Genomic DNA, 71,160 nt, shown 5'->3' with positions numbered 1-71,160 from the left:
AACCAGCGATGTGACTTCCATCACCTTTTAAGGGACAGAGCTCCTTCACAGCCAAGGATCTGATCAGTCCCAGGTAGGGCTTTCTTCAGTGATTTAAAAGTAACTCTTATAGATCGCTACACCCAAACACAGCAGGATATACATTTTTCTCAAGCGCACATGGATCATTCTCCAAGATAGATCATATGCTAGGCCACAAAGAAAGGCTGAACGAATTCAGAAAGATTGAAATCATACAAAACATTATCTCTGACCACAGTGGAGTCAAGCTGGAGATTTGCAAGGGACAGAAGCCCAGATTTCACACCACGATTTGGAAATTAAACAGCACACTCTTAGAAAAACAGTGGGTCAAAGAGGAAATCGCAAAAGAAATCAATGACTACCTTGAAACAAATGACAATGATAACACAACATACCAAAATTTATGGGATGCAGCAAAAGCAGTACTGAGAGGGAAGTTTATAGCCATAAATTCATATATCAAAAAAGAAGAAAGAGCAAAAATTGAAGAACTAACTGCACATTTGAAGGAATTAGAAAAACAACAACAAAGTAACCCAACAGGAAGAAGAAGGAAGGAAATAACAAAGATAAGAGCAGAACTAAATGAAATAGAAAATAAGAAAGCACTTGAACAGATAAACAAGACCAAGAGCTGGTTTTTTGAGAAGATTAACAAAATTGACAAACCTTTAGCAACACTAACAAAGAAAAAAAGAGAGAAGATGCAAATACACAAAATAAGAAATGAGAAAGGCGATATCACCACTGACCCCACAGAAATAAAGACTATCATAAGAGGATATTTTGAAAAACTATATTCCAACAAAAATGACAATCTAGAGGAAATGGACAAATTCCTAGAAACACATAAGCAGCCCATATTAACAAAAGAAGAAATTGATGATCTGAACAAACCAATCACAAGCAGAGAGATAGAATCAGTTATTAAAAATCTCCCAACTAAGAAGAGCCCAGGGCCAGATGGCTTCACAGGTGAATTCTACAAAACATTCCGGAAAGAACTGACACCAATCCTGCTGAAACTATTCCAAAATATCGAAACAGAAAGAACATTGCCGAACTCCTTCTATGATGCCAACATTACCCTAGTACCAAAGCCAAACAAAGACATCACAAGAAAGGAAAATTACAGACCAATTTCTCTAATGAACCTAGACGCAAAAATACTTAACAAAATACTTGCTAATCGTATTCAACAACACATTAAACGTATTATACACCACGACCAAGTGGGATTCATCCCAGGTATGCAAGGATGGTTCAACATAAGAAAATCAATCAACGTAATACACCATATAAACAGATTGAAGGAAAAAATCACATGATTATATCTATTGATGCAGAAAAAGCATTTGACAAAATACAGCACCCTTTCTTGATAAAAACACTCCAAATGATTGGAATACAAGGAAATTTTTTGAACATGATAAAGAGTATATATGAAAAACCTAAAGCCAATATTGTTTACAATGGAGAAATCCTAGACTCCTTCCCTCTAAACTCAGGAACAAGACAAGGATGCCCACTGTCTCCGCTCCTATTTAACATTGTCTTAGAAGTACTTGCTCGAGCACTGAGGCAAGAACCAGAAATAAAAGGCATTCAAATTGGAAAGGAAGAAGTCAAAATTTCATTATTTGCAGATGACATGATCCTATACATAGAAAACCCTGAGAGATCTACAACGAAGATTCTAGAACTCATAAATGAGTTTAGTAAAGTCGCAGGTTATAAGATCAATGCGCAAAAATCAGTAGCATTTCTGTACACCAATAATGAGCAAGATCAGGAGGAAATCAAGAAACAAATACCATTCACAATAGTAAATAAAAAAATCAAATACTTAGGAATAAATTTAACTAAAGAGGTAAAGAACTTATACACCGAGAACTATACAAGATTGTTCAAGGAAATCAAAGAAGACCTAAATAAATGGAAGACTATTCCTTGTTCATGGATAGGAAGACTGAACATTATTAAGATGTCTAACCTACCAAAACTGATCTACACATTCAATGCAATCCCAATAAAAATCAACGCAGCCTTCTTTAAGGAACTAGAAAAACTAACTATGAAATTTATTTGGAAAGGAAAGAGACCCCGAATAGCCAAAGACATACTGAAAAAGAAAAACGAAATTGGAGGAATCACACTACCTGACTTCAAAACATACTATAAAGCTACGGTGGTGAAAACAGCATGGTATTGGCATAAGGAGAGACACATAGACCAATGGAATCGAATTGAAAGCTCTGATATAGAACCTCACATATACAACCACATAATATTCGATAAAGCCACCAAACCCTCTCAACTGGGAGAGAGTGGCCTATTCAACAAATGGTGTCTGGAGAACTGGATAGCCATATGTAGAAGAATGAAAGAGGATTACCATCTCACACCTTATACAAAGATCAACTCAAGATGGATCAAAGACCTAAATATAAGAGCCAAGACCATAAAAACCTTAGAAAGCAGTGTAGGGAAACATCTACAGGACCTTGTAATAGGAAATGGATTTATGAATATCTCACCAAAAGCACGAGCAGCAAAAGAACTAATAGATAAATGGGACTTCCTCAAAATTAAAGCCTTCTGCACCTCAAAGGAGTTTGTCAAGAAAGTAAAAAGGGAGCCCACACAGTGGGAGAAAATATTTGGCAATCATATATCTGATAAGAAACTTATAACTTGCATATATAAAGAACTCCTATATCTTGAAAATAAAAAGATAAACAACCCATTTAAAAAATGGGAAAAAGACTTAAATAGACACTTCTCTGAAGAAGAAATACAAATGGCAAGAAAGCACATGAAAAAATGTTCCAAATCTCTAGCTATCAGGGAAATGCAAATCAAAACTACAATGAGATACCATCTTACACCCATAAGATTGGCAGCTATGAAAAAAACAGAAGAATACAAGTGCTGGAGAGGATGTGAAGGAAGGGGAACACTCATCCACTGCCGGTGGGAATGCAGAAGGATCCAACCATTCTGGAGGACAGTATGGCGGTTTCTCAAAAAACTAGCCATAGATTTGCCATATGACCCAGCAATACCACTGCTGGGTATATACCCAGCAGAACTGAAAACAAGGACACAAACCGATATATGTACACCAATGTTCATAGCAGCATTGTTCACTATTGCCAAAAGTTGGAATCAACCCAAATGCCCATCAACAGATGAGTGGATCAATAAAATGTGGTATATACACACAATGGAATACTACTCGGCTGTAAGAACAAACACACTACAAACACATGTGATAACATGGATGAATCTTGAGAACCTTATGTTGAGTGAAGCAACCCAGACATTGAAGGACAAATACTACATGACCTCAATGATATGAAATAAACAAGCTGCCCTAGATAGCAAGAGACTGAGCGATAGGCTTACAGGAAATCGGAGGGTGGAGGAAGGATATGAGCCGATGTCTGCAGGGGTGGAATTTAAGACGAGATGGTGGTAAGTATGAACACAAAGAAGAGATAAAAGGGGGGCAAGGGGTTGCCTTTGGTTGGGGCTTTGCGGTTTGAGGGTGGCTGGGGAGTGACGGATGGGTAACGTTGCCCAAAAGTGGGGGGAGGGAGGGGGAGCATACGAACACAGGAGAGGGTCAGGTGTTGGTGGAGAGTAAAATGCCGAGAAAATCATATCAAAATATAATAAAGAGGGTTACCTGTTTAGAATGCTCGGAGGGGAGGGTCTGATGCAGGACGGGCTCCTGGGGAATGTCTAAATGCTCATTCTGCCAGAGTGGGTGACACCATGGGGTAGAAACCCAAGTAGTGAGAGTGGGGGTGGACCCACATCCTGGGGAGGACTAATGCCATCAAATAGAGGGAACTGTATCCCTCGAGAGAAAGGGTGGCTCCCAGGGCATTGGGGCAGTTGAGCAAGTTAGGCCCTGAACACTATTCCATCTATCTCTGGAAGTGGCTCCTCAGGAAATGGAGGTGGAACCAAGGTGGAAGGGAAAATGGACGTTAAATGTGTGGAACCAAAGTAAATGGGGGGGGGGGGGGGGGGGGGGGGGTAAGAGAGGAGTTTCTTGAGAGTACACAAGGATGGATATAAAACATGCAATATTACACCATAACATATAGGAGATGACAGACTGATAATGTAAACCATAATGTAAAACATAGGATAACTAAAAATGTAAAGAACTGTGTATCCTAAAGTATGCACCATAATGTAAGCACAGATGTCACCTTGTTAGAAAGCTAATGTCTCAGACTCTGTACATCACTTTAAGTAAATATGATATGAATAGGGCGTAAAAGTATCACTGTGGAAGGGAAAAGGTTTTCTGGTGGATGTGTGGGAGTGCTGTATATTATATATATACATTGCTGTGGTCTAGGACTCCTGTGAAGAAAAGCTGAATAATTAGGGGGGGGGGGGAAAAAAAAAAAGAAAAAGATAGGATGTGGAATTTTTTCAAGTCAACATTCTTTATCTAAGCTCTTTATCTAACTTTATCCAAGTTCTTTATCTATCCTTTAAACCCATCGCTATATGCCATTCCCTAGTAAGGGACCATGACATTATATTGGGCTTCAAATTTCGGGGAGTTCTGGATCACAGAGTGTTTCAACAATGGCAATGGAGGGATACTGGTATGGGATACCAATGACAGGTGATATATGGCTGACAGGGAGCTGTACAGAACATATGTCCAGGGTGCATGGTAATGTTTGGATATACTCATAGTGGCAACAATTAAAAACCACAGCAGGGGGGGTACTGGGTTCCTGGCCAGTGGTGCTCTGTCGTGGTCCCTAGGGGAGCAGCAACAGTCTCCCAGGTACAGTGGCGGGGACCGGGAGGGAGTGAGGGTTCAACAGTGAGCCCCTGATGCTAATGACTATGCTTGTGAGCTGATAAACCTAAAATAAGAACAAGGCCTAGAGCAACATTGTGCCTGGGAATTTCCTCCTGTCAGCCTTCATGTTACTCAAATGTGGCCAGTCTCGAAGCCAAACTCAGCATGTAAATGCAATGCCTTCCCCCCAGCGTGGGACATGACACCCGGGGATGAGCCTCCCTGGCAACAAGGGACCACTATCAACTACCAACTGATGATGCAACTGGAAAATGACCTTATATGGAAGGTTCAATGCGGATCAGCAGAATATCCATGTCTACATAAAATACCATGACTTTAAAATGCTGTTTGACCTAAGGTAAGGGGGAAATGGAAAGGAGAAATGAGTTTATATGGCTACGAGTTTCTAAAAAAGAGTCTGGAGGCTGGCAGAAGGATTGCCCTCATGCACAACTGAGCAGAGTCAGAGAGACAGATTAAGCAGATACAACCCCCAGATATTGGTTCCTTTGAGGGCTAAAGAGACCCATGGGAGTTATGGTCATGGCCGATGGGGTTAACTACCAGGGCAGATGGCCCCTCTTTGGAAATGGTGTTTATGTGTGATGAATCTGGACTCAAATGGGATCTCCCTTCATAAGACTTTCATGCTAATGTGCTGGAGGTGCAGTTAATGTTGGGGTTTAAGATATATTTAGGGGATTTGAATCTCTGGACTGACAATGTGATAACCAGGTCCTGAGCCTCAACAGACTCCAGCACCTACAATCTGATCTATTGGACTTACCACACTCAGCTAAGATGGAGTTGAAGAAGGACAACCACCACACCATGGAGCCTAGAGTGATTACAACTGAAAATGGGAGGATTGCATCCAGCATCCATGTGGAATCTGAGCCTCCTCTTGACATAGAGGTGCAATGGACACAACCAATCCAATGTCCACATAGAAGAGGTGGCATTGGATTGGGAAAAGTGGACATGGTGGACGATGGGTATGGGGAAAGGCAGGAAGAGAAGAGAGGTGGAGGCGTCTTTGGGACATGGAGCTGCCCTGGATGGTGCTTCAGAGGTAATCACCGGACATTGTAAATCCTCACAGGGCCCACTGGATGGAATGGAGGAGAGTATGGGCCATGATGTGAACCATTGTCTATGAGGTGCAGAGGTGCCCAAAGATGTACTTACCAAATCCAATGGATGTGTCATGATGATGGGAACGAGTGTTGTTGGGGGGGGGAGAGGGGGGGGTGGGGGGGTGGGGTTGAATGGGACCTCACATATATATTTTTAATGTAATATTATTACAAAGTCAATAAAAAAAAAAGGAAGAAAAAAAAATAAAAGTAACTCTTAGTATTTTTTAATGTAACATTTTGTGTGATCCATGTATCTTTAAAAAAAAAAGATGATAATAAAATTTTTAAAAAGAGAGAGAGAGAGAAAAAAAGTAACTGAGAGGGAAAGTGCTTGAGAAGGAAATCCCAAAACTGTTTGTCATTTTCTTGGTTGGGAAACAGTTTTAACCCCAGGGAAATTTAGAATAAGTAGAGTGATGATGAAGTAAATGAAACTATAGCATTTATATTTTTATGTTACTTTCAGAAATAAACTTTGTATATTCGGCTTTTTAAGAACTAATAAAGTTTAAGAGAATTTTTAGCATCAGGTTTGTGGTTCCAGTTTAAAATGTGCCCTTGAGTGGTTGAGTTTAACCTGTGATTTTAACTCTGAAATCTTACAAAGTTGGTAAACAGTTCCTGAATATTTAAAAATCACCATAATTGTACGTTTAATGTATTTGATTTACAAGAATCACTTAAGGACTTGGGAAGATTGGCTAGTCAGATAATTGAAAAACTTAGGAAACGGAATATAATAAACTTTGATTGCAGCCTAAAATGTTTAAAGGGGTTTAATTAACTAAGTAGGTAATGGCACCAACATTAATCAAAGTTCTCGTTAAAAATGATTGTTAAAATTTGCCAGATCTATTCATAGAATAGCATTTATAAGTTGCATTTAAAAGCTCAAGGGAGATTTAGTGCTTCCAAACCAACTTGAAAAAGCAAAGTATTTCTGAAAAGTCTTTTCTCTGCTCCAGAGCTGAGCTGAGGAACACCGCAACGGCCCTTCAGCGGGACCAGCCCCGGGGCCAGGGAGGGTGAAGCAGACGCACAGACCGATGGGGCGTGGCGCTGGTGCCCGCAAGGGGACAACGTGAGCCCTGACCAGGGTCCCCACCTTCCTCTCCCCTCCCCCAGCTCAGTGACACTAAACAAGCCCCCAAACCCATGGAAAACCTGGGCAGATGCCAGGTGGCTAGAGGCTCAGATCGTAAAGGAACTTAATTAGAGAAACAATCAAGCACACAGAGCAGGCTCTCTTTCTTTCACACTTGACGTTGTGGCCTGGAAATTGTACCCACAACCCTTCTTTCCTCCCAGGGGTAGAGGGAGAACTGAGAGGGTGGTCTTGAAATGGGGTGTCACTGGCAGAAGCTCTTCACGCTGGGTGAGCACCAAGCCTGGTTTCATTTCCTTTTGTTTCCTTTATTTTATTTTTATTACTTTTACATGTCTTTTGGGTTTGTTTTGTTTTTGTGTTCTCTTCTCTCTTTCCTCCTAGCCTCCCTCCCTCCTTTCCTTCCTTCCTCCCTTCCTTTCCCTCTTCCTCCTCCTCCTCCTCCTCTTTCTCCTCCCTCTTCCACCTCCTTTTCTTCTTCCTCCTCTGCTGCTTCTTCCTCCTCCTCCTCCCCTCTTCCTCCATCCCAGGATTTCCCAGTTGCCAGAGGCTGTGCAGACACCCCTACTGTGTGCTTGGAGAATGACAACGCTGTCAAGCCTGCCCCATCCCTCATTTTTGGAAATGATCCCTTCCCTCATTTCTGTTTATATCTTACTCTGTAGATTAAGCTTTAATCAATAGGTTAGACTTTATTCTGAACCATCTGTCCCTGGGTTCAGCTGATGCGGTGCGGCTGATGTTTCCAGGCCTCAGGCTGGGTCGTCCATCGAGCTCCTGCTTGAGCTGAGCAGTGTCTCTCCTGGGCACCTGTCCAGGCTCTGACAGGGCAGGGACTTACTTTGGACTCAGAGGCCATCAGGCCAGTCTGCAGTGACCTGAGGTCACTGAAGCATGCCTCGCAGGCTCCGGGAGAAACAGGCCTGGCATCTCCTGGCCTCTCTGCTCTTTGGAACCTTTTGTCTGCATGGTCGGTAGGATAGTGAACCCGCCAAAATCTCCAGGCCCACATCCCTAGAACCTGTGAATATGTTACCTTCCCAGGCAAAGGAGACCTTGCAGGCAGGAAGTTGAGGATCTTCAGATGGGGCGATGAGAAAGAATGACAGAAGAAGGCCATGTGACGGCTGAAGCAAGACGCTTACCTGCTGGTTTTGAAGATGGAGGAAGGGGCCGCAAGCCAAGGAATGCAGCTCGAAGCACTGGAAAAGGGATGGAAATGTGTCCTCCCAAGCTACTGGGGGCTTCTGGGCTCCAGAGCCATAGAGAAGAAATGTGCCTCGTTTTCAGCCCCCGAGCGTGTGGCCATTTGTGACAGCAGCAATGGGAAATGAATCCAGCTGGGAGGAGCCTCTCCTGGGCGGGGTTCTCCCTGAGCTCCTGCTCTCAGGCCCCACGGCCTCCGACGGCCCCTTGGACCACCAGGGACCTGGAGAGACCTCAGGCCCTCCACCTCCTTGCCGTCATCTTCCCTAGCCTGCTGCTGACGTCTTGCCGTTCGGGGGGGACCTTCTCACAGCCATCCCTTCTCGTCAGCGCTGGTCCCTGCCCCTGACGGTGACACTCTCACAGTACGGCCCTCCTGTGAGCCTTCAAGCACCCGGACTCCCAGCAAATGCCAAAGAAACACTGGCAGTTTCCAGACCCACAGTGGCAGCTTTTAGACCCAAATGAGCCAGCCCTCAACACGGGAGAGCTGGTCACGGAGACCCATGGGGACGGTGGGGTGCGTGGCTGAGGACGTCTCCGCCACCTTCGCGGTGAGGTGAGTGGCCCCCCCACACCTGTCGGGCTATAAAGCTCCCCAAACGGCGACGAGATGGGAAATGGTAGAAACGGCCCCTATTCTCAGGGGGACCTGGTCGGTGGTGGCCACAGACCCTGCTGCTGGGTGGGCAGCCGGCAGACGCCTCGCCAGCAGCCAGATGTCCCACAGGGCCCTGTGCCCCACGGCGAGCTGCTGGCCGGCTCTCTCTCCCCTGGTGCCGAGAGGTCCCCGCGGTGGCTCGGCTACTGCTCGCTGGCATCCTGGCGGCAGCGGCCGTGGCCACCCCATAACGCCCGGGGCCTCTCTGCAAGTCGCAGGTGGCACGCCCCGAGGCCTGGCGGCGGAGGAGCGGATTGCACACCAGGTGACCGTCATCACCTGTCACCGCAGGAGGGCCCTGGGTGACTGCGCCCCAGTCTGCATCTCCTGCTGCTCCCCGTCTCCGGGCAGCGTTGGAAGGTATGATCCGGGTTTGGGGGACGGCCCCGGGAAGTGGTGTAGGAATGGGGGAGGCAAGCCAGGAGACCGAGCCAATTCACACTGCCCTAGAGGCGAAGTTCATGGTCAGTCAGGTGTGCCCGTGCATATTTGATCCAGTGTGTGCGCCCCGAGGGAGGCGCCTGGCGATCCCTGCGGGTGTGACGGGAAATGTCAGAACTCCCACTGATGGAGTTTTTTGTTTGTTTGTTTCTTTTTTCTTTTTACAGTTGAATAAAAACATACATTTCTCAATTAGATATACTGGATACATAGAAATTTTTTTAAAAATCTTATAATATGTTACACAATATATTTGGTTCATAGTAATGCAGTCATAGAGTATTTGTCCTTTTGCGTCTGGCTTGCTTCGCTCAACATAATGTCCTCCAGGGTCATCCATGTTGTCATATGCTTTACGACTTCATTTCTTCTTAGAGCTGCATGATATTCCATTGTGTGAATACACCACAGGTTGTTGATCCATTCATGCGTTGACCGACACCTGGGCTGTTTCCAACTTTTGGCAAGCATGAATAATGCCACTTTGAACATCAGTGTGCAGATGTCTCTTCGTGTCACTGCTCTCAGTTCTTCTGGGTACACACCTAGTACTGGTATTGCAGGGTCATGTGGCAGGTCTATATTAAGCTTCATCAGGAATCGCCAAAGAGTCCTCCGCAGTGCTGTACCATTCTGCGTTTCCACCAACAGTGAATAAGTGTTCCTATCTCTCCACATCCTCTACAACACTTGTAGATTTATCTTTTTAATAGTGGCCATTCTGATAGGTGTGAAGTGATATCTCATTGTAGTTTTGGTTTGCATTTCCTTAATCATTAGTGATGGTGAGCATTTCTTTTTTTTCTTTTTTTTTTTTTTTAGATTTATTTTTTTATTTATTTAATTCCCCTCCCCTCCCCCCGTTGTCTGTTTTCTGTCTTTTTGCTGCGTCTTGTTTCTTTGTCCGCTTCTGTTGTCGTCAGCGGCAAGGGAAGTGTGGGCGGCGCCATTCCTCGGCAGGCTGCTCCCTCCTTCGCGCTGGGCGGCTCTCCTTATGGGTGCACTCCTTGCGCGTGGGGCTCCCCTACGCGGGGGACACCCCTGTGTGGCACGGCACTCCTTGCGCGCATCAGCACTGCGCATGGGCCAGCTCCACACGGGTCAAGGAGGCCCGGGGTTTGAACCGCGGGCCTCCCATGTGGTAGACGGATGCCCTAACCACTGGGCCAAAGTCCGTTTCCCGGGCATTTCTTCATATGCTTTTTTTTTTTTTTTTTTGCCATTTGTATTTCTTCTTTAGACAAATGTCTATTCAAGTACTTTGCCCATCTTTTAATTTGGGTCATTTGTCTTTTTATTGTTGCGTTGTAACATCTCTCTATATGTCCTGGATATTAAACCCTTATCAGACATGTGATTTCCAATATTTTTTCCCACTGAGTAGGCCACCTTTTCACCCTTTCGACAAAGCCCTATGAGGTGCAAAAGTGTTGAATTTTGAGGAGGTCTCACTTATCTACTTTTTCTTTTGTTGCACGTGCTTTGGGTGTAATGTTTAAGAGATCGCCACCTACCACAAGGACTTAAAAGATGTTTCCCTACGTTTTCTTCTAGTAGTTTTATGGTTCTGGTCTTTGTATTTAGATATTTGATCCATTTTGAGTTGATTCTTGTCTAGGGAGTGAGATAGGGGTCCTCTTTCATTCTTTTTTTTTTTCTCTCCCCTTCCCCCCGCCAAGTTGTCTGCTCTCTGTGTCCATTCACTGTGTGCTCTTCTGTGACCACTTCTATCCTTACCAGCAGCACCAGGAATCTATGTGTCATTTTTGTTGCGTCATCTTGCTGTGTCAGGTCTCCGTGTGGGCGGCGCCATTTTGGGCAGGCTGCACTTTCTTTCTCGCTGGGTGGCTCTCCTTACGGGGCGCACTCCTTGTGCATGGGGCTCCCCTACATGGGGGACACCCCTGCGTGGCACAGCACTTCTTGCGTGCTTCAGCACTGCGCATGGGCCAGCTCCACACGGGTCAATGGAGGCCCGGGGTTTGAACATGGACCTCCCATGTGGTAGGCGGACGCCCTATCCATTGGGCCAAGTCTGCTTCCTCTCTTTCATTCTTTTGCTTATAGATATCCAGTTCTCAGCACCATTTGTTGAAAAGATTGTTTTGTCCCATTAACAGTAACTTGGTAGGTTTGTCAAAAACTAGTTGACTGTATAAGTGAGGGTTTATTTGTGGGTTCTCATTTCTGTTTGATCGATGTGTCTGTTTTTATGCCAGTACCATGTTGTTTTTTTGTGTGTTTTTAAAAAATTTGTTTCTCTCCCCTTCCTTGCCCCCCCCCCAGTTGTCTGCTCTGTGTCAATTCACTGTGTGTTCTTCTGTGTCCACTTGTATTCTTGTCAGCGGCACCAGGAATTTGTCTCTTTTTGTTGCGTCATCTTGCTGCGTCAGGTCTCCATGTATGCGGCGCCATTCCTGGGCAGGCTGCACTTTTTTCACACCGGGCGGCTCTCCTTACAGGGCACACTCCTTGCGTGGGGGGCTCCCCTACGTGGGGACACCCCTGCGTGGCACGGCTCTCCTTGTGCGCATCAGCACTGCGCTGGGCCAATCACCACAGGGGTCAGGAGGCCCTAGTTTGAAACCTGGACCTCCCATGTGGTAGGCGGATGTTCTATCTATTAAGCCAAATCCACTTCCCAAGTGCCATGCTGTTTTGACCACTGTAGCTTTGTAATATGCTTCAAGATCAGGCAGTGAAATTCCTCCCACATTGCTCCTCTTTTTTAGAATGCTTTTGGCTATTCGGGTACACTTTCCCTTCCAAATGAATTTGGTAATTGCCTTTTCTAATTCTGCAAAGTAAGCTGTTGGGATTTTGATTGGTATTGTATTGAATCTATAAATCAGTTTGGGTAAGATTAATATCTTCATGATATTTATTCTTCCAATCCACGAACATGGAGTATCTTTCCATTTGATTAGGTCTTTTAAATTTTCTTTTAGCATTGTTTTGTAGTTTTCTGCATATAGATCCGGTACTTCTTTTGTTAAATTAATTCCTAGGTATTTGAGTCTTTTTGTTGTTATTGAGAATGGAATTTCCCTCCTGATTTCCTCCTCAGATTGTTCAGTACTAGTGTACAAAAACATTACTGATTTTTGTGTTCTGAGTTTGTATCCTGCAAGATAGCTCAAGTAGCTTTGTCATGGATACATCAGGATTTTCTAAGTATAGGATCATGTCATCCGCAAATAGTGAGAGTTTTACTTCCTCTTTTCCTATTTGGATGCCTTTAATTTTTTTCTTGTCTAATTGCCCTAGCTAGAACTTCTAGTACAATGTTGAATAACAATGGTGACAGTGGGCATCCTTGCCTCGTTCCTGATCTTAGAGGGAAAGCTTTCAACCTTTCCCCATTGAGTATGATGTTGGCTGTGGGTTTTTCATATATGCCTTTTATCAGAGTGAGGAATTTTCCTTATATTCCTATCTTTTGAAATGTTTTTATCAAAAAAAGAATGCTGGATTTTATTGAATGCCTTTTCTGCATCATTGAGATGATCAGGTGTCTTTTTTCCCTTCAATTTGTTAATGTGGTGTATTATGTTGACTGATTTTCTTATGCTGAAGCAGCCTTGCACACCAGGAATAAATCCTACTTGGTCGTGATGTATAAGTCTTTTGATAGGCTGATGGATTGAATTTGCAAGTATTTTGTTGAGAATTTTTGCATCTATGTTCATTAGAGAGATTGGTCTGTAATCCTCTTTCCTTGAGTATCTTTATCTGACTTTGGTATTAGGTATTAGGTATTAAGGTGATGTTGGCATCATAAAATGTGTTGGGTAGTTTTCCCTCCTCTTCAATTTTTTGGAAGAGTTCAAACAGGATTGATGTTAATTTTTTTCTAAATGCTTGGTAGAATTCACCTGTGAAGCCATCCCGTCCTGGACTTTTCTTTGCTGGGAGATTTTTGTTGACAGATTCGATCTTAAATGTGATTGGTTTGTTAAGTTCTTGTATTTCGTGTAGCATCAGTGTAGGTTGGTTGTGCATTTCTAGGAATTTGTCCATTTCATCTAGGTTCTAGTTTCTTGGCATACAGTTTCTCATAATATCCTCTTTTTTTGTTTTTAAAGATTTATTTATTTATTTCTCCCCCCTCTCCCCTCCCCCTCCCCCCTCCCCCTCCCCTTCACCCTGGTTGTCTCTTCTCTGTGTCTATTTGCTGCGTCTTGTTTCTTTGTCCGCTTCTGTTGTTGTCAGCTGCATGGGAATCTGTGTCTTTTTTTGCTGCATCATCTTGTGTCAGCTCTCCGTGTGGGCGGTGCCATTCTTAGGCAGGCTGCACTTTCTTTCGCGCTGGGCAGCTCTCCTTACGGGGCGCACTCCTTGTGCATGGGGCTCCCCTACCGGGGGACACCCCTGCGTAGCACAGCATTCCTTGTGTGTATCAGCACCGCACATGGGCCAGCTCCACACGGGTCAAGGAGGCCCAGGGTTTGAACCGCGGACCTCCCATGTGGTAGACGGACGCCCTAACCACTGTGCCAAGTCTGTTTCCCAATATCCTCCTATGATTCTTTTTATTTCTATTTATTTACTTCTTGCTTTTGTTTCTGATTGTATTTATTTGCATATTCTTTCTTTTTTTCTTTGTTAGTCTAGCTAGGGGTTTGTAAATTTTATTGACCTTCTCAAAGAACCAGCGTTTGGTTTTGTTGATTTTCTCTATTTTTTTTTGGTTGTTGTTGTTCTCAATTTCATTTATTTCTGCTCTAATCTTTATTATTTCTTTCTTTCTTCTTGCTTTGGAATTGGTTTGCTGTTCTTTTCCTAGTTTCTCTAGTTGTTCATTTAAATCTTTGAGTTTAGCTCTTTCTTCTTTTTTATTATAGGTATTTAGGGCTATAAATTTCCCTCTCAAGATTGCCATCACTGTATCCCATAAGTTTTGATAAGTTGTGTTCTTGTTTTCATTTGTCTCAATATTTACTAATTTCACTTGCAATTTCTTCTTTGACCTGCTGATTACTTAGGAGTGTGTTATTCAGCCTCCACACATTTGCGAATTTACTTTTTTCCTATTACTGATTTTCAGTTTTATTCTATTATGATCTGAGAAGGTGCTTTGCATAATTTCAATCTTTTTATATTTACTGAGAGCTGCATTGTGCCCTAACACGTGGTCTATCCTTGACAAAGATCCATGGGCACTTGAGAAGAATGTATAACCCTCTGAGTTTGTGTGCAATGTTCTCTATATGTCTGTTAGGTCTAACTCTATCATATTGTTCGAGTTCAGTTTCTGTGTTGATCTTCTGTATTTTGGGGCACTCTGGTTAGATGCATAGATATTTATGACTGTTATATCTTCCTGGCAGATCGTCTCATTTATTAAAATATAATGGCCTTCTGAATCTCATATAACTTTTATGTAAAGTTTGTTTGGTCTGATATTAGTATAGCTACCCTGCTCTTTTTTGGTTACTATTTGTGAGGAGTATGTTTTTCTAGCCTTTCACTTTCAGCCGTTTTATATTCCTGGGTCTAAGGTGAGTTTCTGGTAAGTAGCATGTGGATGGCTCATGTTTTTTTATCCATTCTGTCAGCCTCTATCTTTTGATTGAGGAGTTTAATCCAGTCACATTCAATGATATTACTGTAAATGCACTATTTACTTCCACCATTTTATTATTTGGTTTTCATATGTTATATCTTATTTTTGTCTGTCTTTTTACCTTTTTGGTTATTCTTGCTGTTATTCTTTCTTCTATACTCTCCTACAAACCTCTCTCCTGTGTTTTTCTTTCAGGTTCTAAGGCTTCCTATAATATTTCCTGCAAAGGTGGATTATTTTTTGCAAACTTTCTTACTTTCTGTTTGTGAATATTTTATACTCACCTTCATATTTGAAGGACAATTTTGCTGGATAAAGAATTCTCTGTGGCAGTTTTTCTCTTTCAGTATCCTAATTGTGTCACACCACTGTCTTCTTACCTACATGGTTTCTGAAGAGAAATCTGCACTAAGTTTTACTGGCCAACCCTTATATGTGATGATTTACTTCTCTTTTGCTGCTCTGAGAATTTTCTCTTTATCTTTGACATTTGACATTCTGAGTAGTATATATGTCTTGGAGTAGGTCTATTTGGGTTTATTCTGATTGGGATATGGTACACTTCTTGGACATGTAAATTCATTTATTTCGTAAGTATTGGGAAGTTTTCAGCTATTATTTTCTCAAATATTCTTTCTGTCCCTTTTCCCTTCTCTTCCCTTCTGGAACTCCCGTGACAGGTATGTTGTTGCATTTCGTGTTGTCATTTAACTCCTGAGCCCATGCTCAATTTTTCCCATTCTTTTCTCTCTCTGTTTTTTTTCTTTCTTCAATTTTAGGAGTTCTGACTTATTATCACTTATTCTTTCTTCTAACATTTCATGCAGTTGTATGCCTCTAATGTGTTTTTTATCTCACCTATTGTGTCTTTCATTCCCATGAGTTCTGTTACTTTTCTGCTCAGGATTTCAAATTCTCCTTTGGCTCACTCAATGTCTTCTTGATGTCATTTATCTCTTTACCCATATTGTCTTTCCATTCATTAATTTGATTTTGGAAACTTGTATACATCTTGCTGATTAATTCTCTCAAATTCTGTGTCTCTTCTGGGGCTTTGACATATTCCTTTTATTGTGCCATGTTTTCTATTTTCTTAGTATGGCTTGTATTTTTTGCTGATGTCTAGGCATCTGATTAGAATGTAGTTTACTCATATGCTCCATTTCTTTCTCTTTTGTAGGGATTTAGTGCAGGAGGCTGGGTGTTACCACCACTTTTTGGTTCTTGGCTCAACCTGGATTGTTAGGATTGTCCCTGCTGGTTGCTCAAAGCTGGGCCCTGGACCCAGTAATTGGTCGTAGACTCACCTCCTAAGGCCTTCGGGAGGGAGGCTACAGAGGCCAGAAAAAGCTTCTCCTACTTATTTTTTATTTATTTTTTGCCTGCACTTCCTGCTTTGCCAGCAGTGGTGCTCTTTGGCACCTCTCGGTTCAATGCCTGGTGGGAGTGTATTTGTTATAGCACAGACTGGATCAGTGTGATAGAGCTTCCTACCTGGAGGCTAGGAGCCTTGGAATTCAAACCTTCTCTGAGACAGTGCTCCAGCCTTCTCTGGCAGCCTCCTTCCTTTTCCCTGGGAGGAAATATTTCGCTCCCCTCTGAGTCCTCAACGATCAGTCCCAGTTAGTAGAGGACACTGGGAGCCCCTTGTGGGCCTCACCAGGCCTGGAAGGGCTCCTGGGACACGGACACTGCAGACCAAAGGTGCGAGTCAGAGCTGAGTCAGCCCTGCTGTGCCCTCTCTCTCCTTTCCCGCGGTGGTGGGTCCCTGGAGCCCCCTTTGTCTGTCGTTGCAGGCCCAGAGGCCCGAGGATTCTGACAGTGTGGGGGATGGTGCTGGTTTCAGCTCACAGTTCCGTGGTAGAGACGTCCCTCCTTTGTCCCTCTCCCCTCTGGGCGGTGTCCAGCCTTCGCCTGGCATCCTAAGCCCTAGATCTTTTTCCAGGCTCTTTCAGCCTGTCCTCTAGTTATTTTTCTGGAGAAGAGAGTCCCATGACCTTCTAGTCCACCACCTTCCCAGAAGTCTCTCCCACTTCTTCAGTTTAACTCATTCATTTGAATTTCCACTTCTTGAATATTTTTTATATTATATCTAATAAATTAGAAGAGGAGTATAAGCCTATATCTTGGTTTTCTAGAACTGCAGTACCCAAATACCACGAACTTCGGGGCTTAAAAAGAGGTTTCTTGTCTCCCAGTTCTGGAGGGTCCAAGTCCAAAATCGAGGTGTCGGCAAGGCTGTGCTGGCTCTGAAACCTGGAGGGGTGGGTCCCCGCTTGCCTCCCCTGGCGTCTGGCATTTGCTGGCCGTCCTTGGTGCAGCTGCACCACTCCACTCTGCCGCCCCATCTTCACTGGCCTTCTCCCCGTGCCTAGCTCTGGGCGTCCACATTTCCCCTCCTCCTTTTGATTAGGGCCCAATCCTGACTCAGTTTGGCCTTATCTTAAATAATCCCATCTTCAAAAACCCGATTTCCAAATCAGGTCCCATTCCCAGGGCCAGGGGTGAAATCAGGTCCCATTCCCAGGAACGGGTTAAATCGGGCCCCATTCCCAGCGGTTAGGGCTCAAATGTGCCTTTTGCCGGGAACACAGTTCAACCCATAACCATCTAGAAATCAATATATTTAGTATAAATAAATATAATCAATAATTCAATAACTAAACATAAAAATGATGAAAGTAAGGCTTTAAAATCTTTACTTACGGAGAAGATGAGTTAGGAGATTTTATACCATACTCTAATCTGCAAGTGTTGATTGATCTTCTGTGTGCAAAGAACCGGGCTAGGTGCTGCAGAGGGTGTAGCCTTCAGAAGAGAGGTTCAGTGTGCTGGCTGAGACTGACCAACAGGAGAGAACATTTGTAAATCATGTGACAGTGAGGCTGATTATCTCAGAACATAAAAGGCACCTACAAATCAACAGGAAAATGATGAACAGCTTTCATGGGAGGGGGGAGAGTCACAGAAATAAACTACACACGGCTGTCAAACAGGTAAAAAGATGCTCACACAGCATGAGAGATGTGGCACAAGAACTCTGGGGTCAAGTGTTGCCCTGTGGGTGGGCTGAGGTCCCCAGCGGGAGACCCACCACAGCGACAGCTATCAGGATTACAAAGACTCATGGCCTCGGAGTCTAAATAAATCATGATGCACCCAGACGGTGGGTACTCCCCGGGCTTAAAGAAGAATCTGGAAGCTCTATATGTACTCACAGGAAACGAGTTCCAAGAAATAGTGTTAGTGGAAATGACCAGGAGCTACAATTTTTTTTTCAAGGATGCACAGGCACAAAGACAAATCTGTGGAAGGCAGGGTGATGGGTGGGAGAGCCAGAGACAGAGCTGCCTTTGGGGGCCTGGCTCCCAGAGGCAGTCTGGTCAGGCCAAGGGGTATGCCAGAAAAGGCTTTGCGGTTTGTTGTAGAGCCCTGCTCCAGGTCTTCCCAGCTGCACGAAGGCCTGTGCTGGAGGAAAACCACCAGCCCCTTAAATCTCTGGCTGCTGGAGGTCAGGGGAACACAAACCCAACAGCGTTGGTTAGAACAGGGCCGGGGGTTGGGGGCTGCCACCTCAGGCTGGGCCCAGGGCGTCACCCACTTAACTCATGGAAACCACATCGGCCTGGGAGGGGCCGACTTTTTGCGTCTCTTTTCCCCTGTGCCATAAGCAGGGCTAAGAGGAGTTATGTCATTTGTCCCCAGGTCCCACAGTGACAAAACCGGATTGCACCCAGGCCGTCTCCGTTCACAGCCGGAGGCTTATTCTCCACCCGCCTTTTCGTGTGGACTGTAACACGGCAAACTAAAGCACAGGCTGGGAAGCGGATGTGGCTCAACGGATAGCGCGTCCTCCTACCACATGGGAGGTCCAGGGTTCAAGCCCAGGGCCTCCTGCCCCGTGTGGCGAGCTGGCCCACGCACAGTGTAATGTGCAAGGAGTGCCCCCATAGGGGGGCCCCACGCACAAGGAGAGCCACCCCACATGAAAAAAGCACAGCCTGCCCATGGAATGGCGCCCCATACACGGAGAGCTGACACAGCAAGATGGTACAACAAAGAGAGACACAGATTCCCGGTGCTGCTGAGAATGCAAGCAGACACAGAAGAACACACAGTGAACGGACACAGAGAGCAGACAACTGGGGAGGAGGGTGGGGGGCAGGGAAAGGGATAAATAAAAAATAAATCTTAAAAAAAAAAAGAAAAGCACAGGCTGGCATCACTGCCTGGGTCTCATACAGTCCCCTGCTCACAAGCCCCGCAGACAACCTTGGGGGGCCCCAAAGCATCCACTTCCTGGGGGGGGGCTGCTGCCTTGCACGCTTTCCCCATTCCCTGGAGGCACGTCCTGTCTCCTGGTGCTGGGCAGGAACAGGGAGATGGCTGCACCCCGGGGGTGGGGGTGGAGGGGATGGACAACCTCGAGGGACAGAAATGCCCTTCTGCGTCCCACCCTCAGCACTTCTTCCCCTGTTTGAGTTTCCTTGCTGGTCAAGCAAACACCATGCAATCAGGTGGCATAAACAATGGGAATTTATCTTTTAATAAGATTTTATTGAAGCACATCATACATACATACACATTCATAAACAATACATGTATAGTAAAAGTTGTGAACTTACAAAATGAACATGCATATCCTGCCGAGCTCCCACACCCCATCCCACCACCACCATCTGCCACTGTTGTGAAACATTTGTCACCATGACTACCACATCCCCTAGCTTACACTTGGTGTGTTTCCCCCCAGCGCACCTGATTATCATCACCCTGTTATTAGTATCACACACTCTCTGCTGTTCATGAGGGCACATTCTCATATTTGTTACCCACAGTCCTCCTTCTACCTCTGGACCCTCTGCGTCACACAGTCCCACGCTTAGAACAATCCATTCAAAGCGAAACTCGGAAGCGGGCTTCAGGGCACAGTTCCAACTTTTGCCCTCATTTTCCTGTCCTCACAGCCGCTAGCAAGGAGTGAGATTGGAATTCCCGGCTCCTCAGATCGCCCTAGAGGCGGGGAAGCAGGCAGGAGAGAATTCACCAACTCATCAAGTAGCCACACGTCTGGATGTGAAACCTGTAGCTAAAGAAAAATAAGGCAACATACTGAACAAAGATACCAGCCCATTAAGGCTAAGGGGTTGCTCAGTGTCTGCAGACAGAGCCGTAAGCAACTTCCGTGATTTTTTCCCAGCTGCTTCAGAGGCTCTGTTGATAGGGCCGAGAACGATCGCTGCTGCCGTCTTCAGCTGGACTCCCCGGGAAACACTGAGGCAAAGGCCTGGGTGCAGGAGGGTGACTGGGGAGCCCTAGGGCAGGACAGTGCGGGCAGCAGGAGGTGGGGTGCTGAACTGAGACGAGGTCGCAACAGAGGCCTCAGCCCACCCTACGGGAGCTCTGGAGCAAGGGTGGCCCTTCTGCATCAAGGCCGGGGTGCTGAGCCTTTGCACCCCACATCAGCCCCAGGAGGGCGGGTGCCCTGGGTGAGGAGGCACGCTTCAGCGGGGGGCAGTTCCAGAAGGGCTCAGCAGTGGGAGGTTCTGTGTCCTCAAGGGGCCGGGTGTGCCCTCCGGCAGCCACTATGGTCGGTTCACAAACTGGACCTTAAAGCCCCGAGGAGGAAGGTCTTACAACATGGCGACAGCGACAGGCATGTTGAAAACACAGTTTAATCATGTTTTAAAGAACACACTTTGGAAACCTTGACCATCTCGTAGCATCTTTAAGTGAATTTCTTACTGGATCGTTGTAGGGTCACACGCAGTGTGAGAAACACCAGAAGCCCTCCCGGACACCTGGCCCAGTATCCCTCCTTGGCAACACTTTGCAAAATTGGAGTACAGAGTCACAACGAGGATAGTGTACTCATTGGTGTGTGTCTCTCTGTGTGTATTTAGTTCTACACAATTTTAATACGTCTTGTAATATTTTTACCATATAGGGTCTTTTGGCTCTTTTCTATTCCATTTCAAAACACTACTTCCGGCTGCCTTTCCTGGTGACCCACAAATAAACCCTGTGCCCAGGACCAGCTGTGTGAGCCCCCAGGATGGGTGATAAACGGGGGCTTCTCCAGGCCTGCCCCCCTTTCCTTCCCTTTGGCCCCAGCACACATGGATGTCCTCCGCTGACTCGATGGCATGGCTAGGCACGTGCGTTTTACAGCTCTGGCCCCCCCCAGCCGCTGCCCTGGCTGCTCCTGGCAGGAGGCAGCAGTGTCCTCCACTACGGCACAACCCCTTCCTGCCTCGGCCATGGATCAAGAGCCCCTGACCAAGGGGACGGGCGTCCACTAGCGAGGGGGACCTTGCTCGGCTCCTCTTGGTGAGTAAACGTTGTTCCATCCAGTCCCCGGGTGAGTTGTGTCTCTTTGGGTGACCCCGACAGCAGTACTGGAGGGGCTCGACGGCTCAGTGCTGACCCGCTGCTGTGGGACCCCTCCCCTGGGGGTGGTGATGGGTGTCATTTCCCTTGACAGTTCCCACGGGTGACATGACAGTTTCTTTCCTGCCTTCTCTGTGCTCTGCACACTGGACTTCCTGCAATTGAGAGAAGAAAGAGGGAGGCGGATTTGGCTCAACGGATAGGGCGTCTGCCTACCACATGGGAGGTCCAGGGTTCAAACCTAGGGCCACCCTGACCCGTGTGGAGCTGGCCCACGCACAGCGCTGACGCGCAAGGAGTGCCGCGCCACGCAGGGGTGTCCCCCACATAGGGGGAGCCCCACTGTAAGGAGTGTGCCCTGCAAGGAGAGCCGCCCCGTGTGAAAAAAGTGCAACCTGCCCAAGAATGGCGCCACACACACGGAGAGCTGACGCAGCAAGACGACGCAACAAAAAGAGACAGATTCCTAGTGCCGCTGACAAGAATGCAAGCGGACCCAGAAGAACACACAGCGAATGGACACAGACAGCAGACAACTGGGGGGAGAGGGGGAGAGAAGTTTAAATAAATAAATAAATAAATCTTTTAAAAAAAGGGAGAGAGAGAAGAAAGAAGAAAAGAAAGCCGGACTACTCAACAGCAGGACTTGGTCAAGCTGTGTGATTTACTTTACTGGTTACGAGATGAAAAACAATAAATACAACCCCTTCGAGTAACGACCACTGAAGACTGGAGAGGCAGGGACTGTGTCAGGACCCAGGTAACTACAGTCCAAAGCAGACACCACAAATACTATTTTTAAGTGTCTATATATTGCAGATTCTTGTAGAATTCCCACGGGAGTTTCACGTTGCTGGAACAGTAGTCAACACAAGTAATCAATGTTCACTGGCCGCCGGGAGAACGGCACAGCCCACAGGGTTGGTTCATTTATTTATTATTATTTTCTTCATTTTATTTTTTTATGGACCACAGGGTTTAATTCATTGACTATAAATCGGCCAACGAGCTGACGAGCCTGAGCCACTTTCCAGCGCGGGGTTTCTGCCTGTGCTCATGCAGCTTCAGAATCCCATGGACTAAGTCACCAGCAAGGGGATGCGAGAGCCTTCCTAAGGCTCCGGGAAGGCGGGCGAGGGTGTGCGAGCAGCCCACACACTTCCCCAGCCTGCGTGAGCGGCTCTGATTCCAGCACCGGGTAAGAAACCTGACCTCTGCCACGGGGTCATGCTGACTGTGCAGGGTCAAAAAATACCTGTCTTTTCTTAATTCACCCCTACATACTTCCGGATACAGCTCTAAAAATGCGAGCATTTCCTTTATACACCCACAGTGTCATTATCACACCCAAAACAACTCACCAGGAATCTGAGCATCATGTAATACCCAGTGCAAAATAAAATTTCTCCAGTTATCTCAGAAATGTCTTTTGGACCACTGACTCGTTTGAATCAGGATCCAGACAAGGTTCACACAGGATATTTGGTTAATACAATTAATTAAATTTATAGTGGCGAAGGGAGTTCAAGAAGCACAAAGAGTAAGGAGGGAGGGCTGCTGGGAAATTCCACCTCTTGCAGATCCATTTTGGCTACAGACAGCACCTGGCACCTCTCTGAGCTCAGCTTGCACCGCACTCGCCTTCACTCACCTCCCCCACTGGCCTCATCATCAATCCTCAAACACGCCAGCATGACCCTGCCTCAGGGCCTTTGCACCTGCTGTCCCCTCTGCCTGGATTTCTCTTTCCCCAGTTCCCAAATGCTCACTCCCTATTTCACTCATCTGCTCAAATGACACCTCTTGAGAGAGTTCTTCCCAGACCACAAGGGAGCTAAAGAAATTTTCCTCCCATCCCTCCTGCTCTGCTTCTGCTTTTTCAGCCTCTGGACTCGATTCTGTATTTGCACATTGATTGTTTGTTTTCTCTCTTCGGGCCCTGGAATGGAGGCTGCTGAGCTCCGGCTTTGCAGGGTATCCCCAGGGCACATCGCACTCAGTAGGCTGAATGAATGGACACGTAAATGAGTACAGAGAACCAGTCCCAAGTGCTGGGCTCCTCCCAGGGATCAGGATCGTGGGGTGGGCCAGGATGCACCACAATGTGGGTGCGGCCCCAGGGCCACCGAGAGAGCCCCAAGAACCCCTGCTGCCCCCTAAATCTTCACCACCCACTTTCTCCCTCCTCTGGTGCTGCACATGGTGGACCACAGCGCCACCCGACGAAGGCCCACCGCTCGGGGCAGGACCATGTGTCACCTCTCCCGCTGCTGGCCCTTCAGCCGGTGATTCAGGGTGGGCTGTGCCAGGAGGAAGGGACTCCAATCCCACCAACCCGTGGGGGTCCCAGCAATCATGCACCAGGCTTTAAATATCGCCCTCTGATAGCAATAGGTGCAGAAAGAGCATTTGACAAAACTTAACATTTACGATAAAACAAAACAAAACATCACTCGGCAAGCTCAGAACAGAAGAGAACATTCTTAACCTAATAAAGGGTATATACAAAAAAACTGTAACACTGTATCAGGGAAGCAGATGTGGCTCAAGTGAGAAGGCCTCCACCTACCATATGGGAGGACCCAAGTTCGATCCTCGGAACCTCCTGGTCAAAAAAGAAGAGAAAGTGTTCCTGCACAGTCAGCCAGTGCCCACGTGGTGAGCCAAGTGCCTGCGTAAGTGAGTCACGCAGCAAGATGATGACAACAAAAAAGAGATGAAGGGGAGGGTCAAAGTGAAGCTCAGTAGAGACCAGGAACTGAGGTGTTACAATTGACAGGGAAACTCTCTCCACACCAGAGGTCCCCAGGATTGAATCCCTCTGAATCCTAGAGGAGAAAGATGAGAAGACAAAAAAGAGAAATAGATACAGAAGATCACAGAGCAAATGGACACAGACAGCAAAAACAGCAGGGTGGGGATGGGGAAGGGGAAAAATAAATAACTCTTAAAGAAAAAAAAAACAAAAATCACTATATCATATGGTGAAAAACTGAATGCTTTTCTCCAAAGGCAGGGAACAAGACAAAGATGCTCACTTTCACCACTCCTATTCAACACTGTACTGAAGGTTCTAGCCAGTGCAATAAGGCAAGAAAAATAATTAAAAGGCATCCAGACTGAAAAGGCAGATATAAGTGTCCCTATTTACCACCATGATTGGCTACAGAGAAAACCCTAAGAAATCTACAAAAGGCTACTTGAACTAAGAAATGAATTTAACAAAACCACAGATACAAGCATAAAAGTCACTCGTATTTCTATGTTAGCAATAAAATATTGGAAACCGATTTTTAAAAAATATTTCACGTACAAGAACATCAGAAATACAAAACACTTAGATATAAATCTACCAAAACACATCCATATTCTTTATGTTGAAAATTGCAAAATCCAATGAAAGAAGAGAAGACCTAACTAAGTAGAGAGCAATACAGCGTTCATGAATTGGAAGGCTCACTATAATTAAGGCCCCAGTTCTCCAAACCCTGGACCTCAGAGCCCCAGAAGGACTGGCAGAGCCTGGAACGGAAGCTCGGGGACAGAGGTTTTTGGGTTTTTTGTTTTCTTCTGTTTTTTAAGACTGTTAAATGTGCTTTTGGGGGAGGGAGGGAGTTTGAAAAGTAGGTGAGTATATAAATTGCAAACTCCAGGTTCTCTCACTGTCCTCTCCTTACTTGGACTCTCCAGGGCGACCACCACTAGCGGCTCAGCTTGCAGACGGTGTCTTCAGTAAGGACCCTGGAATCCCACCGGCTGGGTTTGCTCCATCATTTACTAGACTGTGACCCCGGCAAGATTCTTGCCACTCGGAGCCTCAGTTTTCCCATGTTCAACGTGAGGCTTAGATGAGCTACTGCGCACAAAGAACTGACCATGTAAAAAGCCCCAAGAGAAGCGAACTTTGTAAGGCTCCCTTCTGGTGTTATCGCCACCCGCTGCGGGCCTGCCTGGGCACTGCCCTCCCCTTTCCGCCCAGTACGCGGTTGCGGGTCTTTCTGAGCACGCCACGCAGCAGCTCCGGCCGCGGGAACCCCTCCGGGCGCGCGCCCAGCTCCGCCCCTGCGCCACCTCCAGCTGCGCGCGCTCCCGCGGGGGTCTGGGCGGGGCGCTGGCCGCGCGTGCAGCAACCAGGAGTCTACCAGCTCTGGGCGGGGCCCGCCAGGAAACCGGACGCCGCGCCGCGCAGGCGCCGTGTCCGCGCCTGGGCGGGGCCAGTGTTCGGGCCACGCCCACCTGGTCCCAGGTGCGCACGCGCGCGCGGCCCCAGCCCCCGCCCCTGCCTCTGCCTTCGCGCAGCAGCCGCGCCATTCCCTTAGGGCTGGAGCCCGGAAGGCGTTTCGCGTGTTTGTTTTCTCGACCTCCTCGAGAGGGTTGGGTCGGAGCCGCGGCGGTGTGTGCCGCGAGCGGTGGGCGTCCCTGCACTCGGGGGTCTGTCCTTCCCTGGCCGAGGACCTGAGGGCAAGGCAGCGGGTTCCCAGCGAGGCAGCGGGTCCCGCGCCCCTGCCAAAGGCCGCAGTGGGCGGCGCCCGCAGCCCCAGAGCGCCAGACTCCGGGCCAGGCCATCCCCGCCTGGCGCCCCCACATCTCCCGGCCGCGTCTCTGTGGAGTTAAAACCTTCGGCACGTCGTGGGATAAAACGCGCGGAAAATCGCCCGCGCAGGCAACGCTGACTCCTCTTTGCTGACAGGCTGAGTTCACAGAGTCCACAGAAATGCAACCTGTCATCTAAATCTGGAGTGTACTGCCGCATCCCTGTGGGGCAGGGGTGATTTTAGTGGGGTCAGAGGCCACATTAAATACCTGCGATCACACTGTTAGAAATATATTCCCTTTCCAGTTTTCTTTCAGCCCCTTTGATTAGCTCAGCGGGAGCGTCTTCTAACACCTGCTAATATCTTATTCTTTTCTTAAAAAGAAAGAGAAAGCTGGGCTCCGGCTCAGGGCCTTGGCAGGCAGGGGGAGCCAGCTAGAATCTCACCAGGTTTGTTTTGTTTTCACAGGATGTATTTTTATAGGTCCTTTCTATTTGTGGCAAGTGATACTGATTTTCCAATGATGGTAGTTAATATCAACATTCTGCAGTAGAGAAATTATTTAGATTTAAAAGCCAGTTGCCTGCAAGAAAAGCATGGATTAAAAAATAGTACAAGTGCTTGAAGATAAGACAAAAGTCGAAAGGACTTGGAAGTGACATGATTGGAAAATGTCGCTCCTGGGCAAGACAATAATGGCCTGTGAGCCAGGAATACGTGATCCTGTTACGCTATCTTGTTCTTTCCTGCCACTTGCACCTGGACCAAGATTTTGGAAGTCTGGAACATAAATGTATGCATTAAGGATGTACATGGCACTTTCTGTGTGGCCTATGCCTTACTGATGTTACCTCATTCCGTTCTTACAAACTCCAGCATCAGTACTATTATCCCCATTTTATAGATGAGTAAACTGAGGCATAGTGAGGTGAGCTACCTCTCCAAAGTTCACTCAGCCAGGAAATGGCTCCGGACTCTTTGCTGTGAAGTCCCATGGTGGGCCCTGATTCCCAGCCCTGACGCTCAGTTTTTGTTCCCATGGAGCCTTGTCAAAGTGTGTTTCTGGGCAGCGCGCTGTCCTGCTCTGCAGGAATGCAGCCGTTTGCCCTGCCTGCTGCTGTCTGTCTTGGCGCCTCTTCTGACTGCACCGTCTTTCACGACATTGGAATTCTCCCCTTGGTACTGAAATGCACCCACAGGGGCCCTGCTGTTTGGGATGGACAGAGGGCAGACGTCTCCTTTGACTAGAGTAGCTGCTTGTTGGCGGGTGTTCCCGGGTCGGGGTAGCTGGTGGCACTGGGCGTGGCAGTCGGTGTCCTTCCAGGGCAGGGTTGAGGGAGTGCGGGGCGCTGAGGCAGAACAGGGCACTGGCAGGCTCTCCTCCAGAATGCGGTGCTTGGAGAGGGTGACTCCCCTTTCAGGATGACGGTGGAGGGAGTGGACCAGACAGGAGCTCACTGGGGAGCTTCCTGGCCTCAGATCTGAAGATAAGGGGGAGTGCACGTCACCTCCCTCCCCCACTCATTGCCAGCCTGGGGGCTCTTCTTCCTGACACTAAGGGCTGTCCCCTGCCTGCCATCACACAGGAGGTGGGGGGCGGTGAGTGTCCCCCAGGGGCTGTTGATCCGGAGACTGAGAGCTCAGGTCCTGGTGACAAAATCATGGGATTTGGGGGTTCCCAGTGGCCACAGAGAAGGCCCAGAGGAGCCAGGGTACCTGTGGCAGTTTGAGATTATTTATGAATTCCCAAAAGAGGATGTTTATAAACTGGTCTTTTCCTCTGGGCATGATATCCTTTGACTGATTTAAATTCAAAGGCTTTACATTTACTTGATTGAAGCAAGATTAGGGGGAAGTAGATGTGAGTCAGGTGATAGCAGCTGGCCACCAGAGCCGTGCGCAGGAGCGCGCCCTCTGCCGGAGGGGTGAAGAAACCGCATCGTTACAGACCTGGTACTGTGGCACTCCGTGAAATTAGACGTTATCAGATGTCCACTGAACTTCTGATTGGCAAACTTCCCTTCTAACGTCTGGTGCGAGAAACTGCTCAGTACCTCAAGACAGATCTGCGCTTCCAGAGCGCAGCTATTGGTGCTTTGCAGGAGGCAAGTGAGGCCTATCTGGTTGACATTTTTGAAGACACCAGCCTGTGTGCTATCCTTGCCAAACGTGTAACAATTATGCCAAAAGACAGCCAGCTAGCACGCCGCACACATGGAGAGCGTGTTTAAGAATCACTATGATGGGAAACATGTCATTCTCAAAAAAAAAAAAAAATTTTTTTTCTCGTCTTCCTGTTATTGGTAGTTCTGAACGTTGGATTTTTTTTTTTCCATGGGGTCAAAAGGTACCTAAGTATATGATTGTGAATGTAAAAATAGGGGACAGAAATCAGGTATTAGCAGTTTTTCCATTTTCATTTCTGTGTACCTTTTTAATATAAATGTGGGGATATAAAGCATTAATGCAAGTCAAAATGTGTCAGTGAACAAGTTTCAACAGTTCAACTTTATAACAATTATAAATAAACCTGTTAAATTTTTCTGGACAATGCCAGCATTTGGATTTTTTTAAAACAAGTAAATTTCTTATTGATGGCAACTAGATGGTGTTTGTAGCATTTTTATCATACAATAGATTCCATCCATTCACTATACTTTTCTAAATGAGTTGTCCTACAATGCAAGTACATGTTTTTAATGTCTGTCTACTGTGCTGTTCCTGTAAGTTTGCTATTAAAATACTTTAAACTACAAAAAAAAAAAAAAAAAGAGAGAGACAAAGGGGAGAGTCAAGGTGAAGTGCAGCAAGCAGAAACCAGGAACTGAGGTGGTACAGGTGTCAGGGAACCTCTCTCCACATCAGAGGTCCCCAGGATTGAATCCCAGTGAATCCTAGAGAAGAAAAAATGAGAAGAGATGACAAAAAGAGAAATATATACAGAAGATCATACAGCAAATGGACACAGACAGCAAAAAAAGAAAGGGGAGGGGAGAGGAAGGGGAAAATAAATAAAGTAAGATTAGGGCTTTGATTTGACCACATCACTAGGGTGTGCAGGGTTGAGTGTCTGCCCCCTTGGTGGGCTATGTAAATAGATGCTCAATTGAGAACACAGAAGTAGATGCACAGAGAAGATACACAGAGGGGGAGAGATAGCTTCATAGACACAGCAGAGGCCCCCGGAAGAGACGAGCCCTCTGCCTGCCTACAGCTGAGATCAGAAGCTGGGCCCACAGAGCCTTAAGAGGAAAGAGGGGGGAGTGGATTTGGCTCAACTGATAGAGCACCCGCCTACCATAAGGGAGGTCCAGGGTTCAAACCCAGGTGTGAGCTGGCACATGCGCAGTGCTGATGCTCGCAAGGAGTGCCGTGCCATACAGGGCTGTCTCCCACATAGGGGAGCCCCCATGTGCAAGGAGTGCGCCCTGCAAGGAGAGCTGTCCTGCATGAAAAAAGCGCAGCAGCCCAGGAGTAGCGCTGCACTCATGGAGAGCTGACGCAGCAAGATGACGCAATAAAAAGAGACACAGATTCCCGGTGCCACTGACAAGAATGCAGATGGACACAGACAACACACAGCAAATGGACAACAGAGAGCAGACAACGGGGTGGGGAGTAAATGAAAAATAAATCTTAAAAAAAAAGAGGGAAGAGGAAGGCTGAACCCTTGCAGATGTCGCCCGCCATCTTGCTTCAATATGTGGCAACGGGGTTTGGTAAGGAAGTAACCCTGAGCTGGATGCTTTAGGGCCTTGTGATGTAAACATGTACCCCAAATACCCTTTATAAAAGCCAACAGATTTCTGGTGCTCTGCATCAGCACGCCTGTGGTGCACTAATGCAGTACCCCTGGGCTGGGGTGTCCTGTCCTCCATCTCCTGGAGGCTCCCAGGTTCCAGCTCTCCCCCAGCCTCCCAGTTCTGGAGTGCCAGGCATTTGAGGGCAGCAGGAGGGCTGCAGAGTCACTGACCCTCGATTATTAAGTGAGTGACCAGAGCTACCTCGGGAGAACTGGCAGAGTGACCTCAGGTCACCCATGCATGACGTGGCCACCTGACCCTAGCCTGGCCCGAGACTGGCCGAGAGCCTCACAGTCTGGGCTGCAGTTCTCCTGACCATGTGCCCAAACCCCTCGAGAGGAATATTTGTCTTTTATTATTATTATTATCCATTGTTCCAGGTGCAGGAAGAAGTCAAGAAGTGGAGCACCTCAAGAGAAGCACATCATCAAGCCAGCCCAGGCGACCTAAGATCAGGACTCAAGCCTCCCCCTCTCCAGGGTCCCTGGCCTCACCCGCTGTCCCCGTCCCTCCGCTGCCCTGCCTCTTGGCCTTTCCCGCTGAGAATCTGCGTGGCTTGTCCCCACCCAGCCCATCTCATGAGCCGCCTCCCTCTCCACCCTTCTGAAAGGATGTAACAGCTTCCCACACCCCACTCGCTTCATTTTACGACCCTCCCTGCTCACAGATTGGCCCTGGAGGACAAGGGAGTGTGATGAGCTGAGAAGACATCAGGTTGGGAGTGAGCAAAAATACCTCATAAAATGTGAAGCATCTAGAGTGCCCGTGCTGCCTCCTCCAGGCCTCGGTGACAGCACAGTCCTCGTCAGTGTCACCCAGACAGGGTGTGGCAAGCCGAGGGCCCTGGGCAGCAGGCCTGACATACCTTTGGTGAGTAATGCGGACAGCGGAGGCCCAGCTCCTGGGAGAGAGGGCGTGACGTGAGCGAGTGCAGTCGGAAGCGTTCTTACAGCTAAGCCACACAGCCCTGCCGGGGCAGCTCTCACCTTGGAGCCCCACTCATCCCACCGAGGGGGTCAGGAGCCTTTTTTATGTTCCTGTGTCTTATCAATCCTTACATAGTATTTACTTTGACTATGTGACAAGCACTGTTCTAATTGTGTTACTTTTATTAACATGGTGAATCACGATAACCCTATGAGGCAGGGACTATTATTATAATCCCCATCTACAGAGAAGGAAACCGAGGCACAGAGCGGTTAAGTCACTTGCCCAAGGCCACTGGGTTGGTAAGACAGCTGGATGCAAACCTGGGCAGCCTGGCTCCAGAGCCTGCTCTGAGCCCTGTGCTCTGCTTCCTCCCTCTCTGTTGTAGTTGCAGGTTTTCGTTTTGTATTGTTGTCTGTTCCCCTCTAGACCATAAGCTTTATGAGGTCAGAGTCTGTTCTGTTCACCTTTACATCCAGAGAAAATGCCACAGTGCTCAATAAAGATTAATTGATCAAAGTAATGAATGAGTGAATGAATGAAGGCTAAGGTTAACTATATATTGCAAAAGTCATGGTGGGGGATACCACAAGAAAAGAAAACTACAGGCCAGTATCTCATATGAATATAGATGCAATAAAATGCTAGCAAACGGAATCCGATAGCACATTAACAGAATTATACACTATGATCAAGTGGGATTTATCCCAGGTACGCAATGTTGGTTCAAAATAAGAAAACCAATTAATGAAATAACCTCATTAACAGAATGAAGGAGGGAAAAATATAATATGATCACATCAATTGATGCAGAAAAGGCAATTGACAAAATCCAGCACCTCCTCTTGATAAAGACACTTTGAAAAGTAGGAATAGAGGGAAACTTCCTGCACATGATAAAGGGCATATATGAAAAACCCAGACTTAAAACCAACATCCTACTTATATTGAAAGACAGAAAGCTTTCCCTCTAAGATCAGGAGCAAGTCAAGGATCCCCACTGTCACTGATGTTACTCAACACTCAACATTGTACTGGAAGTTCAAGACAGAGCAATCATGCAAGAAAAAGAAATAAAAGGCATCTGAGTTGGAAAAAAAGAAGTAAAACTTTTCCTGTTTGAAGATGACATGTTCCTACACACAGAAAATCCTGAAAAAAATCCACAACAAAACTACTAGAGTTAATAAATGAATTCAGTATTGTAGCAGGGTACAAGATCAACACCCAAAAATAAGTAGTATTTCTATACACTAGTACTGAACAATCGGAAGAGGAAATCAAGAAAAAAAAATCCATTTACAATAGCATCTAAAAGAATCAAATATCCAGGAATAAATGTAACCAAGAATGTAAAGGACTTGTACACAGAAAACTATAAAACATTGCTAAAAGAAATCAAAGAATACCTAAAGAAATGGAAGAACTTTCTGTGTTCATGGATTGGAAGACTATATATTGTTAAGATGTCACGTTCTACTCGAAGTAATTTAGAGATTCAATGCAATCCCAATCAAAATTCCAACAGCATTCTTTGCAGAAATGGAAAAGTCAGTCATCTAATTTATATGAAAGGGTAAAGAGCCCCAAGTAGCCAAAGTCATCTTGAAAAAGAAGAATAAAGTTGGAGGACTCACACTTCCTGATCTTAAAATTTACTATAAAAAAAATTTACTATAAACCCACGGTAATCAAACAGCATGGTACTGGCACAAGAGTAGATATATGAACCAATGGAACTGAATTAAGAGCTCAGAAATCAACCCTCTCATTTATGGCCAATTGACTTTTTTTTTTTTTTTTCAATTGATTTTTGACAAGGGAACAGAGGCCATTCAATTGGAAAAGAATATTCTCTTCTACAAATGGTGCTGGAAATACTGGATCTCCATTTGCAGGGGTGAAAAAAAAGGAAGGTGGGCCCCTACCTCACACCATAGATAAAAATTAACCAAAAATGTATCAAAGACCTAAATAGAAGAACCAGAACTTTCAAATTCCTAGAAGAAAATGGAGGGAAGCATTTTCAGGACCTTCTGATAGGCAATTGTCTCTAAGAATTTTCACCCAAAGCACAAGCAATGATAGAAAAAATAGATAAGTGGAAGCTCACCAAAATTAGAAAGTTTGTGCCTCAAAGGATTTTATCATGAAAGTAAAATGAGGGAAGCAGAGGTGGCCCAATGGATAGGGCATCTGCCTACCACATGGGAGGTCCAAGTTTCAAACCCAGGGCCTCCTGCCCCGTGTGGAGCTGGCCCATGCGCAGTGCTGTGGCACGCAAGGAGTGCCGTGCCACACAGGGGTGTCCCCCGCATAGGGGAGCCCCACGCACAAGGAGTGCACCCTGGAAGGAGAGCTGCCCAGTGCGAAAAAAGTGCAGGCTGCCCAGGAGTGGCGCTGCACACACGGAGAGCTGACGCAGCAAGATGACGCAACAAAATGCAACACAGATTCTGGGTGCTGCTGACGAGAATACAAGTGAACACAGAAGAACACACAGCGAATGGACACAGAGAGCAGACAACTGGAGGCAGGGGGAGGGCAGGGAAGGGGAGAGAAATAAATAAAAAATAAATCTTTAAAAAAAGAAGTTATTTTAAAAAAAAGTAAAATGACAAGTTATACAGTGTGAGAAAATATATGGAAAACACATACCCTTAAAGGTTTAATATCCAGGTATATAAAGAAATCCTTCAACTCATCAAAAAGATAAACAACCTAATTAAAACATGGGCAAATGATTTGAATAGACATTTATCCAAAGAAGATGGACAGATGGCCCACATCACATAGAAGGATATTCAACATCATTAGCCATTTAGGGAAATGCAAATCAAAACCACAGTGAGATACCATTTTCACCCTCACAAGAATGGCTGCCATTTTAAAAAGCCAGAAATTACAAGTGTTGGAGAGGATGTGGAGAAATAGGAACGTTCATGCATTGTTGGGGGTAACGTAAAATGGCGCATGCTGCCACTGTGGAAGACAGTTTGGCAGGTCCTCAGAAAGTTAAGTGTAGAATTACCATATGACCCAGCAATTCTAACTATATACCTGGAAGAATTGAAAGCAGAAGTCAAACACATTTGCACACTGAAGTTTGTGGCATCATTATGCACAACTGCCAGATGGAAGCAAATCAAGGGTCCATCAACCAATGAATGGATAAACAAAATGTGGAATATACACATGTATTAGTCAGCCAAAGGGGTGCTGATGCAAAATACCAGAAATCTGCTGGCCTTGCCTCTATAAAGGATATTTTTGGGTAGGAGCTTAGAGATACCAGACCATAAAACATAGGTTACTTCCATCACCAAAGTCTATTTCTACATGTAGGAGCAAGATGGCTGCCAACATCTGCCAGGGTTCAGACTTCCTGCGTTCCCCTCTTCCCAGGTCTTGCTTCTCTCCAGACTCAGGGTTCCTCTCTTCCTGGGACTTGCTTCTCTTTCCTCAGTGTGCTTACTTCCTGGGGCTCCAGCTTAATACCTCAGCATCAAACTCCAACATCAAAACTCCAGCATTAAAAAAGCTCCAACTCTGTCCTTTGCCAGCCTTTTATCTTTGAGCCCCCACCCACCAAGGGGTGGGGACTCAGTACCCTACTGAGGAGGCCCAATCAAAACCTTAATCATAACTTAATCATGCCCAGTTCAGACCAGTTTACAAACATAATCCAATATCTATTTTTGGAATTCATAACTATAGCAAACTACTACAACACACAATGAAATATTCCTCAGTCATGAAAAGGAAGGAAGTTCTGCTACATGTGACAACATCGATGAAATATGAAGACATCATGTTGCATGAAATAAGCCAGACACAAAAGGACAAATATTATATGATCTCACTGATATGAAATAATTAGAACAGGCAAACTCATAGAGTCAGAATCTAGAGTTTAGGTTACCAGGGGATGGGGTGGGATTAGGGAATAGGGAGTTAAGACTTAAATGGCACAGATTCTATTTGGGATTAATGGGAAAATTTTGGTAATAGATGGCAGTGATAGTAGCACAACATTGTGAATGCAATTAACAACATTGAATTATGTATTTGACTGTTGTTAAAAGGGGAAATTTTAGGTTGCATATGTATAATTAAATTAAAAAAATTTTAAATCCATGGAACTGTAACAATGAACCCTAAATTAAACTGTGAACTATTGTTAATAGTACATTTTTTTGTGATATACTAATTGTATTTTATTCATCACAACCAATGTATATACATTTGAAAAATAGTTACATATACATGTGGAAACAATCTTGTTGTAAGAATCCCTTGCAAGAATCCTTTTTTTATTAATTCATTTTTTAAAAATATTACATTCAAAAAATATGAGGTCCCAATATACCCCCCACCCCTCTCACCCCACTACTCCCCCCATAGCAACATTCTCCTCCATCATCATGACACACTCATTGCATTTGGTGAATACATCTCTGAGCACTGCTGCACCTCATGGTCAATGGTCCACATCATAGCCCACACTCTCCCACGTTCTGTCCAGTGGGCCATGGGAGGACATACAATGTCCGGTAATTGTTCCTGCAGCATCACCCAGGACAACTCCAGGTCCCGAAAACGCCTCCACATCTCATCTCTTCCTCCCATTCCCCTCACCCAGCAGCCACCATGGCCTCTTTCTCCACACCAATGCCACATTTTCTTCAATTACTAATCACAATAGTTCATGAATAGAATATCAGTAAGTCCACTCTAATCCATATTCTATTCCTCCATCCTGTGGACCTTGGATTGGTTATGTCCACTCCACATCTATGTCAAGAGGGGGCTTAGATGCCACATGGATGCTGGATGCAATCCTCCTGCTTTCAGTTGTAGGCACTCTTGGCTCCCTGGTGTGGTGGTTGACCTTCTTCACCTCCACGTTAGCTGAGTGGGGTAAGTCCAATAAACCAGAGTGTAGGAGCTGAAGTCTGTTGAGGCTCAGGGCCTGGCTATCATATGGTCAGTCCAGAGATTCAGATCCCCTGGGTATATCTTAAACCCCAGCACCAACTACAATTCTGGTAAAGTAACAGGAAAGGCTTGTGAAAAGAGATCACATCTGAGTCCAGCTCCATCACACTTATAAAAATGTGCTTTCCTCAGTTGTAACAAATGTACCACATCAATGCAAAGTGTTAATAATAGGGTGGTATACGGAATCCTGTATGTTATGCATGATTGTTCTGTAAACCCACAACTTCTCTAATTTAAAAAAAAAAGTCATGGTAGGAACTTAACACCTAAACTCATCTCTGTTCTTATAGTTTAGATATTACCAGGTGTGTATCAGCAATTATTGGGATCTTTTGGTCTAAAAACTTAAATCTTTCTTCGACTTAGGGGATTTCTCTTCTCTTATTTTTTTCTACTATCTGGACCCCTATGTTCTATATTTTCTCCAACTCCTATTAGCTATTGAAAACTCTGGATCTGATTTCCAGGTCTTTTAACTCTTTGTTCATATTTTTCATCTCTTTGTTGTCCTTTTGCACTGTGTTCTGGGAAACTCTCTTGGTATGAACTTTTGGTTCACTGTGTCTATTTCATCATTCAACCCATTAATGAATGGTTTTAGACTCTGCCAGTCAAATTTTCAAAAAAAAATTTTTAATAAAAAAAGACCTCTTTTCAAAATTCTCTGAAAATATATAATTAATTACTTTTTTTCTTCTTTCTTCTCACTGCATTACTTCTTTTACCTCCTAAGTTGGTTCTTCTGTTTGCTGAGTTTGGCATCTCTGTTTATCATTGCTCCTTATAATTTTGGTGTTTCTTAGTTGTCTACTTACATTTGTGAATGAGGGTGTCAGGACTTAATACGGCGACTGTGCTCCTTATAAGCAGTAGTTATGATCTCTAAAGTCACCGTGAACACTGAATTAGCAAAAACTGAACATTGCTCCCAGGGGATACACATGGCTACATTCCTGAGAGCCTGGTCACCACATTTTCGTCATCCAATCAACACATAACTTGTTTTATGTGTATTTTTGTTTTGTTTTGTTCTTTTAAAAAAGCACCTTATTAATATATGTTGTTGACTGGTTAGCATTGAACTCATGCCCAACAGCACTATAACACTGCTCAAATGAAGCTTCTCTAATGCACTTTTTTTCCCCTATAAGTTACATTATAGCCTTCCTTCCCTTAGGAGCATTGGACAGTGCTTCAGCACTACGCATCGGGGCCATTTTAAGCAGTGAAATCATCTACAAAAAGCACGGAAATGCAAAAAACATGGCACTTAATGTACCGCGCAAAGGACACTTGTTTACGGTACGAGAGCTGAAACGAGAAGGCTGGAAATGTGTGTGTTGGGCAACTCAAATTTTTTGCTGCTCTGTGCATGTCCACAAGTGACTGCAAAAGTGTCACAAGTATTGATTTGGGAATGATGAATGGTGAGGATCAACTTCAGTTGGTTGCTGGCCTGCCTTTCTTGAGGCCAGCTGGGGATTCTCATTGCGGCGGCCGGGAACGGCAGCTCTGATTGCAAGAGCCCTGGCTGCGGCGGTTGCGGGAGAGGTCTGGCCCAGGTGGAGAGCACGTATCTCATCTCTGAGTGAGGGGCTCCACTTCCTTTAAGTAGCCTGGGGTGCTACCCTTTACTCTGACCCCAGCACCCAGTTTTGCCCCATTTAGCTGTACTTGGGCCTTTAGCCTGTGACTTTGGAGTCAGGGGCTAAGGGGTGCTAGGCACAGCTGATCTGCTAATAGCCCTTCTATTAGTGATCCAAATGCCCTTGGCCTGCTCCTCCAATGCCCCCAGCCTTTCGCTGGGGCCTCTTCCTCCCTAGCAAAGCACACTGTCTTTCAGCTCCTTTTTTCCCACCCACAGGGTTTGTGGGTCCCTCAGTCTGTAAGTGCCATTGTCCATCTGTGGCCTAATTTTAAAATGTGTGTGCAAAGGTATTCATGGCAGCATTTTTTGTAATATCAAGATTGTTAGAAGCAATCCAAATGTCCATCACCAGGGGACTGGTTAGATAAATGATGATACTCAAAACAATGGGGTACTATGCAGCTGTGAAAATGAACATATATATATTTCTATATAGGGAATGGGAAGGCACGCACACTGTTATGTGAAATAATTCCAAAGTACAAAAGCCACTATTTACATAAAAAGGAGTGAAATAAGAATACAAATTTACTCTTGTTTTTGTTTTCAGAAAGAAAATCTAAAAGGATGCACAAGAAACTAATGGTTATGAGGGTGGGAGGTGGCAAGTGGGAGCTGTATGGATGAGGGGGAGGTGAGAAAGAGCCCTTTACATTGTATACCTTTTTAGCATTTCCTGTTTTTGAGCCATGTGAATTTACTACTTGTGCAAAATTTTTAAAACTCAATGCTTATATTGGAAGAGGCATTAAGAAATTTCTGGAAGAACATACATCCCTGGTGGCAGTTTTGGGGCAACAAAATGGGGACTGATGAGGGAAAAAGACTTTGCCTGTCATTTTACATACTTCTGGACCATTTGGGTTGTCTGCCATGCATAAGTATGAATATTCAATTAAAAGCAACTAATCATAATTATTTTTATTGACATGTTTCTCAATACTTAGGAAAAAAGGGTTCATGTGCGTTTCTCTGGAGAGTGGGATTGCTGGGGCCAGAGGGGTGGAGAAAAGGCTTTCCTTTCATTCCTTAGGCGAGTCTATGATGTTGACAACATGCGTGCTGTTAGAAAGAACAGGGGAAATCGATGCATTGATTTGAGTAGAAAAGGCTCCTCTCATCCCTCCTTCCCCCAAAAGAACATGGGCAGTGAGTTTAGGAGGGTTAATGCAGATGAAGTTTTATAACATAAGACCCAGGAGATTTGGGCTGCCTCTAGGCAGTGACTTGAAGAGGAATTTGAAAAGGAAGAAAAAAGTGACTTAAGCTTGTGATGTGACTGGGGAGGGGAATCCCCAAAGTTAGGCACCTTGAGGAGGAGGTACGATACTGAAGAGTTAGGATCTGGTTTTGTCCCCAAGGTGGCTCATCAACCGCTCTTGGGAATCGAGGTGCCCAGTGGGGCGAGGTGGGTTCTGTAGAACATGAAGACTGTTGGACATCATGGCTCCTGTTTCTTTGGCTTTCTGACAGGTCGTTGGCCACGTCACAGGACCGTGGCGGAAAGAGCACTGAGCTGAGCCCTGTCCCTCACCTGTGGTGCGAGCCCTTACCTTCTCCAGGGTCTCCCCAGACTTCAGGCAGGGGCCGCGCAAGGGATCTGAAATACTGCAACTTCAACTGGAAAAGGAAAAAAAAGGAAGCACAAAGGGTGCTACGCTATGATGATGATGATGGTCATGACGGTGATGTTGCTGGTGGTGATGGTGATGCTGGTGGTGCTAATGGTGATGATGATGGTGATGATGATGATGGTGACGATGAGGATGGTGATAGTGGTGATGGTGATGAGGATGGTGATGAGGAGGATGGTGATAGTGCTGATGGTGATGATGATGGTGATGATGGTGATGGTGACGATGAGGATAGTGATAGTGGTGTGGTGATGAGGATGGTGGTGATAGTGATGGCGATGATGATGATGGTGACGATGAGGATGGTGATAGTGGTGTGGTGATGAGGATGGTGGTGATAGTGATGGTGATGATGGTGATGACGATGGTGATGAGGAGGATGGTGATGGTGCTGATGGTGATGAGGATGGTGATGATAGTGATGGTGATGATGATGGTGATGGTGACGATGAGGATGGTGATAGTGGTGATGGCGATGATGATGGTGATGATAGTGATGGTGGTGACGATGGTGATGATGAGGGTGGTGATAGTGGTGTGGTGATGAGGATGGTGGTGATAGTGATGGTGGTGACGATGGTGACGATGAGGGTGGTGATAGTGGTATGGGGATGAAGATGGTGATGATAGTGATGGTGATGATGATGGTGAAGACAGTGATGATGGTGATGGCTAATATTTATTGACTCTGGCCCATTAATTACCTCATTTATTCTATTTTTTTTAATCACCCCCCCCAAGTTGTCTGCTCTCTGTGTCCCTTTGCTGCGTGTTCTTCTGTGTCTGCTTGTATTCTTGTCAGTGGCACCCAGAATCCATGTCTCTTTTTGTTGTGTCAGCTCCCCGTGTGTGCAGCGCCACTCCTGGGCAGGCTGCACTTTTTTCACACAGGGCACGTCTCCTTGTGGGGTGCACTCCTTGTACATGGGGCTCCCCTATGCGGGGAAAACCCCTGCGTGGCAGGGCACTCCTTGTGTGCATCAGCACTGCGCAAGGGCCAGCTCATCACACGGGTCAGGAGGCCCTGGGTTTGAACCCTGGACCTCCCATGTGGTAGGCGGACGCCCTACCCTTTGGGCCAAGTCCGCTTCCCTCATTTATTCTTACTACCTTAAGTGGAGGGCAGCCATCTTAGAGGTGAGGAAATTGGAGTTCAGAAAAGGGAAGCGAACTGCCTGAGGTCACCTGGCAGATAGTAGGCTGCAGAGTTCATTGAAGGGACTTCTGTGACTAGTAAATTCAACCCCGTGACAACTGCGGTTCTATGAAGAATGGTGCTGCACTTTACTTGGCTTTACATTATTAAGACCTTCCGGCCTTCCTCTCCACTCCCACCTGCCACAGCCCAGGTAATCTTGGGGGATGGGCACTTAGGAGGCCGCAGGGATGGGGGATGCTGGAAACGCTGCTGTCCCAGGTGTGACCACCAGGTGGCGGAGCAGCCGCACCGAGACCTGCCCCCCCCTCGCCCCCCCACAGCCCCAGAAAAACAGAAAATACAAATTAAAAATTCTCTGGCCTGGAAGCGGAAAGTCAGTTGGAGATTCCGGGAGCCTTCTGGTAAATCCGGGAGGTTTGACCTTCTGCTGTAAGCAAAGCGAGGGCCTCCACGACAGGCAAAGGGCAGAGAAGAGAGACTGTTAAAAACCTAGGATAAAGGAGGAGAAAGAGAAGGAATTTCCTCTGGGATTTCAGCCTTGGATGGCAGCAGCAATCACGAGCCAGTGATCCTTACGTCCTTAGGTCCCAGTGCAGAAGGATCACCCTGGAGGCTTATTTTTAAATGCAGTTTCCTGGGCCCAGTTTAGCCCTGTGGCCACGGCCCTGGCAACTGCCTGTTAGCCAGCCAGCACTCCTGCGGATTCCGGTTACGCTAAGGTTTGAAAACGCCAGCATGACACCACTCTCATTTTACAGACCCCAAACCCAGGGTCCAGGGGGGCAAGGTCATTATTCAAGGTCGTGTTCCTTGAGTCGGGTTCCTTGGCTCTCAGTCCAGGTCTGCGCCTGAAAGGATGGCGTTTGCACAGACACAGGATTGTAGTAAAATTCTTTCCATGCGAAGTTTGTCCTTCCGGCCGTTTGGGGCTGGGGCTGGGCCCAATCAGCCTGTGCTGTAACGTGCCGGGTTCCGGTCCCCAGCCCTCTCCAGGTGCTGTTTTAGCATTCGTGATGAGTTCCTGCCCAGAGAGGCAGAGCGAGGACCCAGCCCCGCCTTGGAACCCAGGCCCGGCACCTCGGCTCCCTGGCGTCCTGGCTTCCTGGCTGCGTGCCCTCCGGGAGCCTCATGAAGGTTCAGGGTCCAGACACCCACACCCGGAACCCTTCCAGCACTTGCCAGAACTGCCATCCAGAACGGCTCAGAGGCTTCCCTCCCACACCCTGGGAGGCGATCTCATGCCTCCTCTCCCACCTCCAACTGTGTCCCGAATCCTGAACTCCAGCCTTTTGCTGGGATCTGGTCCAGGAAGTCCTGGCATCTGGGCAGAGCTCAAGCTTTCGTTCCAATCCTGACCCTGCTGTGTGACCTGGGGCACACGGCCTGCCTTCTCTGTGCATCTGTGTCCTTGTCTGGGGGAATTTAGCAGCACCTCTCTTCCAGTCTGCTGGGAAGAGTGAAAGAGGAGACTGGGCAGGGTGGTCAGCACAGAACTGGGCACACAGTGGGCCCTTGGTGCCAGGCGGGGAAGGGGTAGGGGGGCTCTCCCCCATCTGGAACAGATGCTGGGCTGGGGTCCCACGTGGGGTCAGAGCTGTGACTTTACTCACGCCCCCAGCCTGCAAGCCTGTTCAGCCGGGGCCCACCAAGGGCTTCTAAGAAATGCTAGGAAATCATAGGCGTGGTCCCCTCGGTGGAGAAGCTTACAATCTAAAAAGGCAGCAGGGGACTGCCAAGCAGAAGCTTCCAAAGCGGTGCAGCTGCGAGCGGGAGCCCCCAGGCAGTGCGTGGTAGGAGGCGGCGACGAGGCAGGCGGGGAGAGGGCGGACAGCAGGGAGAGCAGTGGACAAGGGTGGTGGGCCAGGACCCTCCTCCGCGGACCCCCTCGGAGGCCCCTCCCAGGCCCCGCTGCGCTGCGGAGAGAGGACCTCGGGACAGGCCACGGTGAGGCTTTGCAAGTGCTGAAGTTCAAGGCTAAGGCGGGGCTCGCTGTCCAGCAGGGGGCTGGGGCAGGAAGCTAACCCGCCTTCGCCAGCCAGCAGCCCACGCAGAGATTAAAGGTTAACAGAGGCGATGGCCCCGTTGGTATTTCTTTCACAACTGTGATTCAAGAGCATCACAACATTGTGCTTTATTAAGACAAGCCCTCCGGGACCCAAGAAAGCCGGGCACCCTGGGGGCCAGGGAGCTCTGCTCTCAGCCCCCGTCCCCAGGGGCCAGGGTGCCACCAGCTGGAAGGAGGCATCTCCCCGGAGGCATCTTGAGCTGTCTTGGGACCAACCCAACCGGTTACTGGTTACTGGACAGCTGAGCTCCCACCCACGGCCTCCCAGCGAGTGGGAGCAAAAGCCTGCGTGGCTCTGGATCCCACACCTGCAGGAGAGTCCCGACAGCGGCCCGGGGCTGCCCTGCTCGCCGGCCTCTGCCCATGGCCTTCTCCGAGCTCTTGGAGCGAGCTGGGGGCGTGGGGCGCTTCCAGGTCCTACAGATGGGCATCATGGCCCTCCTCAGCCTCTTCCTACCCTCCCACATGCTTCTGGAGAACTTCTCGGCCGCCACGCCCGCCCACCGCTGCTGGGTGCCCCTCCTAGACAATGGCTCCACGCAGGCCAGTGTCCCCGGGTCCCCGGGCCCCGAGGCCCTCCTGGCCGTCTCTATCCCACCCGGCCCCGACCGGCAGCCCCACCGGTGTCGCCGCTTCCGCCACCCGCAGTGGCAGCTCCTGAGCCCCAACGCCTCGGCCGCCAACTGGAGCGAGGCGTCCACGGAGCCGTGCGTGGACGGCTGGGTCTACGACCGCAGCACCTTCACCTCCACCGTCGTCACCCAGGTGAGGGCCCCTTCCCCCACCTGCACAGCTCACCTGGCCTGGCCCCCGAAGGACAGTCATGCATCTACAGACGGAGGAGCTGGCGGCCCCGGTCCCTGCTAGCTAATGACACATTATTCTCTCCACGTGTATTTACCATCTTCCCGATTCTGATCTGGGACCGGGGTGGCAGGGTGAGCAGGGGGTTCTAGCAGCTTGCATTCTACCAGCGAATTCAGAGCCAGGCACCCTTTAAACAGCCAACGGGTAATCGGCAGAGCCTTCCGGGGCCCTGGCACTGATCCAGATGCTTTCCCCAGAGTCCCAATCTCACCCCAATCTTATGAGGTGCTTGCTATTCTCATCTCCATTGTACGTATGAAACGAAAGCGCAGAGAGGTGAAGTCACTTGCCCTGGGACACACAGCTGACATGTACTGGAACTGGACTTGACCCAGGCAGACCTGGCAGGTCTGCCACCTGGGCTCTTCGCCACTCTCCCGTCCTGCCTCGATGCTCAGTGGCGTAAAGGAGCATGAAAGGGACAAAGCAGGGTCTTACTCCCTTAGCCGGCATGGCCAGGGAAGGCTGCCCCGCACGGGGGACTTTTACGATGCGGTCTGGATGATGCAAGAAGGAATGGGCTGCGGCGAGAGCAGGAGCGAGGGTCCGGGCCGGGACAGAGGGACCCAGTAGTAGCAGAATGGGGCCAGAGGGGGAGGGGCCACGGCCGAGACAGTTGGGATGGGAGGCGAGGGGAGAGGACCGGATTGCCAGCCAGAGGTAGAGAGCCAGGACTCTCTTTTTTTTGGTGGGGGACGGGGTTGATTTGCATTTTCAAGGATGCACTTTGCTGGTGGAGAATGTCCTATAGGGGCAACAGGGGACCCAGGATGACCCCCGCGAGGCGAGAGAAGGGCTAGCTGGAGGGGGCGACGTGCTGGGAAAGGAGAGACGTGGTGCGGCTGTGGGGCCTCGGTGAAGGACTGCCTAGACAGGGAGTGGGGGGCTGTCTCGGCGCTGGGTCCAGGGCCTGGCCGGAGCCCCTGGAGAAATCCAGCGTGGAAAAGCTGAGCCTTCCCCGTTTGTCCTCAGTCCTGTGAGAGGAGCAGCACTGCCACCCCATCGTCTCCACAGCGGGCAGCCACGCCCCAACTGGCCCAGCTGGTAGTCAGCAGGGTTAGAACTGAAATCTTACGGTTTACCCACTACCAACCTCTGCCCTTCACTGCCCGCCACAGCCAGCGAGTGCCAGCCGCTGCCCTCCGCTGCCAGGCACTGTCCCCATGCCAGCTGCTGCCCTCCACTGCCAGGCACTGTCCCCACTGCCAGCCACTGTCCCCACTGCCAGCCGCTGCCCTCCACTGCCAGCCACTGTCCCCACTGCCAGCCACTGTCCCCACTGCCAACTGCTGCCCTCCACTGCCAGGCACTGTCCCCACTGCCAGGCACTGTCCCCACTGCCAGCTGCTGCCCTCCACTGCCAGGCACTGTCCCCACTGCCAGCCGCTGCCCTCCACTGCCAGCCGCTGCCCTCCACTGCCAGGCACTGTCCCCACTGCCAGCCACTGTCCCCACTGCCAACTGCTGCCCTCCACTGCCAGGCACTGTCCCCACTGCCAGCCACTGTCCCCACTGCCAACTGCTGCCCTCCACTGCCAGCCACTGTCCCCACTGCCAGCCACTGTCCCCACTGCCAACTGCTGCCCTCCACTGCCAGGCACTGTCCCCACTGCCAGCCACTGTCCCCACTGCCAGCTGCTGCCCTCCACTGCCAGGCACTGTCCCACTGCCAGCCGCTGCCCTCCACTGCCAGCCACTGTCCCCACTGCCAGCCACTGTCCCCACTGCCAACTGCTGCCCTCCACTGCCAGGCACTGTCCCCACTGCCAGCCACTGTCCCCACTGCCAACTGCTGCCCTCCACTGCCAGGCACTGTCCTCACTGCCAGGCACTGCCCTTCACTTCCCACCACCGCCTGCCGCTGCATGACAGCATGGCTGCCACACTTTCAGATGCAAAGCCATTCTGTGTCGCTGCAGCCAGAGTTGAGGTCCTCACTGCTCGCAGACCCCTTTCCATGGGTGTGGTCTGGCACTAAGCATCTGGGGACCCCACTGTGGGTGGCAGGACCGCCAGGACCCAGGCTGACCAGGTCCCGACCTGGGCCCCCTCTGCGCTCCCCGCCCCCGGCACTCCAGCGTCCTCAGCCAGCCTGCCGCGCCCTCTTCTCTTCCAGTGGGACCTGGTGTGCGACTCGCAGGCCCTGAAGCCCATGGCCCAGTCCATCTTCCTGGCCGGGGTCCTGGTGGGATCTGCCTTGTGGGGCCTCCTGTCCTCGCGGTGAGTGCCCCCACCCCGCCTCCCGCTGGACGGATCCGAGCGTCGCGGGGACAGAGGCTCAGCGTCAAATCCATGCTCAGCCTGGGAGCCAGAGGGTCCCCTAGGGGAGGTGAGGGCCACCGTCTGGGCTGTGGCCTTCTGCTGTGCCTACGCAGAGACACTGCGGCTGCTGCAGGGCAGGGACCCAACCCGGGGGCTCGGGAGGGCTTCTCGGAGGAAGGGGCATCTAAACAGGGACCGCGGGAATGGCCGAGCTGAGATTTAGCCAGGCATAGGTGGGGTGGGGAGAGCATGTCTGGCAGGGGCCGTCAGGGACAAATGGCATCTCACTTATCACAGGGGCCCAGAGAGGGGGGCAAAGGCCAGACTCCACGGGCGTCCTGGTTTCCTGGGGCTTCCGGAACAGAGCGCTGCGTCTGGGTGACTGACGCCACGGGAATACTGGTCTCCCTGTTCCGGAGGCAGATGGCCGGCCTTGTCCTTCCAGCAGCCCCCGGCCGCGGGCGCGTCTCAGTGCCACGTGGCCCTCGCCCCTTTTAAGGGCGTAGTGGGTCAGGGCCCACCCTACCCCAGTTTGGCCTCACTTTCGATCTCGTCTTCAAAGACCCTATTTCCAAATAAGGTCCCTTTCCCAGGACCAGGGGTGAGGACGTGAACTACTGCCCTCTGGGGGGACACAAGTCAGCCACAGTGGGGGACCTTGGCCCCGCTTAGGAATTCTCCTCTCTCCGTAAGGCCCCCCGCCCCCTGCACGTGCGCTTAGCAGGCGCTCTTGACTCGGGTGCCCCGAGGAATCAGAAGCCACCGAGAGGGGACCCTCGGGACACCCCGCAGCGCCTGAGCCCACCTTCTCCCCCGGCTGGGCCGAGGCAGCGCGCACGTGGCCCGCAGCCCCCCCGCAGTCCCCCGCAGCCTCCTCTCCCTCCGCATCACCAGTTCCTGCCCCGCCCCTGGCCGCGCCCTCCAGCCTACGGGGCGTCCCCTCCCTTGGTCTCTGTCCCTGCTGGACCCCGGCGGGCAGTTCTCCCACCAGGGACAGTTAAACTCGGACCTGCTGAGAAGATGACGTCTCCTCCGCGTGCGCCGCGGCCTGGTTTTCCGTCCACCCCCTGGCGGCCCCCTCAGCCTCCTCCTCCTCTCTGGCCCTCCTGGGGTGCAGGCTCGCCCTGGGGTGCAGGCTCGCTCCTGTGTGAAGCCTCGGCTCCCTAGTGCTGAGGACTCCTAAATTGTGCCCCCACCCAAGCACACACATCCCGCTGCCCTCTCAAGGTCTCCCTGTGGGTGTCAAGGAGGCACCCAGGCCAGACCGATGACCCCGGCAACCCCGGCAGCCTCCCCAGCCCAGAGCAGCTCCCCGCGCCCCACAGCGCAGGCCTCCACCCCATCCTTACGGTCTCCTTTCCTCCCCCCACCCTGTTCACCCCAGCCCGGCCCCCAACCTCCTGCAGCCACCCCATCCAGGTGCCAGCAGCCCTCGCGGGGACCATGGCCCTGGCCCCTGGGTCCCCAGCACCCCCACCCATCTGTTTGGTCCACGCCCACCCCCACCCATGCTTGGCTGCTGCGCCCCAGCTCCAGCGGCCTCCTCCTCGGAGCGCCCCAGACCCCCAGAGCCCACCGGAAGATGGAGGCCAGGAGGCCTTCCGGGACCGCCAAGCTAGCCCTGCCGCGGCCTCGGCCCCCACGACCCGCAGGCCTGCCTCACCTTCCTCCCCCCTGCCTTGCTCCGACAGTCTGGGTCCCCACAAGGCTACACTCCCCGAGGGCAGGGACCTTGGCCCAAGCCCGGCTCCTGGCAGGGTGCCTGGAAGGAGCAGGCCCCCCAAAAATATTTACTGAATGGATGCACGGATAGCTTCCAGACTCTCCCGGCAGCCTGTACAGCGGCCCTGACCCTGGCCCCAGGGGACCCCAGCCCCCCCGCGCCCTCCCTTCCCGAAAGCAGGCTTCTTCACTTCTCTGTGCCTCAGTTTCCCCATGTAATTGGGGACTCAGTTTCTGCTCCTGGGGGCGTTGTGAGGATGACACGAGTTAGCCCGCCGACGCAGCCTTGGCCACCCTTCGTGCGTGTTACGGCTGCCAGCAACAGGGGAGGGTGCAGCCCGCCTGCACTGGCAGAGGAGCTGCCTGGCTGCGGGGTGACGGCTCAGTCCCCAGGCCCAGCCCCCCGGGAGGCCACGTCATAGCAGGTCCATAAACCGCAGCGCCGGACTGCCGCCTCACCCCCGGGGTCCGGACGGTGCCCCTGCACAGCTCCTGTCCCACCCTCCCATGCCCTTCTGCGCTGGATGCCCTCAGGGGTTCCAGCAGGGTTGGTCTGGAGGCGGCAGCAGCCACAGCAAGAGGCTGCGTCACGCCTCAAGATCACCCAGGTAGCTGTGCGGCCTCCCGCAGAGCCAGGCACCTGCCTCTTTTATAAGAGAAGTGCTCCAAACCCACCCCTAGACACCCCAGGAGGTGCTGGGTGCTGGGAGGCTCCTTCCCGGGCACCCCAGCCAGCGGTGCCTCAGGCCTCACCCGGCTCCTGTCTCTGCCCCCAGGCTTGGGCGGAAGCGCATACTCAGCTGGAGCTGCCTGCAGATGGCCGTGTGCAGCACCAGCGTGACGTTTGCCCCGAATTTCCTCCTCTACTGTGGTCTCCGGTTCCTGGCGGCTTTGGGGGTTTCAGGCATCATCCTGACCACGTCAGCCCTCAGTGAGTCTCCCCGGGCCACCCCCGCCGTGGGGCAGGGGGCGGGGGCCTGGGCCCCCGTATGACCCTCACCCGCGTGCCTCGTCCCCTTGCAGTGGTAGAGTGGACCACCACCGGCAGGAGGGCCAGCACCATGACGGTGCAGGGGTGCGCCTTCAGCGTGGGCTCCCTGGCCCTGGCCGGCCTGTCCTTCGCCCTGCGGGACTGGCACGCCCTCCAGCTGGCCGTGTCGGCGCCCTACTATGCCCTCTTCCTGGCGTGCTGGTCAGTACAGCATGGGGTCTCTCGCTTGGGGTGGGGGGGCATTCCACTCAGGAGGGGGTCCTGGAATGGGCAGGCGATCCCTCACTCACCCCCTGGACCGCCACAGGTCTCGGGACATTGGGAGCCTCGGAAGAGAGAGGGCGACGGCTGGGGCCCCGCGGGGAAGAGGTGTTCTTTGGGATCCCGCGGTCTCGGGTGGGCATTTCGGCCCAGGGCTCTGCGGCGCCCATCCAGCCTGGACGGGCACTAATTGGCCAGCACAGCAGGGCTCAAATGGTGATTTTTTAAAAAGTTTTTTTAAAAAGTCTTATTTTGAAATTATTTCAAACTTGCAGGAAAGTTACAAAAATAACACAGAAGCAATGCATAAAACTCCAATATCCACCCCCCCCAATTTACCAACTATTAGCATTTTGCCACATTTGTTGTATCGTTCTATCTATCCACTGTCTAAACATTTGAGAGTAGGTTGTACACATCGTGCACCTCTAAAATCACATTTCCATGTTCAGTTTCCAACAATAAGGGCACTCACTATGTCAGCACCGTAAGAACAGCTTTCAAATTCAAGGCGCTTAATGTTGCTCTAAAGCACCAGTCCATATGCCAATCTTTTCAGCTGCCCCAGTAATGTCTGTTGGGGCATTTTCTCTTCCATTATGGGATCTAGTCCAGGATGACATATTGCATTTATTTGTCATTGACTCTTTAGCCTCTCTCTCTTTTTCAGATTGTAGTAACATATACACAACATAAAACTTCCCTTCTCAGCCCCTCCCAAGCACACAACCAGTGGCATTGATCACACTCAGTGTTGTGCTACCATCACCACAGTCCATTGCCAAAACTTTTCCATCACCCCAGAGACCCTGCGCCCTAAATTTATGCCTTAACTCCCCGTTCTGCCTCCTCCTGGTAACCTGGACTCCACTTTCTATCTCTGTGAATCAAATGGTGATTTTTTAAAAAATACTTAAATATTTGCAACTAATCGCTAACATTTAAAAATCAGCAGTTTTTTGTTTTTAAGTTTTTCTATCTTCTCTTGAAAAACTGAAAGACCCAGTGGCAGAGTTGGGCTGGGTCCCAAACCCCCCCACCCTGCTGTCCCCTGGGCCTGCACCCAGGCCTGGCTCTCCACTGACATCGCCCCGCCCCTCCCTCCCTCCTTCACCTCCCCTGCCTGGCCCGCAGGCCTCCGAGTCAATGTCGGCCGGGGTTGGCGATGAAAACAGAGAATTCTCACTATTACTTTTGGTGCCGCAAAAATCCCTGAGGTCTGGAAATGCCTGTTTGAGTAGGGACTGGAGGAAGAGACGCAGGGAAACAAACAAAAATCAGCATCCCCATCAGTTTTCTCGTGTCCAGGAGCCAGGGCCAAGCAGACCTGAGCCCAGAGAAGTCCCCTGTGGGGGCTTATAGAATCACACAGGCTCATTCATCCATCCCAAAATATTTACTGAGTACCTGCTCCGTGCCAGATGTGGTTTTTGGCTTTGGGAATTCATTGATGAATGAAACAAAGAGCACCACCTGCAAGGAGTTTAAATTGCATGAATAGAATCAGTAGCTCAGGAGGGAGACCATCCCATTATCACACTCACCAGGCCATGTAGTCATGCTTCCTGGGTGCTGATCATTGCACCAGGTGTGTAGGAAGATGTTTTCTAATGAAGAAGTTATTATTACAGCCACTATTTTCAGATGAAGCATCAAAGCACAGGGAGGATAAGTGACTTGCCCCAGCACACACAGCATGTGAGTACCAGAGGCAAGCTTTGAACCCAGGTAAACTGGCCCTTCAAACCACCATGTCGGCCTGCCTCTGAAAGTTCTACCTGCAAAGGCCACTGAGCCCCTGTGGGCTGGGCAACCACTGCCCCCTTCACCCTGTCCATCTGCCCCTGAGGCTGGGAAGGAGCAGGCTGGTTTTCTAAAATCTCTCAGCTCTAGTTGGTGGTTTAAAAAAAAATCCAGGGCCATGTGACCCTTCTGTCTCAGAAATGGTCCCAGAATCACAGAGAAGTGGTGGCTCTCTGGATGCCCTGTGCCCAGGTGGCCTGCATGCTGGCTGGATGAGGCTTGGAGGGACGGGCCCCTAGCAGCCAAGGAAGTCAGATGGGGTGGCATGGGGAAGGAGAGGTGGCCCAGTGCTGAGATCATCTTGATTCCAAAGCCTCCAGGGGCTGCATTCTCCCCACCCGGCACCAGCAGCAAAGCGGGAGGAGCACATGCCTCCTCTGCACTCCCACTGCAGCTGGAGGCTCCTCTGCCCACCACCACCTCCCCACCTCCCCGACTTGGGGGCAGCTCACAGGGGGCCCGAAGAAAGCAAAGACCCAGTCGGCCTCCTGCTTCTTTAACAGGTGGCTGCCGGAATCTGCCCGATGGCTGATTATCATGGGCAAACCAGACCAAGGGCTTCGGGAACTCAAAAGGGTGGCCAGGATCAATGGCCACAAGGAAGCCCAAAAGACACTGACCATAGAGGTGAGATGCTGTTGCGGGGGACCCAGAGTGTGGGACCTGGACCAGGCAAGGGTATCCACCGATGTACTTTCTCTATTCTCACCACCACCACCACCACCACCCACTCCACCATTGCCTCCATCAGCACAGCCAATGCCATCACCAGCATACCAGCAGCACCTTTCCAAACATCAAACCACCGCCATCACCTCCACCACCACCATCTCTACACAAACACCTTCACCATCACCAGTAACAACAGCATTATCAGTGCCATCATCCCCAACATGACACCACCACTAACACCACAATCACCTTCTTCATCAACACCAGCAACACTGTTCTCCTCAACACCACTAACACCCCCAAACCATCCCCTCATCCTCAAAGTCACCATCACCACCGCCATCACTAATAACAGGAATACCACCATGTCAGCACTGTCACCACCAGCATCAGAACCAGCATCTCCACCATCAGAATCACCATCAGAAGCACCGTCGAAATCACCATCACCACCACCATCTCCACCATCAGCATCACCGTCAGAATCACCAGCAGAATCACCATCACCACCACCATATTCAGAATCACCATCCGAATCAGCATCACTACCACCATCTCCACCCTCAGGATCACCATCGGAATCACTATCACCACCAGCATCTCCACCTTCAGAATCACCGTCAGAATCACCATCACCACCACCATCTCCACCATCAGCATCACCATCTGAATCACCATCAGAATCACCATCACCACCAGGATCTTCATTATCAGAATTATCATCACCAGCAGCATCTTCACCATCAGAATCACCATCACCACCCTCAGAATCACCCTCAGAATCACCATCACCACCACCATCTCCACCATCAGAATCACCACCAGAATCAGCATCATCACCAGCATTTCCACCCTCAGAATCACCATCGGAATCACCATCTCCACCAGCATCTTCACCATCAGAATCACCATCACCACCAGCATCTCCACCATCAGCATCATCATCAGAATCACCAGCAGAATCACCATCACCACCACCATCTCCACCCTCAGAATTACCATCCGAATCAGCATCACTACCACCATCTCCACCATCAGCATCACCATCGGAATCACTATCACCACCAGCATCTCCACCATCAGAATCACCATCAGAATCACCATCACCACCAGGATCTCCATTATCACAATCACCATCACCACCAGCATCTTCACCATCAGAATCAGCATCACCACCACCATCTCCACCCTCAGAATCACCATCAGAATCAGCATTACCACCATCTCCATCAGAATCACCATCAGAACCAGCATCACCACCAGCATCTCCATCAGAATCACCATCACCACCAGCATCTCCACCATCAGCATCACCATCCGAACCAGCATCACCACCAGCATCACCACCAGCATCTCCATCAGAATCACCATCACCACCAGCATCTCCACCCTCAGAATCTCCATCAGCATCAGCATCACCACCACCATCTCTACAAAAGCCCATCGCCTTCGTTGCCACCGCTACCCTGCTCACCACCACTCCCACCATCACCACCATTAGCATCTCCACACTGGTCACAACAATCTCTCCTTACCTACACCAACACTGACACATCACTGCCTCTCCTACCCCCCACCTCCACCCATACATGTTGCACACTCACCTCCAGGGGCTTCCTAGCACATCTGGGGAAGCAGGGTTATCTGACGGCATTTATTTCCAGGAAGCAGGCTGGAGATTGTGGTGGCAGAGCTCAGAGGCCCAGAGCTCCTTGGGGGTGGGAAGATCAGAGAAGGCTTCCAGGAGGAGGTGAGCTAGAGGTGGTCAGGATGGAGCTGAGTCCAGTGCAGGCAGGGTCCAGAGGCAGGGGGCGGTGATCCAGTGAGGACTGGAGGGGGGACTGCCCGGGAAATTCAGGCACAGCGAGGAGCCAGACTGGGCAATGGGGAGAGGTGTGGGGCGTGGTGTGGCGCCTGCCAAGGGGCATCAGCCCTGCGGCCTGCTATACGGAGAGCCAGAGCTGGGACACAGCACGTCCCCTGTGGCTCTGCACCCACCCCCACCTCTAAGCTGCAGTCCCCAGAGGCCCGGGCTGCTCGGCCACTCTGCCCCCCTGGCCACCATCGTCCCCCATTCACTGAACCCATTCTCCCCGGAGGTGCTGACCGCCAGCATGGAGGACGAACTGGCTGCCGCGAAGAACCGCCCGTCGCAGCTGGCCCTGCTGCGCGTGCCCGTGCTCCGCAGGAGAACGTGTGTTCTGATGTTTTCGGGGTAAGCCAGCTTGACTCGGCCCCTCCTAGAGAGAGGATTGGGTTCCGGGGTGGGGAGGAGGCCGCGTCCCAGGAAAAGCAGCCTCTGCTGGGCTCCTGAGCCGGGGGGCATGTTTTGGCTGGGTCAGGAAGGACCCTCAGGGGATCCTGGCAGGCAGGAGAGAGGGGTCTGTGCAGATGGCATCAGGGGTCCAGCTTTGCAGGAAGCCAGGGGGATAGGTAGGGACGGGATGGTGACCCGGGAAGGGCCCCAGGGTCAGGCTGACGCCCCGGGCAGAGTCACGAGGGTCCAAGGGCGCCCACCGTGGTTGGAGCATCTTGGACCCGCGCTGGGTATCCCCTCGCTCCTTCCCGCCACCCCAGGGTCCCTGCTTTGCAGATGGGGACACTGGGGCCCAGAGAGGTAAGTAACTCTGCGAGATGAGAGGGCAGCATTAGGACTGGGGCACCCAGCCAGGGTCTGCGCACCCAGCCAGGGGCGGAGCCTCCGCTGTGTATTCCACAGACTCCACGCCACCCCTGGTCCCTGCCTCTGCAACAAGGGCGCCCCTTAAAATAAATCCCATTAAAGTTACATCCAAAACAGCATATTCAAAAGCGAGGACCAGGTTTGATTGGGACTTAATCTTGAAGTGAAAATAAAAGATTAGACAAATGCTTATTTTATGTTACATTTAACCACACAGGGGTTACGATAGCAAATATTTGCAATACCTTAGAACAAAGAATGAGTCAAGTGCTTTTTTTTCTTTTCTTCCTTTTTTTTTTTTTCCTGATAAATTTGAAGAATTCTCAGGTGCCGCAAACGTTCAGGGCCATTTTTTCAAAAACCGGCTCCCTGGGGCCCAGCTCTCCATCCTTTGTTATTCAAATCACAGGCTTCTCCGCTGCTAACCCAGTGGGGTTCTTTTTTTTTTTTTTAAGGTTTTTTTTTTAAGGATTTATTTTTTTAATTTTTATTTAATTCCCCCCGCCCCCAGTTGTCTGTTCTCTGTGTCTGTTTGCTGCGTCTTGTTTCTTTGTCCGCTTCTGTTGTCGTCAGCAGCACAGGAAGTGTGTGCGGCGCCATTCCTGGGCAGGCTGCACTTTCTTTCGCGCTGGGCGGCTCTCCTTATGGGTGCACTCCTTGCGCGTGGGGCTCCCCTATGTGGGGGACACCCCTGCGTGGGGGCACTCCTTGCGCGCATCAGCACTGCGCATGGACCAGTCCACACGGGTCAAGGGGGCCCGGGGTTTGAACCGCAGACATCCCATGTGGTGGACGGATGCCCTAACCACTGGGCCAAGTCCGTTTCCTGGTCGGGTTCTTTTTTCCCCTGTTAATTCAGTTGTTCCCGGCCTGACTCTCCAGATTCCGGTTTGTCAGCCAAGCGGGGCTCCCACGACACTAACGCAGCCTTCCTGCAACACGGTCCCTGTGCAAGAATTGCCATTTTCCGGCAACGGCTTGGCCCTGTGTGGCGGGAGGCAATCCTGGGTCAGCCATCTGCCTGCGGGGAGGGGCCGGGCGGGGCTGGGCTAAGCTGGATGCCCATCGGAGGGGGACGGACTTTTTAAGTGGACAAGCAGAGTTTCCTAGGACAGCTGCTTGTGGATCCACATTCAGCCTCCAAACTGCAGAAATTCAGATGCTGTGTGTCCAGCTACTCGGGAGGGTGGCAGGTGGGTCCCCCACAAAGCAAGTGTAGGGGGGCGGGACGGTTCTTGGGCTCAACTCTGGGGGGAGGGAGGGGAAGGCACAGGATGGTGGGGGAGAGGTCGGGCCACCACTCGGTCACAGCGAGGTCTCATGCGATCCCTCAGGAGCCCTGGAGCTGGGCAGCCCCTTCAATCCTGGAATGGCCCCCTGGGAAAGCCTAGGCCCCCCCACAGCTGCGGTGCAGCCATCCCAGGGGCCCGAGGAGCAAGGATTCTTGTCCTGAAGGGGCCTCTGGGCAGCAGCCACGGACCCCCGGCCTCTTCCTATCCCCCCCGCCCCAGAAGGTGAAAGCATGGGCTCCCAGAGCGGGTCAGACGCCTGCCCAGGCTCACAGAGGCTCTAGCAGGGCCTGGTTCCCGGCGGTGACCGGGCACAGCGGGGGCCCAAGCCAGACCGAGGGCCCACTTGGGTGGCCCCCCAGAGGGCGGCCAAGGTGCTGGGCCACAGAGTTGCATGTCCCAGTGGGTCGGTGGCCAGAGAGCCCTGTGGCAACGCCCCAGCCACGTAGCCCCACCTGCTGCCCCCCACCCCGAGCAAAACCTGGGGTGACCCGACCTCGGGGAGACACGCCTGTGTCCTGCCGGCTTCTTGGGCACTGGCTGTGACGAGCTCAGAGGGGGCAGCCCCTGGGGCGGGGGCCCCCGGACTGCGCCAGCCCCTGCGGGCAGGGTCCCACTTCCTGGCTTTGTCCTCAGCTTCTCCCTGCTGATCTCCTATTACGGGCTGGTGCTGGACCTGCAGAGCCTGGGCAGCAACGTCTACCTGCTTCAGGTCCTCTTCGGGGCCGTGGACCTCCTGGGCCGGTACTGCACCCCCTTCCTGCTCAGGTGCTTCGGCCGCCGCAGCCTCAGCACCAGCTCCCAGTTCCTGAGTGGCCTCTCCATTCTGGGCAACACTCTGGTACCACAAGGTGAGCGAGGGCGGCGTGGGGGGCGGGCTTCCCTGCCCCCCTCCACTGTCTCCAGAGCCCCAGCCCTCCTGGTGAGGAAATGGAGGTCCAGAGAGGGGACCCAGGGTGCCCAAACCAGCGCAGAGGGAAGGGAGCTGGGCTTGCACCTGCCCTGAAAGCCAGAGGCTGGGAGGGCCGGAAAGGCACCGCGGGGCGGGGGGTAGATTTTCTTCTCTCTTGGGCAAGAGGCATTCGTGTGCAGACAGCTGGGCCTCTCTGTTTGCTTTCCAAATGAGGCTGGGTGGCACTGGAAAGCTTCAGAGAGGGACACTGCAAGGCGGGCGTGCCCCGGGAGGTCAAACGCTGAGAACATTTTTCCAAGACCATCATTCCCAAGGGCACCGCACTTGACAGTTTATAAGGCCCTTCAGAACAGTGAGTGGGCAGGGGAGCCGAGCCCCCAGGCCCGTGGTGGAGAGTGACCTGGACCTCAGTTCTCTAGCCAGGCCTCCGTCCGTCCACCCACTGGGCCTCTATGAAAGCCGGGATCCCCCCAGGCAGGCAGAGGGAGTAGCAAGGCTTCTAGAACCTTCCCCCCCTCCCCCCCCCATGGGGGCCTGGAGTGCTGCTCTCAGCTGCCCTGGCCCACACCTGGCCCCACGTGGCCTGGGCTCCACCCCTGTGCCCACCTACCATGATAATGAGGCCTCCACCGCCCCCCTGCCTGGGCAGACCTGGGTGCTGAGCCCCTGGGCAGCCAGGCCTCCCAGCTGGACCACCCCCACCCTTTCCCTCCGCCCAGACCTGCAGGCGCTGCGCGTGGCGTTCGCCGTGCTGGGAAAGGGGTGTTTTGCGGTCACCTTAATGACCATGGCCATCTACAATATGGAACTCTTTCCCACTTCCGTGAGGTAGGCCGGGGCTGCAAGGGCGGGGTGAGAAAGGGACCCCTGGGGGGAGGGCGGATAGGGGCTGGGCCCCCCGCCTCACACCGCAGAGCGAGAGGAGACCCGCCGCCGGGCAGCGCGGACGCCGGCCAGTGCTCCCCCGCAGGCACGGCTCCTCCCGGGGAGAGCGGACGTGGCGCGAGCCCCAGCCTCCCCTCTGCCCGCAGGCTGATGGCAAGCGGCGTGCTGCAGTCGACAGCCCGGCTGGGGGCCATGCTGGGCCCCCTGCTCAGGATGGCCAGGCAGGACCTGCCCCTGCTGCCGCCCCTCGTCTACAGCCTCATGCCCGTGGCGAACAGCCTCGTCCTCCGGCTGCTGCTTACCGAGACCCAGGGACTCCCCCTCCCTGACACTATCCAGGACCTGGAGAGCCAGTGAGTGACCCACGCCCACCCCAGGGCAGGGGCGGGCTTCCCACTGACCTGGGATAGGGGCTGCAAATGTGGTGGGGGCACCCCCAGCCCTGGCACAGGACGACATCCTGGGCTTGTCATCCCAGCCGTAGTAGCTGCTGAAGTGTGGGTGTCGCGGTCTTCCAGGCACCGTGCCCAGGACAGTAGCAGAGAGGGCGCCTGGGCTGGTGTTTCCGATATCATTTCATCTTTACAGTAACACTCTTGAAAGGCACTACTGTTCTCCCCACTTACTGGTAGAAAACCTGAGGCTCAGAGAGGAGAACTGACTTCTTCAAGGTAGAGAGTGATCACACCTTAGGCAGGAAAATGCGATGGGTCCTGCAGCCAGATTGCCTGAGACTAAATTCCCTGACTCCTCGGGCAGGTTACTGAACCTTTTTTGCCAAAACTGACTCAAGAAGAAACAGACAGCCTCAGGCGTCCTGGTTAAACCTTCCCACGAAGAATTCCAGACCCAGACAGATTAGCAGGCGAGTCCTCTCCAACCTGCAAGCAACAGATGGTTCGACCTTCACTTAGATTCTTTGGGAGAACAGAAATGAAAGAACACTCGCCAGCTTCATTCTCAGAAGCCAGAATAACTTCTCTGTGCTTCAGCTTCCTCGTTTGTAAAACGGGTGTGAACAACCATCACCAAAAAGCAGCCTCGCTCCCAGAGCTGTTTCCAGGTTTAAGGGAATTATCACATTAAGCCTCCCAAGTGTGGCTATTTCCTTGGTGACTGTTTTCCCATCTGCCCCAAATCGAGCAGAAAGGAAAGGCTTAAGAGAAAAAGTTACAGCTGGTGCTTCGTGAACTCAGATGGCTTTAATGTATTATCTTATTTAGCCATGCAAGGGGGCTGTTATTATCCAGTTTCACTATCAAGGAAGTTGGGAAGCAGAGAAGAGAAGTAATCTGCCTGAGAAGTGGGGAAGCTGAGATTTCATGTATTCTTTGACCCCATTAATATTTATTGCTCACCTACTGTCCGCCAGGCCCTGCTCTAGGTCCTGGGGATACAGTGGTGAATAAAGCTCTAATTCCACAGTGCTTACCTTCCCAGACGACTTGAGCCTGTGTTGGCTTTCCCATGCCCCACGTCACACATCACTGCTTTCTCTTTTGATTCTTCTAGGAGATCAGGACCAGCCCAGGGCCACCGGGGAGAGGTGGCCATTACAGAAAGCACCTGGCTCTAGGAACGCTGCCGGCCGGGCCCCCTCCGGCCAAAGGCCCCTCACAGGCGTGGCGCAGCTGAGTGGGCAGCAGGGCCCTCGGCAGCGGCTGAAGTCTGCTCCTGCCACCCACTCCTGGTCTCGCCACCCAGGGGACACTGCCCACCCGAGGGTTTTCCCTGCCAGGCCTCCGCCTTCGCGCCTTCCCTCGGCCACCGGCCACCTCGTGTCACAGAACCTGGCTCTGGGGGTCTCTCACCTCTGAGCGTCCAAAGTGGCTGGCAGGACAGACGGGACCCCGAGCCCCTCCTGCCATTCACGAAAGTCCTGTAAAATGGGAATGACCGGCTGCTACCTCCCGGGCAGGGTGAGGATCCACTGAGCCCAGCACAGGCCAGAGGGGGACACACGGAATGTGCCAAGCTGCCGGGGGCAGGGGTCCAGCTCGTGTCCTGTCCAAGGCGCCCAGCCGCCAAGGCGGGCAGGGCCACCGACGCTAAGCGGGGCTGCGTCCACTCCAGGGAGGGCCAGCCTCGTGTCGTTTGTCAATCTCGAGGGGCACCTTTTCCTAATTCATACAAAGACCCTCTCCGGGGTCAACTGCCCGGGCTGTTAAAACACCGGGACCTTCCAGGCAGCCCACCTGCTCGTGGGGTGAGGAAGCCAACGCCCGAAGGGGTGGCGTGCCGTGCTCCAAGGCCCACAGCGAAGCCGGGCCCTGAGCCCACTCGAGCTCCTTCCAGCACCCCGACCCTCATCTCAACCCGCCCGGGCCCTCGGTCCCTGCAGCCTCATCAGCCCTTCGCAGAGCCACCCAACCGTCCTCCTTCCCTCAGCTCCCTGCCAGCCACCCCTTTGGACCACTGCCTTGCCCCCGCGGATGGCTCGGGACCCCCGGCCCGGCATCCCGATTCCCCTGCGCCCTGCCGCCGCACGCCCCATCGGCGGTGTCTCCTCACAGCTCCCGAATCATCGGCTTCTCCGTCGCTGCGGCCGCCACCCCAGCCCAGCCACCGTCACAGCTGGCCCCCGACCGGTCTCCGACAGCCACTCTCCTCCACACGGCAGCTGCGATGCTTGTTTAGAAACTCAGTTCAAATCAAATCCCCTGTCTACGTCAAACCCTCTGATGGCTCATGATGCGGGTCACACTCCTTCCCCAGCCTGACCTCCCACCCCGCCCTGCCCCTCACTCTCCAGCCCCCTGACTTCCGGGCAGCTCTCCCACTGCGCAGGGCTCCTTCCTGCCTCAGGGCCTTGGCACGTGCTGGTCCTCCCGTGGCCCGCTGCTCCTTCTCAGCCCTGGTTAGCGGGGCCTCATCCTTCGGGTCTCCATCAAGCATCCCCTCCATCAGCCTTCCCGACCACTGCTCAACGTCAGTCTCCTCTGAAAAACACGTTTCTACAGGTCTGCGCTGCCCCTTCAGGGTACTCACGTCGACTTGTAATTATTCACTCCTCTGTGCGCACTGGCTGCATTTATTTCTGTCTTCTGGGCCGACAAGGAAGAGAGAGTTGTCTTCCGTTGCACTCCTTCTGTACCCCAGTGCCTGGCACAGGGCCCAGCATGTGATGGGCATTCAATAAATCCGTGTGGCAGGAATGAATGGCAGTCACTATCCCTTGTCCCCCTGCCCACACTCTGGCCTCCCACAGGCCTGGGGACTGTTTCTTAGCAGCCTGGAATTGGGAGGGTACAGGCCGGGCTCCAGGTCAGGCCATGAGGTTGTGGCCACAGGACCTGGGAGGCTCCAGAAACTCGTGCATCCCTGTGCCAACTCCGCACTGCAGACCGTGGGTTCTGAGCCAAGCCAGGGCCCGGGCGAGGGCAGGGGAGAAGGCAGCCCCAGGTCTGGCGGCTGCCTGCCATGCATCTCCTGGCATTGTGGCCCAGATGCAGCCTGACAGACACATCTGTTTCAGGGCCTTAAAGGGTAAACATAAAACCTTCAGTTATTTCATTAATGTTTTCATTTTCATCAGCATTAACACATGTACCTAGTTGTACATAGTTGAAAGGTCAAAAAATTATTGCAGGGAAGCAGATGTGGCTCAAGGGATTGGGCTCTGGCCTACCATACGGGAGGTCCCAGGTTTGATGCCCAGGGCCTCCAGTGCAAGCTGGCATGAAATGATGACACAACAAAGGAGACAAAGAGGAGGGACAATGGGAGACGCAGAGAACCAGGGAGCTGAGGAGGCTCAAGCGATTGGGTGCCTCTCTCCCACGTTGAGGGTCCCAGGATCAGTTCCCAGAGCTTCCTCAAGGGAAGATGAGAAGACAAGCAGACTCAGAGAGCACAAAAAGGACAAAGACAGGGAGCACAAAAACACTGCGGGGGCAGGGGGAGCGGATAAATAAATAAATAACAAATCTTTAAAAAAAAAAGTAGGAAAACGGACTTGGTCCAGTGGTTAGGGTGTCTGCCTACCACATGAGAGGTCCACAGTTCAAACCCCGGGCCTCTCTGACCCGTGTGGAGCTGGCCCACGTGCAGTGCTGGTGCGCACAAGGAGTGCCGCGCCACGCAGGGGTGTCCCCCGCGTAGGGGAGCCCCACACGCAAGGAGTGTGCCCCATAAGGAGAACCGCCCAGCGCAAAAGAAAGTGCAGCCTGCCCAAGAATGGTACCGCACACACAGAGAGCTGACACAACAAGATGACACAACAAAAAGAAACACAGATTCCTGTGCTGCTGACAACAACAGAAGTGGACAAAGAAGAACACATAGAAAATAGACACAGAGAAGAGACAACTGGGGCGGGAGAGGAATAAATAAAATAAATCTTAAAAAAAAAAAAAGTAATGGCAAAGGCTTTGTGTCCAAATCCAGCAGAGCCCTGTCTTTACTCCCCTCCATTTCCCCCTTCTTCTAGGCACCCCCTTACCCCTCTTTTCACTGCTTTTTGGCTGCCATTTTTCTTTAATGTTATTATATGGGCCCTTGCTGATTTTTCATATTTAGACATTATCTATTTACTTCCTACAATGGAAGAGAATATTTTCACCCCCTTTCCTACCCCACCCCTACCCCACACACACACAGATCCTTCTCATCTCTCATTCCCCAACGTAGTCATGTCAAAACTGTGGTTAGATCTATAGCCAGTGTTTCACTACTGTGTTATGTAAACAATACTCATAGCCAAGCATTCTAGAACCTGTGAGGCCTTTCCCTTCCAATACAGCTTTTTGTTTTCCCTGGAGTTAACTCTTGCCTTCTTTTTCTTTATGTACATAATTTAAGTCCAGCTTAATTTCTCCAGTCATCACAATCTTTTCTCAAGACCTCTGACTCACCAGGCATTCTGTCCATTTCATCACCTAGTGAAAGGACCTGCCATCACCTGTAGACTGTGTTTTGCTGGTTGCATGCCTATGACGTCATTTAATATTCCCACTGACCTCTCTATTTCCTGTACGTTGGTGGTTAGATCTAGAAAATTGACCCTATTTAAATTGTATTTTTTGGCAACAACATTTCAAAAGTGTTGGTGAGCACTGCCATCAGGAGACATACAATGACGGGGTGTTTCTCTTCTTCATGACATTAGCAGTCTTTGATGACCATTGCCCTGAGCCATTATCTCAAGTAGGAGCCTCTTCAAGCTGCCTTTGTGACCCAACCACTGTGGTCTCTGCTTTCTTGCTTGACAAAGTGTTCCAAGTTCACCTTGTGCATTTCTTGGTCCAGTCTTGGATTCCGGCCTTTCCTAAGGATTCCCGGCCCCCCCTCCCCCAATGTCAGAAGTATCGCTCCCTCGCCTTGCAGCTCCTGGTGGTGCTTTGAGAAGTCCGGAGTCATTCCGGTCCCTAATCCTTTGTATGGGGACATGGGGACTCTGGAGGCTTACAGAATCTCCTCTTCGTCCCAGCGCGCTGGAACGTCAGGACGATGGGCCTGGGGAGGGTCCTTTTCATCCACTTGACTGAGCACTTGGTAGGACGTTTCCATCTGCTGGCTCATGTCCTTCAGTTCTGAGAAATTTTCTGCAATCATTTCATTGATGATTTCCTTACCTCCATTTTCCCCGTTCTCTTTCTGGAGTCCCTGTTCTTTGGAATCAGACTGGTCACAAGTGGGTCATAGTGACTGTTGAGCATGTTAGGTTGTAATTATTTTCCAAATGAAAGCTATTTTTTAGGCCCACAACATGTCCTGGGTTTAAAATGGCTGTGTTGAAAGGTCCTTCCCGTGACCTTCCCACCCAAATGCCTGGGCTGTGCCCTCTGCTCCCAGGACCCCTGCTCGACCCCAGCCCTGCCTCGCCTACATGCTGTGCTGCACCTGCCCTGCTCCTTCCCAACCTGAACATCTGGCCCTGCCTGCCCCACAGCCCCCTGCCCCAAGTCTTCCCTGGTTTGAAAGGTCCTCCCTGCTGACCAGCTGCTGTTCCTCCTGCTCCACCCCTGTCCACTCCCCTGTTCCTACTTCCATCCTGGCACTTGCTTCCCTCCGCCTCTTACCAGAGGCACCTCGGGGGGACATCTTGTATACAGGTGGACGCTGGAGTTGGTGGGATCCGCAGGTCATCAGCCACACCTGCATTGGGTAGAGAAGGAAACGGAGCCTGGTCGGGGGCTTCCCGAGGACAAGCATTGGCTTTGTCCAGCTCTGCATCCCTGGTGTGCACAGGGAGGCAGCTCCCTGCCTCCACACCCAGCCTTGTGTGCACAGGGGCCTGGGGAGGGCAGGGCAGTGGGCGGTGCCTGCCCCCCACACGCACTCAAAACCTGGATAAGTAATGGCTAAAATGCCACCGAGCTCAGGCTTCCACAGCACATAGACAGGGAAAGCCAACCCTAGCTGCGTGCTTGGAGGCTGAGCCCAAGGGGGGTGGGGGTGGGCGGGGGGCAGGGACAGGGTGGGAGAGAAACCTTCTGGAATGAAAGGATCAAATTTTAATTTTTTAGGAAAAATGTCAGATATTGTCTTTATGACTTTGGCAGGGGGAACAGGGAGGGAGTCTTAAATAAGAAACAGAAAACATCTTAAAAGAAGAAATTGATCATTTTGATTATATTAAAATTAAAACTCATTTTAATTCCAAAATACTATAAAGAAAGTAAAAAGACAAGCCATACGTTGAGAGATGAGACACAACCAACAAAGTTAGTATCAGAACATATAAAGTTCCTAATCAATAATTAAGAAACAGACAAAACAGATATAAAAATGGGCAAAAGATATGAACAGGCATTTCACAGAAGAAGGAGCAGGACAGCTCCTAACGCACGAAAAGAGGTGATCTCTTTGGTAATCAAGAAAAATTGCAATTAAATGAGAATTAAAATGACAACGGACACCATTTAACTCCGTCAAGAGTCACAAAATTAAGAAGTCTGATAATACCAAGTGAAGACCAAAACGTGGATCAATGGAAGCTCTTACATCCTTGGTTAGAGGGTAGAATCCCTTCAGAAGGCCTTTTGGCATTTTCTTATAAAGCAAACATGCCCTTCAAGCACATTCCCTAAGACCCAGCAAGTCTACCTATAGGTATAAACTCCAGAGCAGCGTTGCTGCTACTGATGTTTTTACAAATTTAATACCATCGTAATTTCTCACAATTATAAGGAATATCATTTACATAGTAATCCAGTGACTCACCCACACGTACCCACATACAAACCCACTAAAACACATACACAACTGAAATAAAAGTTTCAAAAAACGCCTCCCGGGCACTGTGATTATCTGATATTCTCTATTCTACGCTATTTCATTTTTCAAAAGCTAATCCTGACCCACCAAGTTGATTTCATGACCTCACACTAATGGTTTACCGTCCTCTTCCTTCAAGGCAGAAAAAAAAAAGAAACCCTGCCCTGAGATCGCCTTGTTGACATCTTGATTTTGGACATCCCCCAGCCACAAAAACGGTGAGACAATAAATCCCCACTCTTCGAGTCAAAAGGAAAAAAAACGGGAGAAACTCTAATTCAGAGCACCAGAAGACTCACACAGAGGTGCTTGTAGCAGCATTGTTAGTGAAAGCAGAAGACTGGAAACAATTCACGGTGCCCCAGTAAGAGAACGGACCCATCAAGTCCAGGTAATCACATAGATTATCGTCAAACAATAACAGTTTACACGCTACATACTGTTGAGTGACAAGAGAAAAGTACAGCTACACACCACCCACCCGTGCACCCGCTGTGTTTAGCATAGAGTCACCTCTGGTGTCTAAGGGCAAATGCCCTCTTATTTTTGTTTCTTTTAAAGATTTATTTTATTATTACTATTATTTTTATTCATTTCTCCGCCCCCCCCAGTTGTCTGCTCTCTGTGTCCACTTGCTGTGTGTTCTTTTGTGTCCACTTGTATTCTTGTCAGCGGAACCCGGAATCTGTGTCTCTTTTTGTTGCGTCATCTTGCTGTGTCAGCTCTCCAAGTGTGTGGCACTACTCCTGGGCAGGCTGTGCTTTTTTTGCACCGGGCGGCTCTCCTTATGGGGCACACTCCTTGCACGTGGGGCTCCCCTACATGGAGGACACCTCTGCGTGACAGGGCACTGCTTGCGTGCATCAGCACTCTACGTGGGCCAGCTCACCACACGGGTCAGGAGGCCCTGGGTTTGAACCCTGGACCTCCCATGTGGTAGGCGGACGCTCTGTCAGTTGAGCCACATCCGCTCCCCCCTCTTATTTTAATTGTAATTTGAAATGTAGCATATATTTCGTAAAACAGTTTCAGCCAGGATGAAGGAACTGTGACAGGATTTACCCTTGCACATTAAAAACTAAAAACGTGGGCAAAACATAGACAATGACGGTCTTCAGGAAAAGGACAACAGGCAGTGCAGGACAGTGATTCCAGAGAGAAAGGGGATCCATGAGGCGAGACACAACAGCTGCCCCAGCTCTCTGGCTGGGGAGAGTCTCCAGGTTGTACCACAAAGAAGGGTTAGCCAAACAAGCCGGGTGCCCTCTTTGATGTAAGGAGACAGAGGTGAGGTTTCAGGAAGGCCGAGATGCTGCAGGAGAAGAGGAAACCGCACAGAGGAGAGCTCCAGGGTTTTCACCTGAGTAACGTCAGTGCAAATGCACTGAGGCCGGGGGTTTTAGTTTGCTAAATACCAAAATGGGTTGGCTTTTACAATAGGGATTTATTAGGGTGGAAGCTTGCAGTTCCAAGACCGTGAAAATGCCCAACTCAAGGTATCATCAGGAGATCCTGTCTCCCCAAGTTGCAACTGTGCGCGATCAGGCACGCGGTGTCATCTGAAGGTGCGTTCTCGTGGAGCTCAGCTGTGGGCCATCAAGCATGTGGTTCATCTCTCCCCACTCCTTTTGCCTCAGCCTCGGCCACTCCGTGGACTCCAGCCTCCACCCTCTGTCTCAGCTTCTGGGGCTTTCTCAGTCTTTCTGTGCCTGCAGGCATCCTGGCGTCCTCTCTCACAGGGCGGGGTAAAATGGCAGCTCTCTTTCTCCGTGTGTCTCTGCGTGTTTCTGCCATTTATAAAGGACTCCAGCAAGAGGACTGAGACCCACCCTGGGTCACGCCTCTCTGAAGTGCTCCAATCAAAGGCCCCCAGCCGAATTCAGTCCAATCAAAGGGCCCCACACCCACAGGAATGGATTAACTCCAAGAATATGATCTTTCCTGGGATTCACAAACAAGCTTCAAACTGTCACATTTGGGAAAAGAACAATTTCTGGAGCTCATCTCAGGTTCCCAAAAGCCAAGTAGAAGAAACTTCATAATAAACAGAGCACTGGATAGAACAGTCAAATAGGTACTGCCTCAGGAGTAGAGCCAAATTAGCCCTGGAATAAAGGCTGATCTGGTGCCACCTAGGAAAGCTTATAAGTAAACTTTAAAATCACAAACTGTTTTCAAATAACTGTGAACCAGAACAAAGGTCAAAAATATTTAAAGGGAAAAGAGGCCTCCAGCTGAGAAATACGGTGGCATAAAATGCTCCTGGGTACTATTTTCCCAAAGAATCTTTGAACAACTAGCAAAAATAGCAGAACCATCTTCTTCCTCCTAAGTCCAGAAAACAGTTACAGGGTTGAAGTAACTGGCAAGTTGCCAAATCAAGAAAATGATGCTTTAAAAAATGGTAGGAGAAGCTCATAGCACCACTGCTGGTCCCTTGCCCAACTCCCTCCCCAGCAGTGTGGAGCCAGCCTGGGCTGCTGCTGTGGGCCCCTGGCCCTGCTCTGGAGGGAGCAGAACAACCCCTATGTGCATCCAAGGGTGCCTGCATGTTAGTGTCACTCTTCTCAGGTGGCATTCTGAATCAGGACACTCATCTCTGGCTCACCCTCTCAGAAACTGCCCTTCAGGCAGAAGAGCTGGCAGACAGCTAAGGCAATGTAAGAATCTATTGGGGGAAGCGGACTTGGCCCAGTGGATAGGGCGTCCGTCTACCACATGGGAGGTCCACAGTTCAAATCCTGGGCCTCCTTGACCCATGTGGAGCTGGTCCATGTGCAGTGCTGATGCGCGCAGGGAGTGCCCTGCCACGCAGGGGTGTCCCCTGCATAGGGGAGTTCCATGCACAAGGATGCGCCCCGTAGGGAGAGCCACCCAGAGTGAAAGAGAGTGCAGCCTGCCCAGGAGTGGCTCCGCACACACGGAGAGCTGACGCAGCAAGATGATGCAACAAAAAGAAACAGATTCCTGGTCCTCTGACAACAACAGAAGTGGACAAAAAAAAGAAGAGCACACAGGGAATAGACACAGAGAACAGACAACTGGGGGGCAGAAGGGGAAAGAAATAAATAAAATAAATCTTAAAAAAAAAAAAAAAGAATCTATTGGGAAGCGGATGTGACTCAAGTGATTGGGCTTCGCCTCCCATATGGGAGGACCCGGGTTTGATCCCGGGGCCTTCTGGTAAGGAAAAAAAAAAGTGTGCCAACCTGTGAGCCACGTGCCTGCCGGTGAGCCAGTGCACATGCAAGTGAGTCACACAGCAAGATGATGACACAACAAAAGAGAGACGAAGGAAAGAGTCAAGGTAAGGCACAACAGAAACCAGGACCTGAGGTGGCACAAGTGACAGGGAACCTCTCTCCACATCAGAGGTCCCCAGGATTGAATCCCGGTGAATACCAGAGGAGAAAAATGAGAAGAGAAGACAAAAAGAGACATAGACACAGAAGATCACACAGTGAATGGACACAGGCAACAACAACAACAAAAAATAATCTATTAAGTCAAAACAGCCTGGAGCAATGGATTACTGACTGTAAGGCGTACGAAATGGGACCTGGGAGTGGGAAAAGTCTATTCCATTAGGGGCAGAGGAGACACACAGATTCCTGTAAACAGGGAATTCCCAAGCAGGCACAAGACTAGTGCAAGACAGAAGTTTGGCTTTTACAATGGGAATGTAGTAGGTTAAACGCCTAGAGTCTCGAGGCTGTGAACCTGTCCAAGTCAAGCATCATCAGGAGATGCCTTCCTCCCGGGCTGCAGCTGTGGGCAGTCAGGCCATGGCAGGGTCCTGTGTCTCCCCTCTCCTCTGAGCCTTGCTGCTTCTAGCTTCGGGCTGTTCTGTCTGTGGCTTTTCTCTCTTCAGGGTTCTTTGATTTCAACTTCTAAAGGCTTCTTTCTGTGTCTGTGGCTTTTTATTCCTCCATTTATAAAGGACACCTGTAAGAGGATTAAGATCCACCCTGGGTCATGCCCTACTGAAGTGATTTAATCAAAAGGAATTTCCCTTAACTGAATCTAATCAAAGGTCCCATTTACAATGAGTTTACACTTACAGAAATGGATTCATTTTAAGTACAGAATTTTCTGGGGTCCACAAAATACTCAAAATGCCACACTCACTTAAATGGCTACTGTTTAAAAAAATGAAAAATAGGGAAACGGACTTTGGCCCAGTGGTTAGGGCGTCCGTCTACCACATGGGAGGTCCGCGGTTCAAGCCCCGGGCCCCCTTGACCTGTGTGGAGCTGGCCATGCGCAGAGCTGATGCGTGCAAGGAGTGCCCTGCTACACAAGGGTGTCCCCCGCGTAGGGGAGCCCCACGCGCAAGGAGTGCACCCATAAGGAGAGCCGCCCAGCGCGAAGGAGGGAGCAGCCTGCAGAGGAATGGTGCCGCCCACACTTCCCGTGCCACTGAAGACAACAGAAGCGGATGAAGAAACAAGACGCAGCAAAAAGACACAGAAAACAGACAACCGGGGGAGGGGAGGTGAATTAAATAAATAAAATAAAAATAAATCTTTAAAAAAAAAAAAAAGAAAAATAACAAGTCGTGGACAGGATGTGGAGAAATAGGAACATTCACTCATCTTTGGTAAGGATGTGAAATGATGCAGCCACTGCAGAGAACAGTTTGGCAGTTCCTCAGAAAATAAGTATGGAACAACCATATGACCCAGCAATCCCAAATCACTGCTCCAGGCTTCTTCCCCAAAAACCCAGAACCCCAGTCTGATCATGAGAAAAACATCGGCAAGCCCAAACTGAGGAACAGTCTGCAAATCACCAGATGGGTAAGACTTTAATAAAACTGACAAGGTCTTGAAAAGCAAGGAAAAACCAAGAACCTGCCACAGGCCAGAGGCGCTTAAAGAGACGTCGTGGAGAGATGCTGCAGGACCCTGGATCCTCCCCTGGAAAAGGGACATTGATGGCAAAGCTGGCAAACCCCGGATAAAGTCTAGGGTTTAGTTAACAGGAATGTACCAGTGGTGGGTTCCTCCCATATTTTGACGACTGTAGCATGGTTATGAAAGATGTCAACTTAGGAGGAATCCAGCGAGGGTCTGCAGGACTCTGGACCGCCTCTGCAACTCCTTTGTAAATCTAAAATGAAATGTTTATTAAAGTAAACCTTTTGCTATGCCTGGCCCTTCACGGGCATTTTCCCATCCCTTGGTATTTTCCCAACAGCCCTAAGGGGGCAGTGCCATGACTATCCCCATTTCAGAAGAAGAAACCAGCTTGGGAAAGGGGCAGAACTGGCCTCAGGTCACAGCCAGGAGGGGCCTAAGAGCAGAGGCCAAGCTGCTGGATCCTGGACTAGCTGCTTCCAGAGTCGAATGGGTGAAAGGCAGGAAGGGGGCTGAGCAAGAGCCCGTGGAGACGGATTTATCAAAGGAGAGAGGGAGATTTTGAACTCCAACCCCAGATTGGAGCACGGCCAAGAGCCCCCAGGGATCCGCACCCACACACAGATGCTTCCTCTTCCCTCCCCCAGGTACAGACCTCAGGAGGCAAGAGCTAGGAAGGGGACCTCGTGGGAGGGGCTCCTGGGGACCTTTGATGGCACTTCCTGCCACGGCCCTCCCCCTGCCCATGGAAGCACCAGGAGGCGCCATGTTCCTTGGGTCCAAGCGCCCTCACTGAACCCACCAGAGCTTTCTCCTGGGATGCTTCTAACCAAACAGAGAAAGCAGCTCAGCGCTCTGTGGTGGAGTGATGAGAATTGACATTACAGGGTGTTGGCCACTGTGTCCTCTGCATGGAGGAGACAGATGGGTGGTGAGAATGAAGCTAGAGCAAGGACGCGGCAGGGACCCAGGCCACCCACAGGCCAGAGGCTCAGCGCCCCTGGGGGCTTCCCTTCCACCTGAGTTCACACCAGTTGGGTCCTTCACTCAACCAAGACAGCGGGCGGGTGCCCCCAGGGCACCTCTGCTTCCTAACAGGAGTCTGCCTGCAGCCAACCGGGCAGCCAGCTGGCAGCGGTGGGGCCTGGTGGGCCACGCAACCTGCCTGGGTCCCCACAGAGGTGCCTGGGGAGAACTGTTGCTCGGACAGGTAAATGTAGCATTGGAGGCTTACCCGCTAAGAACGCATTTCTCAGGCATAGAACGGTCTCGGCTGAGGAAAGTCCCTCGCTAGGCCACTTAGGAGAAGGTGAGACCCTGAGGTCACCCGGCTGGCCTCTGGGGTGGGGGAAAGCAGAGGAGAGAGCAGGTGGAGAGGCCAGGGAGCAGGGAGGTCCCAAGGCCAGACTCGAGTGGTGTCCACAGCTGCAGGGCAAACTCGGCCTCTGGCTCCCAAAACCAGGGCTGGCACTCGTTCCTGGTGCCTTCCAGACATAGGAAGAGTCACAAGCCCGGAGGCCAAGAGAGGGCTCCGGCGGGGGGCCGGGGGTGGCCAGGAGCACGGAAGTGCTGCCTTCTCCCCTCACCCCATCTCCCTTCTGGAGAAGACTCGTCAAACTGCAGCTGCTGGGCTCGGAGGCGGCTGAGGCCATCCCATTGTGTTCTCAAAGGTCCAGGCCCCGGGGCATCTGCCTTGCAGGTGTTTCTTCCAGAGAAAATAAGAGTTCTTCATTAAACAGTCAGGCAAGCATCAGCCATAGGTGAAAAGGTAAATCACATTTCTGCCCACATTTAAACAAACCTTACTCTGTGGTGTACAATTCCGTGCCTTGTCCTGCAAATGACATCTGTCCCCGCCCCTCCTGACCCTGGTCCTGTCCTGGATCCCCTTCTCAACTTATGCCTCCTTGCCAAAAACCATTCATAATAATAATTTTTAAATGTTTAAATTTTAAAACATCAATAATAATTAAAAAACAATAACAATGTGCATAAGGAAGTCACTGGAGCCACACACTGTTCTACGCTCGGATAGTCCTCGCCTTATGAGACCAAAACTATCATCACCCCCATTTTACAGTGGAGGAAACTGAGGAACAGAGAGTTTAAGCAACTGCCCAAGGCCGCACAGCTTGGGCAGAGCAGAGATTCAAGTCCAGGCAGCCTGCTTCTTCTTTAGGGAGAATTTCCTCAGCATAACTGAGCTGCCTTCCCTCCCAGCCACGAGGGAGGCCTGCTCTTCACTTGACCCCATGGGGCTGGCTGAAGCAATGGCTGTCCCTGGCCACTGTGCTCCTAGGCTGGGCGGCCTCTCCATCCACAAGCAGGAGCAGAAAAAGCCCGCGCCTGGCCTCGCAGCGTGTCTGCAAGCTGCCGGCCAAGTCCCACCGCTTGTTTTCCGGTGACAAGAGTGGGATTTTGCCAAAACCTACATCATGCCTTCCCTCGCCCTCCCCCTGGCTGGACTTATCCTTACCACCACCTAAAATTGTTCCTCTTAAAAATAGGTTGCAACTCACACACAAAAAAAAAAAACAGAAAGAAAGCGCTTTCTACCAGAAGACCCGGAGTTCCTGAAAAATGCAGCC

General features: G+C 50.5%; 1 protein-coding gene and 1 long non-coding RNA gene across 2 annotated transcripts; one reads left to right on the top strand and one right to left on the bottom strand.

The window, feature by feature from the left end:
• Nucleotides 1–19,521: 19,521 nt before the first annotated feature.
• On the bottom strand, nt 19,522–25,502 carry LOC131279982 (uncharacterized). The gene is made up of 2 exons (XR_009187514.2): nt 25,053–25,502; nt 19,522–21,530 (listed from the first exon to the last, which is right to left on the bottom strand). It is a non-coding gene; the product is annotated as an uncharacterized lncRNA (long non-coding RNA).
• A 16,911-nt stretch (nt 25,503–42,413) lies between these two features.
• Nucleotides 42,414–59,650, top strand: SLC22A11 (solute carrier family 22 member 11). Its single transcript, XM_004485264.3, has 10 exons — nt 42,414–42,912; nt 45,131–45,234; nt 47,775–47,929; nt 48,022–48,190; nt 50,557–50,680; nt 52,825–52,940; nt 55,334–55,548; nt 56,330–56,438; nt 56,642–56,848; nt 58,008–59,650. The coding sequence occupies exons 1-10, from the start codon at nt 42,511–42,513 to the stop codon at nt 58,069–58,071; spliced, it is 1,665 nt and encodes a 554-aa protein (XP_004485321.2). The 5' UTR covers nt 42,414–42,510; the 3' UTR covers nt 58,072–59,650.
• The last annotated feature ends 11,510 nt before the right edge of the window (nt 59,651–71,160 follow it).

Source organism: Dasypus novemcinctus, chromosome 10 (assembly GCF_030445035.2).
Source record: "Dasypus novemcinctus isolate mDasNov1 chromosome 10, mDasNov1.1.hap2, whole genome shotgun sequence".
NCBI classification, from domain to species: domain Eukaryota; kingdom Metazoa; phylum Chordata; class Mammalia; order Cingulata; family Dasypodidae; genus Dasypus; species Dasypus novemcinctus.
The sequence above is the reverse complement of the archived record's forward strand: the minus strand, read 5'-3'. Positions and strand labels throughout refer to the sequence as shown.

Bases quoted from the DNA above. Each gene is read 5' to 3' on its own strand.
- SLC22A11 (XM_004485264.3), top strand. From the start codon at position 42,511: ATGGCCTTCTCCGAGCTCTTGGAGCGAGCTGGGGGCGTGGGGCGCTTC. The intron at 52,941-55,333 runs GTAAGCCAGCTT...CTTTGTCCTCAG, and splicing joins TGTGTTCTGATGTTTTCGGG to CTTCTCCCTGCTGATCTCCT. The intron at 56,849-58,007 runs GTGAGTGACCCA...TGATTCTTCTAG, and splicing joins ATCCAGGACCTGGAGAGCCA to GAGATCAGGACCAGCCCAGG.